Source organism: Pteropus medius, unplaced genomic scaffold (assembly GCF_902729225.1).
Source record: "Pteropus medius unplaced genomic scaffold, Ma_sr-lr_union100, whole genome shotgun sequence".
Classification (NCBI taxonomy): domain Eukaryota; kingdom Metazoa; phylum Chordata; class Mammalia; order Chiroptera; family Pteropodidae; genus Pteropus; species Pteropus medius.
The window spans coordinates 231,999-304,087 of NW_024351730.1; the positions used below are offsets into that span (position 1 = coordinate 231,999).

Sequence of the window (72,089 nt, forward strand, 5' to 3'; positions counted from 1 at the left end):
CTGCTATGAAGGAGGATAGGGCAAGAGAGGGAAATAGATTTTGGTAGGCAATGAACAGTGTCTGCTTCATAAATCATCTCAGAATGTAAAAATTTGAACTCACTCTTTTCCATATCTGCACTTCTTCCTATCTCCCCTAATTCTGTTAATGATACCAAAGGAAAGCTATGAGTTTTCTTTGCTTCCTGCCTTCTCCTTACCTTTTAAATTCAAATAGTTGGCCAGAAATATTTTACCTATACATATAAGCTTGTGTCCATTCACATCATTACTACCCCCTTTCAGTTACTTTCAGTTACTCATATTTTTCTCCTAGAGCAGTAGTTCTCAAATGTTCCCCTGCATCACAATGACCTGGAGGATTTATTAAAACAAAGATTGTTGGACCCTAATTCAGAATTTCTGATTTAGTAGCTCTGGAGTGGGACCAAGATTTTGCATTCTAACAAGTTCCGACGTGATGCTGATGCTGTTGGACAGCACTGTTGGGAAACGCTGTTCCAGAATATTTTAACAGCTGCCTAAGTAGGCTTCCTTCTTCCAGTGCCTCTCCATTCCAGTCCAGCCTACTGGGAGCTGCCAGTATTAATTTTCCAAAAACATAATATCATTATTTTAAACAAAAACTTTCAATAATTTCTTGTTGCCTCAGACATAAAAATTCACCCTCTTTTGCATGGCTTCGTAAAGGATTCTATAAAACTAAGAGAGACAGATCATCTGGCCCACACAATAGTTCCTTCTGGGTTACTGATTGATATATTTTCTTTTCTTTTTTTATATTTAAATAACTACTTAATTGAAATGTAGCTCGCATACAACAAAAGTTACATTGTTTTTAGGAGTGATGAAGCTGGTGAAGCAGTTTATTTTTATTATTTTAAAAAACACCTTTATTGAGATAAAATTTACATACAATTCATCTATTTAATGTATACGAAATCATGGTTTTTTAGTTGGACTCCACCATAATCAGTTTCAGAACATTCTCATTACCCCAAAAAGAAATCCCATTACCATTAGCAGCCACTTTCCATTCCATCCCCTCTTGATCCCCTTCCTTCCAGATCTTGGAAACAAGTAATTTACTTTCTGTTCGTATGGATTTCCCTATTCTCAACATTTATATAAACGGAATAACATAATATATATGGTAGTTTGTAACTGGCTTCTTTCACTTTGAATCATTTTTTTATCGTTTTCCATCATTATTTTTTCCCCGGATTTATTGAAATATAATAGAAAATTAGTTGCTCGTATTTGCATTGTACAATTCGATGAAGTTTTTTTCAATTATAGTTGGCATACAATAATATATTAGTTTCAGTTGTAGAGCATAGCGATTAGAAATCTACACAACTCACAAAGTTATCACCCCACTAAATCTAGTACCCCTCTTCCCTTATTTATTACAACACTATTAACTATTTTCCTTATTCTACACTTTATATCTCCATGTCTATTTTGTAACTATCCATTTGTACTTCTTAATCCCTTTGCCCTTTTTCCCTGTCCCCACCAAATCCCCCCATCTAGTAGCCCTCAAAATATTTTCTGTATCTATGAGTTTATTTCTGCTTTTGTTGTTGTTGTTGATGATGTTGTTCTTTAGATTCCACATATATGTGAAATCATGTGATATCTGTCTTTCTTTATCTGACCCATTTCATCCGGGGCCATCTTTTTCCACCACCTTCCTTTTAGTCTGTGTGTTTCTTTTAATCTGAAGTGAATCTCTTGTAGGCAGCATATGTAGGGGTCTTGTTTTCTTATGCATTCAGCCACTCTCTCTTTCGGTACTTGTTTTTGATACACATTTTTTTCTTCTTAAAGAAGTTCCTCCAACATTTCTGGCTTGGTGGTGATGAATTCCTTTAACTTATATTTGTCTGGGAAGCTCTTCATCTGTCCTTCAATTCTAAATGATAGCTTTGCTGGAGAAAGTATTCTTGGTTGTAGATCCTGAGTTTTCACCATGTCAGTTATTTTGTGCCAAGCCCTTCTGTCTTGCATAGTTTGTTTTGAGAAATCAGCTGCCAGTCTTATGGGTGCTCCCTTGTAGGTAACTATCTGCTTATCTCTTGCTGCTTTTAAGATTCTCTCTTTGTATTTAAACTTTGGCATTTTAATTATGATGTGTCTTGGTGCAGGCCTCTTTGGATTTTTCCCTAGGATGGTACTGTTGAATACTCAGCTATAGAGAGTTGAAGGTGTGTGTGACTCTACACTCCAGGGAGCACCAAGAAAGGGAAAAATGTTTATCTATTATACATAGGGCAATACCTGCAGTGTTCACTCCCAGTTGTCCCCTCACAGTTTGGTCTTCATTCTATTGAGGAAGGTTGTAACATGGAGTTCCTCTGAGCAATCCTGATGCAGAGGCTGCAAAACAGTAGAGACAGAGTGGTAACCTCAATAATAGCAATATCTAGGAGATTAAGAAATTATGGTTGTACCTTGGTGTATCAGAAAGGGTCATGGCAGGAAGCAGGTAGTTAATCAGAGGAATTTGTTAAAGAGGTTGTTTATAAAAGTTAAAGGAAGCTGACAAAGGCTAACAACAGCAAGGAGCTCTTGGCAAGTCCAGGCTTAAAGGGATAAGTGGAGCAAGATTACCAGAATCCTGAAAGAACTATAGCATTTGATGTAGCTGTAGCAGAAGGGAAGAGCTACTGGACAGGAACCGTAGACTTTGGTATGGAAATACAGCATTGTTAACCCTTGGCCTCATTTCCTGCCAGAGCTTCCCATTGGCCACACTCAGCTGGAATCCAGAAGGTAAGGAAGTCTTGCTGATGTAAAGACAATACCTCTAGCAGAGTAGAGAATGTTGGAGGAGCAAATGAAGAACATCTGGCTGACTTAATGAGACTTACATGATTTCTGAAAATCTGTATTCTAAATGAATGATAAATAATTGACATAATTCAAGGGTGGAATAGTAGAAGCCAGGTGTGGATTTTAGTTAGTGGGAAGTTCTCATGTTCAGAGCTTCTGAGATGACCAAAGAAAGGGGATTTAGAAGAGTGACTTCTGGAAGATTGAGATCTTTGTGTTAGATTGAGGTTCTAAAATGGAGAACTCTAATTTAGAGGACAGAAAGGAATTAACCAACTCAGCAAAAGCATTGAGATGGTTAGCAGAGGCAGTCTACTGGAAAGGTAGCTGGTGTCTTGAATGTGAAGTGTAAATGCTCCATTGCCATGTCCCACTCTTAGCTATATGTTCCTTGGACAGAGTGGAATTATGAGGTAGGTCCTTTCCTAAAAAAGCTCCTACCTAAAGAAACTCTGTGCCTGACAGGATCCTAATCAGTAACTTAAGACAAGGAAACACATTCTGTGCTATTAAAACCAGCTTACGCTCCACGATGCAGGTAATTCTGAAAGCCACAGTTGCAGAAATTCTGATCTATTCTCTATATTTGGAATAATATAGTATGCATTGCAATCACTACTGTGGTGCCCACTGGCCTGGACCTAAGTTTAGACATTCAGCTGTGGATCTAACTGCTCCTTTCTACTTTTGCTGCTAGAGCTCCTTACCCCAGTGGGGCGGGTAGGGGAGAGGAGCTGACAAGATGGAAAGGGCAGAACTCAGTGAAAGGAGTGGAAAAAAGCAGAATGATCTCAGAGTTATGACTGTTTCAAAAAGAGAGTTAAATGAAAGGCTTGGGTAGAATAGGTAGTGGTGAGAGACAGGAAAAAAATCTCCAAAAGTTGGCAAAACACAAGGTCAGGAAAAGGGCTGTAGAAAAAAATATTGCTCTGCTTTTAGAAAAAGAGGAAATTTGAATGTCAGGAGCAGTAAGAGTAACTAGCAGAAACTATGAGAAGGAAGACTTTCACATTTCCAATTTTGGTGGTTATTATCAGGGGTCAGCAAAGCACTATTATGCCTTACTGTATTTTTAAAATGTGAATGAACACATCAAACACACATTGTTCTATTGGGGACAACAGAAGAGTTACTAGATTAACTTTCTTTCATGAATCTGAAACCAATTTTACTACCTTCACACTATATTCACATCTATCACATAATGTTTATGTAAATTATTCTGAAAGTATGTAACTTTTTAGATCTAAGCCTCATTTAGACAGTACAGTATACTTAAATGTACTCGGGACTCTTTCACATTTCTCAAAAATATTGAGGATTCCAAAGAGCATTTGTTTATGTGGGTTAAACAACATCGTGTTAGAAATTAAAACAGAAAATATTGAAATGTTTATTAATCAATAACTATAATAAATTACATGCTTACATAAATAATATAGTTAGTGAAAAATAACTGTATTTCCCCAACATAATCTCTTTAATGTCTGGCTTAATAGAACACAGCTGGATTTTCATATATGCTTTTGCATTCAATATGTTGCATATGTTGTTTTGGTTGAAGTATATGAAGAAAATCCAGCCTCATACATATACATAGTTGGAAAGGGAAAGAATATTTTAATAACTTTTTCAGGTAATTGTGGATAATCTTCTTTAATATTATGGTAAATCTAGACAAATGGTAGTTTCTTAAAGGTTAGTTGCAATGTGGAATACAAAATGTTATCAATGAACTTTTTAGACTCTGTTACATTAAAATCCATTGATCTCTCTCAAACCTTAAATGGGTGTTTTACCAATGCATGATTCTGTAACATCATGCATTGGTCATCTGGAAAATATTGATTCACTGATTTATGCAGATCTTCCAAATGTTAACACATTTCACTTCACTTCCAGGGAGTCATTCTACAATTCTTCCAGAGAATGAGGCAACTGCATATTAACTGATATGAGACAATCCTAAAAATACATTTTAAAAGGGGGAAAAAAGCACTATGCTAAATGTAATGTGGTGTCTTGAATTGGACCCTAGAACTGAAAGGACATAACTAGTAAAATCTAAGTAAGTTCTGTAATTTAGTTAATAATATTGTTAATTCCTTCATTTTGACATGGTATTACAATTTCAAGCAATCACATTTGTTAATGTCACCACCAATTTAATCAGAAATATCTTTAAATGCATTGGAAGCTGTCAAGTCACAGTGACAGATATGTTTTCTAAAACCCTAATTTTCAGTTGAAAGTTTGAATTTTATCATTGGCAACAAATTCTACTGGTCGTTTTCTTTAAAGTGACAGGCTCAGATCATTCACTTTTGATAAAATGTCTGCTAAATACCCAACTCTTAATAAACATAGTTTGTCTCTATCATTATTTCAAATAAAAACAGTGTTCCATGGGAAAAGTGACTAGTTCAGCTTGCAACTCAACCAATTGCACAAGTGCTTCACCATGTACTTTGGTGTGCAGAAGCACTTTATGTATCTTTAATGTGTATCACACAGAATATTAAAAAAATATGTATTCAAAAGTTGACATTTAATAAAAACTCATAATTTCTACTGCTTCACCAAAGACATTTTTAAGTGAAATTATCATTTTTAAATAGTGAGTATATGGCATTAATAAAATTATTGCTACTACAGAAATTGTTTTTGCCCACTATTGCATTTACATAATCAGTGCAAATGTCAACACAGTAAAAAGGTAAATAATGTCTTAGTTTTATTATGATAATAGTTTGGGCATTTCAGACGGACCCCTGAAAACATCTCGGGACCACCCAGGTATCTGCAGACTATACTTTGAGATTAATTCTCTCCATCCTTGATAGAATCTAAATCCTACAAGTCTAGGTTTTCTTTGCCTCTTGTTCACTGATATGCCTCCAGGGCCTAGATTATGCCTGGCACATAGTAGGCACTCAGTAAATAGTTGTTTAATTAGTTATATAATTGCCTAATAATGTAATTAATCAGAATTAGATCAGAACAGTGAAGAGTTTATAATCTGTATTACTGGAAACATTTTTAAAAACAGTTTTGAATAGATAAAATATGCATCAGGATACATGGTGAAAAGTCTCCTACTTTGCCTTCTCCAAGGCAACTTAAGTTGCTTTCTCAGACATAACCACTGTTGTAAGTTTCTTAAGTATTTTTCCAGTGATATTTTATGGATTCACAAGTATTATATACACGAGAAAATTATATACGCTTTACTTCTACTAATATCAATGTCTTAAATAACCATAATACCATGTCGAAATGAAGGAATTAACATCGCTACAATATTATTAACTAAATTAAAGAACTTATTTAGATTTTACTAGTTATGTCTTTCAGTTCTAGGGTCCAATTCAAGACACCACATTACATTTAGCATAGTGCTTTTCCCCCCTCCTTAAACCGTAGTTTTAGAATTGTCTCATATCAGTTAATATACAGTTGCCTCATTCTCTAGAATTGTAGAATGACTCCCTGGAAGTGGAATTACAGGGCCAATGAGTATGTGTGTTTAAAAATGACGGGACCCCTTTCCCTCCAAGAAATTACCATACCTTTCTAACTAGTAGATTTGAGTATTGCAAGTTTCTTTGAAGTTCCAAGATTAATATTGAGGACTGAATGAAGTGATAAATGTAAAATACTCAAACATTTTTTGAATACTTGAAAATAATTATTTTTAATGTACTGGCACAAACACACATAGCATTGCACGATTTACATCAAACCAACAATTCATTGTACCATGAACCGCAAGTATAGTTTGTTCCTCTTAGTACCACTAGGGGACTCTGCTGAAAGGGTTTTTATAATTTATTTTGGTCTATTTAGGGAAAGTTTTCTAGATGATGCTTTAGACTTCTTAAAATTTGAAAGAGATCATCTAATCCAGCTTTCTTATTTTGCACATGAGGCCAAGAGAGCTGGAATGGAATAGAGCTGGAATCAAAATCTCCTCTTGGTTCCTGTGGCCAGAGTTCAAGAAATTCTTTTTTGCCATGTTCCTCCACTGAATGATTCACTCCCTTGGCTATTTCCTTTTTGTGGTCACAATTTTAGTAATTTTTGCTAAGACAGTGTATTTGTGATATTTTTCTAATACGATACTTTACTGATTGGTTAGGTGAAAGAAGTGTATGAAATATAAACTAAGAAAACTTTATTATTCCAAAATGTTCTATTCAAAGTATCTCTCAGCACCAAAACCATATTACTTACTGAAAACCCTAGCAACCACATGGCCTTTCAAACTTACTTTCCACTTAAAACATTTTACTCTTATCTTTACTCATCTATTCATATATACACACATACATAATATACATATAAACTATTTTTGCATGCCTTAGTTCAGGGGTTCTCATAGTGTGGTCCCTGAACCAGCAGCAGCAGCAGCAGCAGCAGCAGCAGCATCTAGGAACTTGTTAGAAATGCAAATTAGGCCTACCCCACACTCTAGCGATGGGGCACAACAAGTTTTTTTTAACAAGGTCCATTGAGGATTCCGATGTACATTCAAGTTTGAAAACTACGGTTTTAGTTCCACAGCTCAGTATTATGTAAGTAGGTCAAAGATCACCATCTGGCTTCTAAAACCACCTCAGGCATCTTCATGGAGTACCTGTCTCAAATACATCGCATGGGACCCAACAATGACCTCACTTAATTCAATAATTTGATCATAGTAATAGTGGTATTATAATGTCTTGGAACAAAAACGGACCGTGGTGGATTTTCTGGGCCTATGCCAGTAGAAAATGGGCCGAACTGAGTTCCGGGGTAGTGTTCTCATACACCAAACGCAGCCAAGCACATTAAGCCCGTGGGTTCCGTGACTGAGTTCAAGGAAGTGCTCCAAGCCTGGTGGGGCCCTGTGAACCAGTCACGTTGGTAGTCCAGGCGATACCCCACTGGTTTGAAAGGGGCCGGAGGAGCAGGAGACCACCCAGGAGGCTGGGGCAGGGCAGGCCAGCGTGGAGGCCGCACCCTCCAGGTCCCAGACGCCGGCAGGGCGGAGTCACGCGGTCGCAGCTCTGGCAGAGAGACGCGCGGCGCGCCGCGGCGCGGGGATCCGGGCTCGCGGCTGAAGCGTACGGAGCTGCAACGGGAGCGGCTGCACCGCCCGGTCGGGTCAGCGTCGTGCGCATGCGCGGACGGGCGCCATTTTGGTGGCCGGACACGGAGGTGATTCCATACTGAAGAGAGCGAGGCGGCCGGGGTGGCAGTGGCAGTGTTCGTGTGCTCGGGTGTGAATCACAGAGGGAGGAAGCGGCGGAGGAAGAGGTGGCGGCGGTGGCGGTGGTCGTAGCGGTGGCGGAGGAGGCGGGTACGAATCAGCTGCGGGCGGAGACATGGCCAACATCGCGGTGCAGCGAATCAAGCGGGAGTTCAAGGAGGTGCTGAAGAGCGAGGAGGTCAGAAATGAACTCCCGGACATCCCCACCTCAGCCCAGGGCGGGAGGGCCCTACCAGCGGCGACTCCCAATATCCCCAGGAACCCCCAGGTGGCCCTCCTCGCGGCCGCCCTTCTGCCTGTGGGGAAGCAGCAGTCTTCCCCGCTCCTTCCGCCACCTTCCCCTCCCCTCCCCTCCCCTCCCAGGGCCCTGGGATGGACGGTCTCGCGGGCGGGTGGTGTGGAGAGGAACACGGTTTGGGGCGGGGAAGGGGGAAGAGGGAGCAGGGGGCACTTGGCGGCGGGGTGTGAGCTCTAGAGAGAGCCCCGAGGTAGTGGCAACAGCTGGAAATGTGGCTGTAGGGTGGCGAGGGAGCAGGCCAAGCCTGAGAAAACCCGGGAAGTGGGTTGGGGGAAGGGGAAAGGTGGTAACTGGATCCGGAGAGTCGCGCTGCTCAAAGGCCCACACTTTTAAGGGTATTCTTTCTAGGTTATAGCTGTCTGGCCTCACTGTCCTTTCCTTGGGGAAGGAGCTGTGAGAGTCCTTAGGTGTTGATGAAAGGAGGACGTTCCGAGTTACTCCCTCTTAATTGAGTGTTGGGAGGAAAGGGGAGACTTAATGTGATATTGTCTTTTTGAGTGGGAGATAGAGAATTTTCACCTGAGGTTGGAAATTAATTCCAATCTAGACTATTATCTCATTTTTATTTACCCCCAATTCCTAGGCCTCTTTCTGTTGACACCTAGAGCTTTTGACTGGGTAAGGGCAAGTCATTTGGTGTGTTAAAGGCATTTTAAATATTTTTAGCTAGGAAAAAATAATGGAGTGTGTGAGAAGCTTATTTCAAAATATTACTTACAAGTTACAGAAGTTACACATCAGAGAACCTCTCCCAAGACAATGCCTCTGACTATGTTGTGCCATGAAACTTCATTGTGATGTCCTTCATAGTTAAATTGCTTCTACTTTTTAAAACAGCCCTATTAAACACATGGAATTTCACCAGATTAATGCATTGTTATATCTCCTTAGTAGGTATATCATAATACCCTATCTAAAATGATTAATTTTTTTTTTTTTTGGTCTCAAGCTGCTATCGAGTCCTGCAGAATTTAGATAAACTAGTAGTGGACTCATTTATTTATATAAGATATTCAAAATGTTCTAGTAGTTTGACTCAAAACGATGTAAGTATCAGTAAAATTTTTCATGCCCAAGCCAACAAGAATTCCAGGTGGTTTTTCCTCCTTGAATTTAACAAAGATTAAAAAGCAATGCTGAAATGGTTATTATTTTCAGTATGTCTACTATTATCGAATGCATCATTGTTATTTGTATTTTTCTGTTATATTGGTACTTTGATCATCTCAGTGATTTGTGAAATTCAGCACTCCTAACTATGTGATGAGTAATTGACATAAATCTGATAGCACTTGCTTTATTTGTGTCTATAGTGATTATGTATCTTTCCAATTAGAGAAAGTCTTTAAAATTATCAAAAATGACAAATACTAGCAGATTTATTGAATGGAGTAGTATATAAGTAATGATAGGTTTTACAGAACATGTGTATGAACTCTGCCCTGTGCATTTGTTCTAATGCCAAAATTCTGAATGGAAGGATGACTTTGTATTTTTGTGGTACAGTGCAGAAATAGACACATAAATGCCTGTACTGATTTACAGTGAAACAATGACTTTTTTATTTAATAAACTATATTCCAGGAAAGTCGACATATATATTCCTTATGAAAGATGGCAGCTAATATTGTTGCCAACAGCCTAAAACATTTTCTTCTATAGTAAGGTTATATAAGCCTGAGACTTAATAAAAAATTTCTAATGATTTATTTTCAATTACCTAAAAGTGCTAAATTGCTTTTTTTTCTAATTCATATGGTCTCTTTATAGGAAGTGACTTTTCAGCGTGATATTCTTAGCACTTAAATCGAAGCTGAAAAGAAATCTTGTATTATAGTGATGCTTATTGTTAAAATAATGCTGCTCTTTACATGTAAGGGATGGTGAAGCCTTGCTTCTTTGTCTGTCTGAGTGTTTCAGAGGAAGAAAACAGGAAATGCAAACAATTTTTTTTTTTATTTTTTTTTTAAGAATAGTACCTTTATAAATCTGGAAGGAAACTTCTTCCAGAAAGTAAGTTGCAAAGTACATTTAGGAAAGGGTCAGATAATTTAATTTTGAACTGTAACCAATAAATAGCTTTATTTGCACCAATTTTTTTTTATCTGTATTTTAGTAGGGCCAATTCTATAAGAATTTTCAACTCATTGAAAAACTTGTAGTACAGTCCATGTGTTTCCCTTTTAAGTGTGTAAATGCAGTATTTTGAGTCAGGTAGGTAATCAAGTTTTTCATCATATCACCTATGTAAAATCTCCAGTTTACCAATTATTTCATATGCTTGTGTTTACTAAGAATACTGGTTGTTAGAAGGTTTGGGGGTGGGATGCCTTTGTAAAGATTGCTGGTGTCTGGCCATAAGAAGTTATAAGTGGCCATTCTTGAAATGTGTTGTTAATTAAAATATAGCCTCCAAGATAAAGCAAATGTGGAAGGCAAGGTACAGAATAGTGTGGAGGAGGCCACCATTTGTATCAGAGGTGGGGAAATATGTTTATTTGTATAGATGAAAGGATTAATGAGAAATTGGTAAAATTGATTACTTCTGTGTAGGGTAGTTGGATGTCTGGGACAACAGGCATCAAAAGATCCCTTTTGAATTTTAAGTAATGTGAACATCTTTTTTACTTAAAACAAAATAATAAAGGCACTGCCTAGATCATTTTTCCTTGAGACCGTGTTTGGAAATTCATCCTTTATGTGTCAGATAATAATTTTTAAATCTGAGTGAGAATTTTAAGTTATGTTTCAGAGCTTCTAGGAGTGGAAAATTGATTTAAAGTACATTCTATAGTTATTTTGCAAGTCGAATTATGTAAGTGAATTGTTGATTGTGAGGATATAATAAAAGTGATCTGTCTTCACAGGTTATTATTTACTATTAATTATTGTTGCCGGTAACTACCATTTGTAGAGTGGCTCTCAGTACCATTTGTTTATATATTTTTGCTAGTTCTCAAGAACAGGTCTTTGAATTAGATTTTCTGTTTCTTAGAATAGAAAATCGAGATTCAGAAAAGTTAAATTATTTGTCTGCAAACATACAGCTTTAGATTTGAATCTAGGTCTGCTTGTGTTTATATTGTGCCACACTGTCCTGACTTGCCAAGGATAGGCATGCTTTTAATTATTTAAAAATAATTGAGCCTGGTTTGTATTACTGGTTAAAGGATTTAAACACAACCTAATTTAATTGTTAGTTTAAACATTAAAATAAGTGTTACCTGTACTTAACTTAAGATTTACTTGAATTTCAGTAGGTAAAATATTTTAAAATTTGAAGCTTAATGAAGTAAAATGCCTTTAAATCAGTGCACTTACTCTTGTTTGTTCTTGTGCTATATGGTACCTGTAGTTTTTTGTATTGTAGCTATACTTTGCTAACATTTTCTAGGATTCTCATAGGGAATATGTAACAAATATTAACAAATCGCATTAACAAATTGATTTGGCATTAACAAATTGATTTCATGAATACTACTATTGTATAAGTTTTCTTTAAGCATTTAGATTGATTTTTGTATCTATTATTGTTTAATGTATTTAATATATTTTTCTAGCTCGATCTAGATTATTTTAGATAGCACAGCCAGGCCTCTCCCCATCTCCCTACCTTCCCTCTCTTTCTGCCAGTTGGGTCAACTAAAAATGTCTTCAGACTGCCAAAGGTTGAGAACGACTGCTGTAGACAAAACTTAGGAGAACATTTAAGGTTATTAAGGTAGTTTAATTTATCTAAAAGATGGACAATAAAGATATTAAAAATTATATAGCATGGCTACTACTAGCTTTGAATGTTTTGTTTCTGTTTTTAAGACTTTTAAGTTTGTTTTCCCTTTATAAATTAATTATTGTTTTTTAAACTTTCTCCTTTTTGATTTAAAGAAACAGGCGAAATTCCCTGCTAAAAACCAATGTAACCAGTATTTGAACAGTTCTTTTAGTTGAACAGTGATTTGATTTTACAATTACATAAGTTATAGTTCTGTGTAACTTATTTAAATAGTGTGCCTTTTGGGTTCTGGGTGTGGGCTAAGCAAGGAAAGTTTAAAGACTGGGCAAAAAAATTAAAGCCTGTCCAGGTAATACTGTTTGAGGTGCATTTCTTGTTTTACTTTACTATTATAAAAACTTTGATTTCTGTCTATCGGGCATAAATTTAGATGCTTCTGGGGTCCCCTAGTATGTCACCCCTGTGTAAAGGGTTTATATTCTTAATGTTATTTCCCAATAAACATTATCAACAGTTATTGAACATATTGACCACAGCCCCAAAAGACTTACCTGGTTGGACATAGATAAAAATATTAGAGGAAGAGAGTAAACTCTGTAGTAGTTCTGAGGGTAGGTGTATAGAGAGAGGTTCTTGAGCTAGGTTCCAAAAGAAAGTTAAGACTGGCCTCAGGTTTGAGAAGACAGTCTCAGGGGAATTACAGGAATACTGTAATTTATAAGTAAATGATCTTTTCTGTAGGCATCTGAATTGGAACTAGGGAGCAGAGATTATTGACAAAATTAGGCAAGGAACACATGTACATATAAAGCACAGAAAGGTTGCACAGTTCTAGTATTTACATAGTCGTGGAGTTAGAGCACCTTTCGAAGTTTCTTGACTTATTGTTGGAAAAAAACACTGGTTTCATATCAAAGTAAAATGTACATGCAGCGAAGTATGATCAGCACTCAAACCAAGAAATAGAATATTATCACACCGTAGGAACCCCACCCTTTACCCCTTTCCAGTCACTTTCCTGATTTCTGATAGCACAGGTTAGCTTTGAGTATGTTTGAGTAAAAGAATAGACATGACTGTACACTATATGATTATTTTAATTTTGAAGATTTTCAAAAGATGCCTTTCAAAATCTTCAAAAAATATATTAATAGTGTCTTAGAAAATGTGATGAAATTCATTGAGTATTAGAGTTGCAAGAGGCCTTAGATCCAGGCCAAACTTCTCATCTGTAAGATCAGGAAACTGAGACCTGGGGAGATTTTTGTTCACTGACACAGATCAGTTAATTGTGAACCCAGGCTTTTTACATGCCAGTCCACTCCAACCATTACATATGATTGTTTTATGGGACTATCCTTTTCCTAACATATAAGCTGAATGCTAATAAAAATTTAAGTACAGCAGTGAAGTGACAGTTTAATATTGAGTATTTAAGGATATTTTGCTTTTCTCTCTCTGTGTGAGAACTTAAAATTTGCCAGCTCCTTAAGCATAATACAGTAAATTTAGCTTAATGATTAAGAGTGTGGGAATTAGAATTAGATTTGCTTTGAGTCCTGACTTTTCTACTTAATACCTGCAGCACTGACTGTATCTCAGTTTTCTTATCTGAAAAAATGTGGGAAGATTAAGAGTCTTAACAGTGCTTAGAGCAATGCCTGGGACACATTAAACATTCAGTAAATGGATAGCTTTTAAGATATCAAAATTAACTATACTTTCATCTTCTGCTTTTTGTTCTTGGATCATGAAGGTTTCCTTTAATGGTTTAGAGATAGCTTTATGTGAATTAGCCTCAAAAGGCTGAACGTGGGGCTTCAGTGCTTCTGATGGTGTTTCTTTGTCATTGTGTGCAAACCTATGGGGCTGGTGGCCAAGGAGAATACAAAGAAAATATGTGGGTCTTATTCTCCAGATGTTGGTTAATTTTTCTTTAGGAGACAATGATAAATTGGAGAAATGTTTGTGTTAAAATGTTATCTTTCTAAGTGACAAAAAAAATAATTTGGAAGTCTTTCAGATAATATATGAGTTAACAGGATTATTTTGGATTTCTTGACATGGCTCTGGTAAACTTGACCTGGACCAAGGAATCCAGATTTTAATCCTATGGTGTGTAATTTTGAATCCCTTTGTAAAACCCATGTTTTAAAATTGGGTCTTGGAAACTAGAAAGTGGCAGTCACATCCATCTGACATTCATGGTGTTCTCTTACAGAATTCTAAAAAGGTGAGAGAACTTCAATTCATTTAAAACCCTTATCCTTCTTCCTCCCTTTAATTCTTTGTTTTTACTGCAAATTTAATAACTACCAATAGTTGTATGTGTGCTATCTTACATTTTATATATATGGCAGCCTTAGGAGGTTAATGATTTAGATGCATCTGGGGTACCCTAGTATGTCACCCCTCTGTAAAGGATATATATTATTTCCCAATAAATATTATTGAGCATGTTGACCACAGCCCCAAAAGACTTACCTTGTTGGAGTTAGATAAAAAATTCTTGTTTTACAGATCAGAAAGTTGCAACTTTGAAGAAATTAAGTAAGTCTCAGTATCAAGTAACGTGGTGGTGGAACAGAGTTTTGAAATCAGGTCTCTTGACTCAGACATTTACTGATGATGATGGCAGGAGTAGTGTACAATCATACATCCTTGCTTCCTGCCTGTTATTTTTAAAGATTTTTTTAAATTATGAAATATTTTACACTTAAAAGTTTAGGAAATAGCACATGAACAACTTTATATCCATGGTCCAGATTTAACAGAACTTAACCCTTTCATTTATACTTGATTAAGCGGCACACTACTCCCCCTGCAACAAAACAGACTATACAGATGTTCATTTTGTAACCTTTTCTCTATTCCATTCTCCTTCTTAAAAGTAACCACTATGCTGAAGTTGGTGTATATTCTTCCTAGTCATATTTTTGTTTTTACTGTTGATAAACATAGTGTTTTTTAGTGTAAAAACACTTAATGTTTTTTTAAACTATAGATGATTATAATATTCTACATCTGCAACTTCTCAGCATTATATTTTTTGACCTTTTTTCTGTGAAAATGCATATTGCTCTAGTTCTTTAAATTTTATAGTATTCCATTTCGCAGTTAAAATTCAATCCATTGATGGCATGTAGTTAATAACTTTTAGCTATGATAAAATAAAAAGATGCATTGAACATTATTATAAATGTTTTCTTAGGCCACATACAAGTTTTTCTAGGAAATAGAATTGCAGCATCTGAGTGTATTTTCATTCTTATGCTTTGTATCAGTACTTCCTCTAACAGTACATAAAGTTCTAATGACCTAAGACTTAAGATTTTTGTCAGTCTGATGGATATGAAATAGTAGGTTATTTTAATTTTCATTTTCCTAGTCAGTAGAGATATTAAACATATTTTTGTGTTTATTGGCCATTATGCTTTCTTTTGTGAATTTAGCATTTGCATTCCTTACCCATTTTTAAAAATTTGTATGGTTTGTATTTTTCTTATTGATATACAGGAATTCTTTATGTATATAATTTTGATAACTTTCATTATGTGGCTTGACTTTTAGCTTTGCCTTATTTATTTATTTATTTATTTTTAATGCTCTTTTTGAAATCATGGTAACATACATGTAACATAAAATTTACCATCTTATATATTTTTAAGTGTACAGTTTCAGTAGCATTAAGTACATTCACATTGTTGTGCAACCATTACCACCAACCATCTCCAGGATTCTTTATCTTGTAAAACCAAAACTCTACCCGGTAAACAAGACTTCTGCCCCTGACAATCACCATTGGGCTTTCTGTCTCTGAATTTGACTACTCTGTTATACATTATTTGTCCTTTTATAACTGGCTTGTTTCACTTAACTTTGTCATATCTTTCGTCTTACCAAAGTTTAATTTTAAAGGAGTCAAATTTTTTTGTTTTTTCTTGTGTGTTGTGCCTTTGTACTTTAAGAAAATTTTTTTCTCTTTGGTTATAACAAAGATATTCTCCTATATTTGGTTCTCAAAAATCAGTTCGTTCCTTAACTTCTATACTCGGGCCTCTATTCTGCCATATCATATTGAAACTACTACTTCAGCCTTTACCAGTATCTTCCAAATTGTCAGATGCAAAGTAAGTTCTCAGCAGTCCATTTTGTACACCTTTCTTCCAGCATTTCCATTTCCATCTCAGAGCGTTACTCTTTTGGTTGCTCTGATACTGCTTTTCCAGTTTTCCTTCAACTTCTGTTACTACCCTTTATGTTGCTGATTTTATTCCCCCTCCTCCATTTATCTTCTGAATCTGTTTCCTCTTGCATTCCTTTTGTTAATTACCCTAGGTCAGGTTTTCATATCTCAGATGGACTAGTTATATTACAGTAGTTTGTTTATTACACTTACTTCTCTGCCTTTAGTCTCTCCCAACCTCTGTTCAATTCACCTGGTGACATGCCACAGGATTTAATTTTTAAAATATGATTTTGTCATCTTTCTTTAGGTTCTTTAGCTTATTGCATAGTGAAAACCTTTATACTGTTGTTCTAGCCTACCATTCCTCACTTATTTCTCATCAAGTCTCAACACAGTTGCACACTTACCCATACCTCAGACCCTAATCCTCCCTCAAACCTCTAGCTATACTAAATTGCTTGCTATTTAGTTGTTCTGTCTGCTTGGAATAAACCCATACCTCCTTTCTTTGCCTTTTGAAGCTTGCTTATCCTAAAATGCCACTCGTAATAAGTCTTGAACCCACAGTTTACCTTTGTTCTCCAGTATTACTTTGTTATTAGCAGATATTATATTATTGATAATTGTATGTATTTCTTTCTGCTCCTGGTAGATCTTTGGGCTCCTTGAGGATTCTTATTCATTTTTTTTTTCTTTTCAGCATCTTGCATGGTACCTGCCTTAGTAACATTTAAAGTATGCTAAAATAAACCTTTGATGGGTATCTGTTTTTTTTTTTTTTGGAGCTGCTGCCAAAAGTGTTCTTTGCATAGGTTTAAGGCAGGCCTATTATGCTCTTAATTATTTTTAGCCTTTGTATAATTATGGATTTTTCTAGTAATTACAAATGCAAGGTTAGTATATGTAGCCTTTTGCTCAAGGGACCATGGGTGTTTTACTTTTAGTTTATTTTGTTTCATGTGACCCATCCTATTTGGAATTGGCATACTCAGTTGTGAGTTGTCTGATAATATTACTCTTCAGCATGGTAATAAAACATTTTGTGCTTTATTTTTCTTATATCATTTCTACAGTAGTTCCTTCATTTAAAAAATATATAACAGTTTATGCATCTGTCTATTATATATTTAGGTATTTCCAGTTTCTTGCTGGTGCACATGTGTAAGAATTTTGGGTGTGTATTACTAGGTCAGGTGTTTTAGATTTTAGGTGGTTATGTCATACATTTTATATATCTGCGGGCTTGGTCATACTTATATATCCTTACGTTGTTTACTTAGGTGCTTTATCTCCATCTGCCTATAGGAACTGTTTGAGTGTGAGTCATTGAGGAGACCAAGTATCTTAGTAATTTTTGATTCTCCATTGCTTGGGCACTTGTTTTCCTGAATGAGTTTAAGGATTTTCTTAAGCTCCAGGGTGCTCATCCCCAACCATTATGAAAATAATACCTTTTATCTTGCCTCTGAGACTAGTAAGAGTTGACTATTTTGATAAAGGTGGCCTCCAGGTGAGGTTGGGTTTCTGCTCTAAATTTAAGTGTTGATAATGTAATAAAGTCCTGAATTGGGGTGATATAATGTCCAAGCCCAAACTGGAAAATAAGATGGTAGTAAAGGAATCTTTTTTTTTTTCTTTTTTTGTAGTTTTCCCCTTTGAAGATCTCAAGGGGCATTTATTTAGTATTATATATGATGACATCTGTATCCCGTGGTTTAACTCTTTAGTTTAATTCTACATTATGCTTCATTTTATTCAACATTTATTGAATGCCACCTCTGTTGTTAATAAGATAGACATGGTCCATGCTATTGTGGAGTAAATTATAGTCTGGTAAGGCATTGAGACGTAGACAGCTATTTACGTGTGTGAGTTTAAGTTAGGAGAACTCTGGGGGTGGGGTAACAACTTCAGGGAAAAAGTTTCTTGTGAATAACTCAAACTTATACTTGGGAAGATAAATTGTAATTAACTTTGTTATACATTATGATGATCAACTCTAATATGCATATAGAAAGCTAGTAATTATTATACAGTCAAGAAAATAGAGCTTTTCCCCTTTAAATAAATAGCCAATTTCTGTGAATATAAAAGTAACAAATGTTTGCTTATTATTGAATTTAGGAACTATATTAAAGTAAAAATTATTTGTAATCTCACTCCCAGGGATATTTCTTTTCTTCAAACTATTTTTGTGTTGTCTATGAAATATTTCAAATATACAGCTACATCTGAGTTTCCTTTCATTGTTTTTTCTTCATATGTACATATGTAAACATATTTAAAGAGCTTTGAATATAATTCCCATGTGACTTTAAACCTAAATCTATAATTTTTAATGTTTTCTAGTCATTTGAAACTGGCTTTTCTTACTAGACTGAGCTTCTCAAGGGTAGGCATCATGGCATATTCATGTATGTCAGCTCTTCTAACAAATACTTTGGGGCTCTGTCTTTGCTAGGCATAATATATGCTGGACAAGAGAAGACAGATAAATGAGTGATAAACGCAACACCAAGAAATATAATAATATTGTACAGATGAAATTAATTGATTGTTTTTGATTGGGTGTTCAGAAAAGGCCTTTCCTAGGATTTTAGACTTATATTGAGATCTGAATGACAATCTCTAGGGAGGATCATTCCAGATTAGAGGAAACAGTTAATGTAATGGTCATAAAGTAGGAATGAATTTGCTATCAGGTTATTGTGGCTGGAATATGATGGGTAAGGGAGGAGAATGGTGCAAGATGAAGTTGAAGATGTAGGCAGGAGCCAGATCACATAAACTTTCTAAGCCCAAAGTAAGAATTTGGATTTTAAGTGACTCTAAAAGCCATTTGAGGATTTAAAACAAAGGACAAAATTTGGATTTTTAAAAGACCACATTGGCTGCCATGTGGAGAATGAATCAAGACTGAAGATGTGAGGAAAAGGGGTTTAAGAGTTAGGGGTCGAGTTTGCCTGGATGTAACAAAAGAAACAGTAGTTGTGGTTCAAACAAAAGTCTGGAGGGAAATATCCCACATCCCATAGTTGCTTGGTTTGGTGCAGTGGTCCCCAACCTTTTTGGCACCAGAGACCAGTGCTCCTATGAGAATCTAATGTCTGAGGTGGAGCTGAGGCGGTGATGCTAGTGGTGGGGAGTTGCCACACATACAGATGAATCTTCACTGGCTAGCCAACTACTTACCTCCTGCTTTGTGGCCCTGTTCCAGGGGTTGGGGACCCCTGGTTTAGAGGAAGTGTGGTGAGAAACTAGCAACTCTGGTCAACTTTTTAAAGGAGTTTTGCTTTGTTAGGGGAACTGGAGAAGAATATGGCAGCAGATCTGTAAAAAAAATTTTCTAGTGGACATTAGCATATATTTGTATGTTGGTGAACGGGAAGCTGTTATGCTAGAATGAGGAGATATAATTGAAGGTACAAAGTCCTTGAGAAGAACAGAGGGGGTGGTATTCCTAGCATAAGTGGAAGGATTATTTTTTAATAGGAACACAGATACTCAGGGCCATGTTAAGTTTCCATTTGATATTTGTTATGGTCTTCACTTGAACATAAGACAGTGATTAATGATGGTTCCCCTCCCCCACAGCAATACTGCTTGGAGCAGACATAAGAAATTGTTTTTTTAGTTAATTGCGAATGAGTTTAACTAACATTGGAACTTTGCCATATGTGTACCATGAAGGAAAAAATGCATCAAGGTTGTGGAGAGTATTTGCAAAGGGAGTGATTACAATGAATGCACATGCAAACTAAACCTGGTTAAGGAGGGAATTGAGGACATTAGAATTTATTGATAATGAGGGAGAGATTACGTTTCAGTGAAGCCTGCTAATAGCTGGGTTTGGAGTATTAAAGTGAACTTAATCTAATGAAATTGAGAAACTTGGAAATCTTGAAATGGATTTCAGAGAAGTGCAGTTTTTGTTGATGACAGAAGCCAAGAGTAAGACCATGGGGAAGAGAGCTTCCAGTCTATTAATACTTGTCAGGAACACAGGCAGCCCTTGTCTCCATGCTCTTCTATGAGAATTTAGAAGAAATATACAAAGATGACAAATGTAAGTGACAATCTCCCATCAACCATGGGGTAGCTGTTGATATTAACATCTTTTTTTTCTTTTTACCAAATCAGGATCTTAGCATGTATACTGTTTTGTATCCTTTTTTTCTCTTAATATATCTTGTATTTTCTTCATGGTATTGAATATTCTTTTTTAAAATATTTACTATTTAATTTAAATATTTAAATTAAATAGTATTTAATTTATATATTAATATTTAGTATTACCTGATTAAACCATTTTTTTTGTTGAACTTTTCTAAGTTGTTTCTATTTTTCCCCACTATATATACTGAATGGAATGTCTTTACATAGTAATTTTTATCTGAGTTTATTTCCTTAAGACAGATGCCTGGAAATAAGTTACTGGGTCAGAGTATCTGAACTTTTCATACTCTTATGATCAAAGTGCCTTCTAGAATGGTTATTGTAAATTACTGTAGCACTGGTACAGCACAAGGCAGCCCATTTCTTTATATTCTTACTATTAATGCAATCTTTTATTTTTAAAGTCAAATAGAAAAAGCAACTGTCTTTTTAGTAAAACTAGTTTGTATTTGTTCAGAATTTTCCTGGGTAAGTTTGGAGGATCAAAGCCATATTTGTCTTATAAAATATGTTTGTGATTATCTATCCATTTTATTGTTTTGTAACAGTATGTGATTATACTTTGTAAATTGGGATATATATGTTTGAGAACTAGGTGGTTTTTTAGAGAGTGATTGTTAAAAGGTATTTTAAAAAATTATTTTTTCACTTTCTGTCTTAATGTTCTGTTTACATTCAAAATTATCAGTTTGGTCTTAAAAAATCCTTATTTAATATAATACATCTCATTTGTTACTTATGATGTTATTGATGTAGTAAGTACAGGGTACAGTTTATGTCATTTTTAGTTTCCTTTTTCCTTCTGTTACTTAATCTCTATTTTATCTGTCAAGCCCATGAATTTTCAGTTTTATTTCAGTGAGTCACTGGTTCCATTTTTCTTTTTGTCTTAGGTCTTGTTTTATTATTTTTTTTCTGCCAGTTCTTTATACCCTTTAAAATTCTTTCTTTAATTTTCTTAGGTGATATAGGAATTTGGAAAATAAAAAAAGTTGTTTTAAATTACTTAGGGCTACAGCCATGCCACCCTGAATGTGCCCGATCTCGTCTGATCTTGGAAGCTAAGCAGGGTCGGGCCTGGTTAGTACTTGGATGGGAGACCACCTAGGAATATCAGGTGCTATAGGCATAAAAATAAATAAACAAACAAACAATAAAATTAAGTTACTTAGAGATGCAGAGTCTCTGTCAGAATTTTCCAAATAGAGAAAATATACATTGAAAGTTTTTGATACCCATCCACCCTTTCCTTCCTCCCCTCAGTCCTATATTTAGAAAATATAGGAACTTTCAGTTTAAGAACTTAAATGCAATCAATAGTATACCCACACTGTATTTTAGCTGTGTGATGATAGTTACTGTAAAGGAAAGCCTGTGCAGTATCACAAGACTTGTAAACAAAGACTTCTAATAATAGCCCTTTGACATTGAACTATATAGTTTGTAAGTGGAAGAGTTTTATAGTCATTTAGATTTTGACATGAGAATGCCATTAATTTTGATTAATAAAAATTAAAAATATATCAAAATAAATTTTTATTTTTGTAATATTTTATAATTTATGGTATTTCTGAACAAATTACGTATTTTTAAGTGGCTGTGTACTGACTTCCCCTTTTTTCTTGATTATCCTGTGATATGGATATGTTGACTATGTTGCTAGTTTTATTTACCAAATTAATTTGTGTTCCCCTAGGAGATGCTCAGTTATTTTGTGAAAATGTGTGTGTATATATTTTTTTCATTTTAAATATATACAGTTTTATTTGTCAGTTTTACCTCAGTAAAGCTCAGAAAAATTGCCTGGTCTGTTTTATATTCATTTTTCTTACCTCTTTGTTACTTTTTATGGCAGTAGTCACTGTCATAGTTGTGGTTGTCATAGTAATGATAGTAATAATGGTAGTATTTGCCTTAAGTTAGGTCAGAAAGAACCTGGTTTCCATTACTCCTCTTTGTACAGAGTGAGATAATTTTCTCACTTGGGCTTCACTGAGGATAGAGCCACTTCAAGAACTCCAAATTTATGCAGGAGAAAATGTATATATTTGATGAGCTATCTTTTTAAGTTCTGTTAGAGTGTACCTGCAAGCTTTTCTGTTGTATTAACTAATAAGTTACTTGTTTGTTATTTGTTTCATTTTATTAAGATATGTTGAGGTCTCTGGTTAAAATTATATTTATTAACTTTTTGTATTTGTTAGTTTTTCTGAGGTAAGCCAAGGTATTATAGTTTTTTTATTTTAAGTTACAGAGTTAGGGTTACCTTTTGGGTTAGTGTTAGTGTTAAGTTTAGGTATATATTTAGGCTTATGTTAGAGTTAGGGTGGAGGTTATATATAGGGTTAGGTTTAGTGTAGGGTTAGGTTTAGGGTTATGGAAACATTCAGATATAGAGCGAGGGTTAAGGTTATGGTTACATACAGGGTTAGGATTAAAGTTAGGGATAGGGTTAAGATTAGGTAGGGGGTTAGGGTTAGGATGATAGTTATGGAGAAGGTTAGGTATAAGTTTAGATTTTGAGTTAGATTTGAGGTTAGGTTAGGTTTTGGGTTAGGGTTAGGGTTAGGTTATTTTTTTAATTTTTTAAATTTCTCACAGTTGGCATTCAATATTTAGGTTTCAGATGTCCAGCGTAGTGGTTTTATATTTATATAACTTAAAAAAGGGATCTCTCCCCAATAAGTCTACTGCCCTGGCACCATACATAGTTATTATAGTATTATTGACTGTATTCCCTATGCTGTAATTTACGTTCCCATGACTATTGTGTAACTGCCAGTTTGTACTCCTTAATCCCTTTACCTTTTTCATCCAGCCCCCTGACCCTCCTCCTGTTTGGCAGCCATCAGTTTGTTCTCTATATCTATGAATTTGTTTTCTTTTTGTTCATTTATTTTGTTTTTCAGATTCCACACATAAGTGAAATTATATGGTATCTGTCTTTCTCTACCTGACTTATTTCACTTAGCATAATACCCTCTAATCTATCCATGTTGTTGCAGATGGTAAGATTTCATTCTTTTTTTTTTTATGGCTGAGTAATAGTCCATTGTATATATGTACCACCTCTTCTTTATCCAGTTGTCTATTGATGGACACTTAGGTTTCTTCCGTATCTTGGCTATTGTAAATAATGCTGCAGTGAATGTAGGAGTGCATATATCTTTTCGAATTAGTGTTTTGGATTTCTTCAGATAAATAATCAGAAGTAGAATTGCTGGATCATAAGGTAGTTCTGTTTTTAATTTTTTAATGGAAACTCAGTACTGTCTTTCATAGTGGCTGCACCAATTTGCAACCCCACCAACATTGCATGAGGGTTCCCTTTTCTTCACATTCTCGCCAACACTTGTTTGTTGATTTATTGATCATTGTCATTCTGACAGGTGGAAGGTGATATCTCAGTGTGGTTTAACTTTACATATCTCTTATGATTAGTTACCTCGAGCAACTTTTCATATATCTGTTGGCCATCTCTATATCCTCTTGGGAGAAATGTCCATTCAAGTCCTCTGCCTATTTTTTAATTGTATTGTTTGTTTTGTTGTTGTTGTTGAGTTATGTGAGTTCTTTGAATTTTGGATATTAACCACTTACTGGATGTATTATTGGTGAATATTTTCTCCCAATCGGTAGGTTGTCTTTTTGTTCTGTTGTTAGTTTCCTTTGCTGTACAAAACGTTTTAGTTTGATATAGTCCCATTTGTTTATTTTTTCTTTTGTTTCCCTTGCCTGAGGAGACATGTCCCCCCTCCCGCCAAAAATATTACTGAGAGCAGTATCTGAGTTTACTGCCTATGTTTTCATCTACAAGTTTTATGATTTCGAGTCTTATATTTAAGTCTTTATTTTGAGTTTATTTTTGTGTATGGTGTAAAAAAAAGTGGTCTAGTTTTTTTTTTTTTTTTTTTTTTGCATGTATCTGTCCAGTTTTCCCTACACCATTAATTGAAGAGACTGTCTTTACCCCATTATATATTCTTGCCTCCTTTGTTAAAGATTAATTGACCATTCAGTTCTGGGTTAATGGTCGGTGAAATGGATTGGCCCCTTTCAAGGTGTATAATGCAGATGGTCTGGTTGCTGTGGTAAGGAAGAAGTGAAGTTCAAGATGTGGTTCCATAGTTAGCTTAAAAGTTTAAGAGTTCATGGGTGGGATGTTCATGGGGAAGACTTCATTATGGTGTCCTGGCTCCATTTTAGTTCCCTTAACATAAATGACTCTATTGACAATTTCCATTCACAACAGTTATAATTATCATCGATACAGTTGGATTAATGCCTGCCATATTTTTTATATGATTCCATTTTTTTCTTAGCCTATCAATTGTACTTTTATTTTTTTAAACATTTTTTCTAGTAGTTTTCCTTTAATTTGCCATATACACTTACAAGAACTCTTTCAAATAACACTGTACTATTTCATGGATAGTGCAGGTACTTTATAATAGAATTCATATTTTCTGCCTCCCATCTATTATAACATTTCTGTCATACATTCCATTTATCCATAAGCTATGATCACCAGATCCTTAGTTGTTGTTATCATTTTGAGTATACTGTTATCTGTTATTAAGAATAATTGAAGATTTTATTTAATTTTTTTCTCACATCTTTTTCCTTTCTCTATGTAAATTCCAAGTTTCTGAACTGTATTATTTTCCCTCTTTCTGAAGAATTCCTTTCAGCATTTCTTGCAACATAAATCTGCTGTCAACAGAGTCCCTCAGTTTTTGTTTGAGAAGTCTTTATTTGTCCTTTATTTCTAAAGGATAATTTCACTGGATGTAGAATTCGAGGTGAGGCTTTTTCCCTTTGACACTTTTACCATTCTCCTCTTGCTTCCATGGTTTCTGAAGAAAAATCCAATATAGTTCTTACCTTCGCACATCTCTAGGCAAAGTAGGTGTTTTTTTCCCCTCTGGTTTCTTTCAAGATTTTCTCTTTGTATTTGATTTTCTTCAGTTTAAATATGATATGCCAAGGTATAAATTTGGGGGGATTTATCCTGGTTTGTAGTCTCTAAGCTTCTTGGATCTGTGATTGGGTGCCTGTCATTAATTTAGGAAGATTCTTAGTCATTATTGCTTCATATATTTATTTTTATCCTTTCTTTTCCTTCTGCTATTGCCATTACTTGTATGTTATACTTTTTGGATGTTCTGTTCTTTTTCATTTGTTTTTCTTTTGTGTTTCAGTTTTGGAAGTTTCTATTGACATTTCTTCTAGCTCATTTGTTTTGTTCATCTACTAATGAGCCTATCAAAGGCAGTTTTCATTTCTGTTACAGTATTTTTTATTTTTAACATTTCCATTTCATTCTTTCTTAGAGTTTCCATCACCTGCTTGCATTACCCATCTCTTTTGGATATTGTCAACTTTTTCCATTAGAGTACTTAGCAGATTAATCATAGTTATAAATTTTAAGCCTAATTCCAGCATTTCTGCCATATCTGAGTCTGTTCTGTGTTTTTTTGTCCTTTAGTATGCCTTATAATTTTTTTCTTGAAAGGCAGACACAATGTACTGGGTAAAAGGAACTGAGGTAAATAGAGTGAGACTTTAGATTTATCTGTCTAGGGATTGGGCTGTGTTTGACTGTTTGCTGTAGCTTTAAGTGTCTGCAAGGCTAAAATCTCCTCTTACATCCTTGTTTTTGTCTCCTGCTATTGATTTTGGCATTCCTTAGAGACATCTTCTTAAATAAGGTGTAAGACTTGGAGTTCTTTGAGTTGAGATCTATTGATGTGGTAAAGGTTAGGGGTTGGGGAAGAGTTCTGAATTCCTATAATTGGGTCTCAGCCTTTTAATGAGCCTATGTCCCTAAGCCGTGACCTTCAAAAGTGCTTCTCAATTCCCTCTTGCCTTAGGTGATAACTGGAAGCCTTGAGAGGCCTGGAATTGGGTAGTTACCTTCCCTCAGGTTGGTTAGATCTGTTAAAACCCCAGTTGGTTAGACCCTGGTGAAATAGTTTTTCTTGAGGGTAGGCTTTGTTAAGAAAAAAAATAATAATCTGGGCTTATTTCCAAATGGCAACTTTCCCCCTCTCCCAGCCAAAGAATCAGGACATTTTTCTCTGATCTTCTCTTATGAAAACCTGGTAGAGATCTTGGAGTTAAAAACTCACAAAAGTAAAAGGGCCCCTGGCAGTTTTTCACTTTCAGATTCATCCTCACTGAGCTTCTAGCAGTTTATCAATTACTGTTTAGATTTTCCCCACCCAGGTAATGGTTTATGAAGAGTTGCTTGTGAGCTTTTGCTCTGGTAAGTTTTGAGTCTTTTTCTACCCACCTGTCTCCAATTTTTGGTGCAGCAGTTTGCCCTGTAACTTTATTTCTCTGATGGCTCTAAGAAGAGTTGTTCATTTTCAATTTGTTCAGTTTGTTTCTTCTATTGATGGTAGTGACAGCTTCCAAGTTTTTACATTCTGGGTGAGAAACCAGAAAAGTCTTCTCATGTATTTTTGTTTGTAGTATTCTATTAAATTGCACCATAATTCTTGTAGATATTCCTCAATTGTTGGATACTAAGACTGTTGTTTCCCATTATACATAATGTTTCACTGATTTCTGTTATGATTATAGTTTTTTCTACCTATAATGAAATGAATTTCTTAGGCAGTTTCTAGGAATAGGAGTACTGAGTCAAGAGAATAACAGATTTTTATGGCATTAATACTTTTTGCTGTTAAAAAAGAGTTTATGCACTTTATTGGTGTCACTTTGACCTTACCAGTATTGGGTATTAAAATTTCTGCCAGTTTAGCTTTTTCGGTTGCTGTGTGCAGCTCTGCTCAGTCCAGTTCAGGATTCTGACAGACTTCAGGATTGGGGCTTGAGAGACAGAATTACATTCTTGGAATAAGTTCTTCATGTAAATAAGGTGTGTTTGAACCCATGACAATTGACATATACCAAGAAGTTTTTGCTTTCCTTTTATGATGGTAGCAGGAGTAAATTTGAGATGGTGCCAGGTATGTGTAAGAATGTATATCTGTCCCATAGAGAATTTCCATATAATTTAATTTCATCATTTAAAGGAGTTATTCTGCCAACTAGCCCCAGCCTGCAACTTGACACAGTAACCAAACTACCTGTTCTACAACTGTTTTAAGACAACTTTGTTGACTGTGCTTTGTCAACAATTTACAAAAGTTATTTTAAAATTCCATTCTTTTGACTGTTCTAAAGATTATATGTTCCAAAGAATTCTTTTAAAAACTAAGTTTTATATGTCTGCAGATTTTTCCATAATAGATCGATCATTTTAATGATTAAACATGACCCTTTTGACAGAAAATCAGTCAGTGGATTCCTAGGGAGGGATTGATTGCAGAGGTGCACGAGGGAGTTTTGAGGAACTATTCTACATCTTGATTATGGTGATGATTGTGCATTGGTCAAATTTGGGGTGAGTTTTTACTGAATGTAAATTATACTTAAATAAACATGACTTCAAAAATTTTTTTAAAAAAGAATTTTGCCGGTTTTGAAAATGTAATAAAAGATTACTTTGCATATGGATGTCCAGTTGTTCTAGCACTGTTTGTTGAAAATACTATTCCTTTTTTTCCATCAAATTACTCCTTTCTCAAAGATCAGTTGACTGTATAAGTTTGGGCCCTATTTTGTTCCACTGTTGTGTGTCTTTTTTTTTTTTTCACCAATATCAAGCTGTCTTAATTACAGTAGTTCTACAGCAGCCCCCAACCTTTTTTGCACCAGGGACCAGTGCTCTATGAGAATCTAATGCCTGAGGGTCTGAGGTGGAGCTGCAGCAGGGATGCTAGCACTGGGGAGTGGCTGCAAATACAAAGGAAGCTTCCCTAGCCCACTGTTCACCTCTTGCTGTGTGGCCCAGTTCCTAAGAGGCCACAGACCAGTATCATACCAGTACCAGTCCACAGCCCTAGAGCTTGGGGCCCCTGCTCTACAATAACTCTGTCAAAAGTGGGGCTTGTTTCAACCAAAAAATGGAAAAGAGAAAGTGATTGCTCTCATACAAGATGAAGTGAATTAGAGTACAAATGTGGCTGTGGGTGTCTTTGTTGCTGTACATATACTGATGTAATTGTGAATATTATCTTAATTTAGGAACATTCTTATTTTGGACATGTATTCTCTTTCCAAATCAGAGTTAAGCCAGTTCTTAAACGTATTGAGTTCTTACAGTGTGCCAGGTACTGAATTAAATTTAGATCCTATTATTAAATATATAATCTGTCTTGTGATACATCACGATGATTATGGCAGGGGGTCACAATTAAGACTTGATTCCTAAAGGTTTAAATAGCCCACACTAGTAGGGTGGGAAAAGTTAGGAATTCATCGAGGGTAGAAAAGCAAGAAACTTATACAGCTGCATTGACCTGTATATATCTTTTTTTTTCTTCCTGATATTGCTCAGGTATTCTATTCTCTTATCTTAGGCCAGTCATTTGTTCTCATTCTGGATTTCACTCATTCTACCCCATTCCATCTTGTTCATTACATTATCTGATATTCTTTACTTTTATCCTCTCCATAGAACTGTCTTCCTCCAACTACTGCCCTATTTCTCACTTCCCATTCATAGCCAAAATTTGGAAGAGTTAGCTCTCATCATGATGTCCATTCCCTCACCCTTCATGGACTGCTCAGTTACAGTGAATGCTTTTACCTTTTCACTTTTCAAAGATCTCATCATTACTCAGTCCATCAGCCTTTTTAAAGTGTTTTATAGAAAGAGTTATATGTGTATATGTTTGAAATAATTTACTAAAAGCACCATGGTCTCACATTTGTCTTAGATCCACAGTTTTTAGTTTTACTATCCTAAGGGGAACCTATTGCCAGTTTCTTATATATGTTTTGGAAGTATTGTATGTGTGTGAACAAAATAACTTTTGCTTTTTTTTGCTTTATGTAATCTTAAGTGTGATGTATGTAAAGTCTAAAGTGTCTTTGACTAAGTATAAAATAACAATTCTAAATGATAAAATATTGTGTGATAGTATAAGTAGCTGGTTTTTTTTTCTTAGTGGTATACATTAGGTCATCCTGTAATTGATGATATCTTAGAGTCAATGAGGTAGAATGGCCCCATGTGTCATTTTTGAAATCTGGTTTCACTAATTATTATCTGTGTAACCTCTTTGTATCTCAGTTTCCTTATTGGTAAACACATAAGATTGTTACAAGGTTTAAATGAGTTACTACATATAAATCAGACTACTGCTTATAAGGTGTTACATTAAGTATTAACTGCTATTATTATTAATCTCTCAGCAACATTAGCTACTCTCTCCTTGAAACATTTTTCTTCCTTTGGTGTCAGTGATAACAGGCTGCCCTGGTTTTTCCTGTCTTGCTCATCATATCTTTAGTCCAGCTCACTCCTGAACTCTAGACCCAAGTTTTCAACAGTCTACTTGGCTCCTTGAATTTTTATAGGTTTTCATACATGTTCTCAACATATCTAAAATTGAATTTTTGATTTTCTCTCTTCTCCAGACTCTGACTCCTCAATTTCTTGTTTCTTTATCTTAGTTTATGGTACTATCATCTGCCCAGTGGAAAATCAAAGCTATAAGAGTGATCCTTGTTCCCTCCTTAAGGTCATACACTTTTAGTATGTAATAACTAAATGCTATAATCTTTGTATTTCTTCTCTTTCTTAATTCATCTACTTCATCTCATTGGGCTTTCTAATCACTCTCACTGGATTCCTGCCTTTACTCTTTACAGCCAGTTTGTAAAGACCCAAATTCGATTGTCATATTACAACTTTAAATGGTTCTCATTGTTCTTCATGACCCTAAATAATCTTACTCTTGCTGACTCTCCCTGCCTTACTTATTCCCTTTTATTCTGTGTATTCTAATCACATTGGTGGCTTTTCAATTCCTAAACTCTTTGCCTTTATTTTACAATGGATGGACTTTCTGCCTAAAATGTTATTGGCTTTACCTAGTTAAATCTTTTAAAGGAGTTTCCTTAGAAGAAGCCTCTTACCCTCCATATTCTCTGTCTGTTAATTATTACTTGCATGACATCTAGTACTTCGTTTAATTTTGTTTTTAATACCTTAAAGTGAAACCTCAATTTATGCGTATAGGATAGGTTAGAGAACATTTCTGATTGAACATTTTACTACTGGTACCTGTTTGCTTTATAAAATAGATAATAAATATTCATGGAATCACTATGTTAATTATTCTGCATTGTAGATTGTGTGATGTATGATGACATAAGTTTAGAAAGTAAAACTTTAATGGCATACTGTTGCTGTTTGGTGAGGTTATTTCTTGGTTCTCTAGAGCTTCGCTGTCCAATACTGTAGCCACTAGCTGCATGTGACTTTATTTTCAAGGTTTTAAAAATTATTTCTTTTAAATGCGGTGGTTTTTAGTATATTTGCAAGGTTGTGAAACAATCACAGCTATCTAATTCCAGCACATTTCATCACCTCGGAAAAATCCCCATACCTTTTGGCAGATCTTTCGTATTTCCCCCTCCCTCTTTCTCTCCTTCACAACCAGTAATTTACTTTTTACATCTGTGGATTTGTCTATCACGTGGCTTTTGAACACTTGAAATATGGCCAGTCCAAATTGAAATGAGCTATAATTGTAAATTACACACTGGATTTTGAAGACTTGGTATTAAAAAAAAGTAAAGTATCTTCAGTTTTAATTTTTATTACATACTAAAATAACTTTTTATATATTGGAGATTGATATATTATTAAAATTAATTTCTTTTGTTTCCTTTTATTTTCAGTGATTGCAACAAAATTTTTAAGTATGTGGTTTATATTTCTACTCTACAATGCTGGTCTAGAACTTTATTCTCCCCCCCTCTTAATCCCCCCTGCCCTTCCACTCCTGACCTATAGGTGTTGCCGTTTCCCCTTAAGAACTGGATCTCTGAAGGCTAGGCATCTCTTCCCCGCTTGCAGCATGCACGGGTGGGGCGGGGGTGCTGCTGGTGCTCCACCTGGTGCACGAACCCAGGACCTTTTGCGTGTAAAGCAGACATGCTAACCACTACACTGTGGAGCCACCCATAGAACTTATTTTTAGTAAGGACCAAAAATGTGTCCCCATGATCTCAGTTTCTCATTGTCCTTCTGTCCTCTGTTTCCATCTGAACCCTGTTCTGGGAGTGTGATGTACCCTAAGTCAGGGTTTTTTTTTCCTAACTGCTTAGAAGATGGAATTTTTCTTATTTGGGGGGCCTTTAGAATAGCAGGGAAAAGATAAGTCATTTAGTTTAAATTATGAGGAAATAATGGCAACTGTTAAACTTTTTAAGACTCATTTCTAACAAATTAGGAAGAATTGAATTTCACATTTATTTACATGATAATAATGAACAGTTACCCTAAATTTTGGTAGTCAGGATTTGATTAAGAAACAAATTAATAGTTTCTTTAGCAGGGGTCCTCAACCCCGAATACATACAGCAGGGGGTGAGCAGCAGAGGATGGGGAAAGGCAAGCTTCATCTGTATTTGCAGCTGCTCCCCAGTGTAGCATCACCCGCCTGAGCTCCAACTCAGATCATCAGGCATTAGATTCTCATAGCACCAGTCCCTGGTGCCAGAAAGGTTGGAAACTGATGCTTTATAGCATATGAGAATTATCTATAACTTTAGGGGTCATTTAGAATTGCATTTGTCTTATCTGAAATTTGAATTTAAACTTTGTTTTAGAACAAATTTTCTAGATTAAGTAGAAGTTGTGAGACTAATGTGATCAGTTATCCTTTTAAAAAATAACAGTATTTGCGTTAGATGGACACTTTCTGCTTCAACATTTTCAAAAGCCAACACATTACAGTGTGAAATGGCTGCTATACATTCAGCATTTACTATGTGGCGGTCATTGTTCTATATACTGTGTTAATTCATTAAATTCTTCCACGAAACTGTATGCAGTATTTACTATTATAATCCCCCAATTGACAGAGGATTAAACTGAGGTACGTACAGAGTAGTTAATTAACTGGCTTGGGGTCATATAAGTTTTAAACTGGATAAACAACAAAATACTTTATACTTCTTATATGATAAAATCTTTCAATTTTTAGTTTCTCCCACTAGGATGTAAGCTTCAAGTGGGCTGCAACTTAGTTTTGTTCACTAACACTTGAAGTTACTTTCTGGCTGTAGTAGACCACAGGAATTATTTGAAAGAATTTCCTTGATGATATCAAATCACCAAGAGACTTGGCTTTGGAAATGTATAAGAATTGCTTTGCTTTAAATTTTACACTTTGTTAGCAATAATGTTCATTTGTTTACCACATCCAAATTAGCTTCAATATTAGTGCTCTTCTGCATACTTTGTGTTATATCTTAATACACTAGTTTATTTAAAAATATTTACCAGCAGCTGTAGCTTCTGTTCATCTCTTTTCCTTTTATGTGTCGGAAATGCATTGGAGTCACAAGGGAACATGATAAAAATTTGGTCTACCAGAGGTCACACTGTGCATAGCTGAATTGGGAGAAGAAAGTATAGAAAAGCAACTTTTCAGCTATCCTCACAAAAAATGAATAGTGATAACACAATTCTTTAAGTTTTTATCCAAAAGCCTTAGCCTCCCTGGTTGTTGCAATTATTAAAATGAATAAACATACTATTATTTTTAGAAATTACGTTTTCATTCTTAGACTGGAAACAGAACTATGAATATATTTTATGAAATAGGGCTTTGAAATCAAAGGTTTTTTAAATTAATTGTTAGGGGAGGCATAACTTTGCTACTTCTAGCCAGGAGATTCTCATTTAATTTCGAGGTATGCTTTCTCATTTACAGTAATAAAATTGAGAGATGCTAAGTGACTTGTCTGAATTACCACCACAAGTAAGTGGCAGAACTAGGATTCAGCTCACATCTGTCTGACTCCAAAGGCCATGCCTTTTCTAATACTGTTTATCATATTTTGCCATTTTCCATGTCTTGTCTTCCTTACATTCCTGAGTCTTAAGTAGAATTTTAAGTTAGCTCGTGGGGTCACTGGGATTGGAGTTTTGGATTGTGGAATAACTGGATGTTTGAATTAAAATGTGGAGGTAATAAAGGATAATTGTTGTGTGATGTAAAAATTAATCTAAAAAAATTTTTGTCTTTAGCTCTCCATTTTCTTTTTATCTTTGGTTACGTGCAGATAAAGACCATATAGAATGCTTCTTTATAATGGGTTTCATCGTGATGATTGTATTTCTTTGAGCTAATTTAGTAAAATTTTCATACACTGATAGTGTTCTTTCTCTATAGTGAAAAAAGACCCATTTTTCTCAGAATTATAATTTAAAGGTAATGAAGAGAAAAATGAGGACAGAGGTATAAAAGTTAATACTAGTTTTTTTTTTTAGCATTTTATTAACCAGAGAGTTGGGGGCAATCTAGAAGGCAGCTTTTCTAATTTCTGTTACCTCCTCCTCCCCTCCATCAAATGTTAAATCTAATCCTGCTACTGACACTTTTGGATTATTTACTTCTTTTTGGGAAGGGTGTATTGTAGGAAGCTATAGAGAACTTTGAAAGCATTGATGATTTGCAAGATCCTGTTACTCTTGTTTTACTTAGAAATCTTAGGGAAGAGATGGAAATCTGCAGTTAAACTTGTGACTCCTTAAATTGGTCAGTGAAAGTATGATGCCTCTGGTTTTCATTTTAACATTATTTATTCCTGTGCATACTGGTCAAAATATTTCACCATTGCTAAAATTGTGCATTTTATCCTCTACCACAAATACCAAGGATGATAATGATATTTTTAGGGCACAGGAAGAAATTTCCCATTATGCACTTTTATAATTAATTTTAATTTGAGGTAAATTTACCTTCAGAAAAATATGAAATACTTTAATCCCAAGTGAAAAAAAAGTTATGAAATAAACCAGTACTAATTAGAATATTTGATTTTAGAATGCATAAAGTAAGTTTATTAATCCTATGTTCTTATTAAAAGATAAGTTAAGCTTAATTAGGAGTCATGAAATCTTTAAAATTTTGGTTTTAAGGTATATGTTTTTTCTGTACTTAACATTTCTGTACTAAAACTGTTTAGTATAGAATGAATAAAAATGGTGTCTTTAAGGAGTTGGGAGAGGAAGCCCAAGGACCTTATATATAATACACTGTTCTATCCAGTAAGCAAGCTTAAGAAGGTAGGTTCAAAAGCAAAAATTTTGAAATCTCTCAAGGCTTTCTGATACATTGTGTTACTTAGGTAAAAATGTGAAATGCAACCCCCCAAAAAGTAACTTGGATATTTTTAAAAATTGAGAAAAGGAATAATTCATTAGGAATATAGACCTGTATTAGGAATACAGACCAGTAAGATAGATACTAGTATAGGTCAGAAAATACAAGTGGAGAGCTCATTTGCGTACAGGTACTTATGAACATTAATGTGAATCCCACTGGAGGGTTTTCTGAATCATTGTTGACTCTGAGAACAGATTGAGAGATTGAAGTGATTCTGTAGATACGAAAGTACTTTGGGAAGTGTAAAGGGCAAAATAGGTGTTATAAATTTAAAAAATCTGTTTTGAAAGTAGGTCGTTGTTATTGAAATAACTAAGCAGAAAAACAAATTGAAGAAGGCGTTAGAAGATTCTCGTGAGGCATTTAGGCTTACAGAATTTTTATGGAAAGAGAAATTAATTAGATGTCTTGAGCTTTAACTATCTGTGTGGATGGTGTAGTATTTCAGTTAACCTAGACATCTGAAGTTGTGCTTTAGTTCAAGTGAAAGCTTATAGCCTAAATGGCTTTTAATGACCCTGAATTTTCTGTTTATATTGATAGAACTCATGTTGCCTGGGGCTATAGTATCTTATTGTTCATCTACAGATGAAAAGATTTATCACTTTGGGCCTAACATACATAAAGTTGGCAAATATAAAATAGTAGGTGTCTGCTGTTTGTCTCTAAACATTCCTAAAAAGTCAACAAGCCATTGCACTATTGTTCAAAGCGGTTTTATTTCATTAAAAACATTGAAGTGAAAATTTGTTAATTTTTAAAATGGCTAATTCTAGGAAAACACAAACTATTTTTACTAGAGCAGATATATAAGCAAATGAAAGAGGGGGTTTCACAATTTTTTTATAGGTAATACTTTATAATAGGCTTTTTTCTTGCTGGTATAACTAACATTTATTTTCTGTTTATTTTTAAGACGAGCAAAAATCAAATTAAAGTAGATCTTGTAGATGAGAATTTTACAGAATTAAGAGGAGAAATAGCAGGACCTCCAGACACACCATATGAAGGCAAGTACTTTTTTCTGTATCAAAATATTGTGCGTATTAGAACTTGTCTGAAACATTAAATCAGAATAATCTTAAGAGTATCTATTATAAATTACATGGAAGGTAACTTCATTTGGCTTAGGATATACAGCAATTTTTAAATAATATAGGTAAACTTATCTAGACTGATTTTTCTTACTGAATTTTAGCTAATTTTTTTCTTCCCCAAAATAGATTTAGTAGAGCCAAGTTACAGGTTAATATAGATTAGAATTCGATAGTATAAAAACTTCTATATGTTAATTTTCTAACATATGGACTATAGATTCTCAGTTACTCTTCATATGGTATCTATAACAAGCCTTGCCTTAAATTTCTGACTGATAAAATATTTATTTTTTGAAAAAAATTCTCCTCCCCTGTTTGTCATTTAGCATTTCATTCACTCATATGTCTTCATACAGGATGTATTCCAGATATTTAATTTTCTTTATTTAGTAAAGATTTGAGTGATTGTTTTAAGTCATACAGAAAAGAAGGCAGTTTTGCTGAACTTTGTGTTCACAAACTAAATCTGTAGTTACTCTACACCATGAAATTGGGTGGTATGATAAAGAAGCGTTATAGCATTTTATTTCCTCATTAGACAATTCTTTGGTAATGAATATTATTATAAATTAGGGTTATGTAGCATAACCAAGGTTCTTGCATATAATAGACATTCAGATATTTGGTAGAAATCATAACAATTTGTAGTAGTAGTATTTATTAAGTTCTTATTTATTAGAGCTTTATATGTAGTTTCTCATTCAATTTTTGAAATAAATCTTATGAGGTAAGTAGTTATCACAGTTTCATAGATGAAGAAACTTAAGCTCAGAAGTTAAGTAACTATCTAAAGTCAAACATTTAAATAGCAGAGCTGGGATCTCAGTCTCAGCCTTTGACTTCAAAGCCTGTTTCTCATCACTTTCTGCTTTTGAATTAACCAGGATTGACTGAATATTAGAAGCGGTAGTTATGTCTTAATAGAATGTAGTGGTTCCGTAATTATGTAATGAACAGTTACCTTAAAACTTGCAGAAGAACCTGATATTCTAGAATATTTTGTTTTTGTTCAAATTTTTAAAGACCCTAGAATGTCTTTAGTTATATCCTACTAAACCTTAAATGATAAAATCTTATTTTCTGTTTTATAGTTCATATAAACCATTTTCAGACATTATTTAATTTTTTATATTATTTATTGAGTGCTTCCTATGTGCCAGACCTCATCTAGGTACTTTCATGGGAGCTATTCATTTAGTTCTTTTAATAGTCATTAGATGGATTATAGATCTTTAGTTATCTTATAAAAATCAAGTTCTTGTTAAGACAGTATATTGTATGGGGGAAAAAATGTTATATTGTTGCTGACATGTACTGTGTAGTTAGACCTAGATGGTTGTATGTACCCACTTTTTTTTCTTATCATTATTCCCTAAACAATACAATATATAACAACTATTTACATAGCATTACAATGTGTTAAGTATTATAAGTAATCTAGAGATGATTTAAAGTATATGGGAGGATGTACATGGGTTATATGCAAATACTACACCATTTTATATAAGGGACTTGAGTATCTTCAGATTTTAGTAGTGAGGGGAGTGTCCTGGAACCAATCCCTTGCAGATACTGAGGGATGACTGTACTAGCTTCTTTCTGAAAGCAAGCGTTATAAATTTTCTTAAATTACTTTTTTAGGTTATTAAGATGTATTTTAAAAGACAATAGAGCAGTAGCATTATTGTTCTAGAGCTCTTCTGGCAAATTGATACGTATAAAGGCACTTCCTGAACTAGATAGGCAAAATGTTCATTACCTTCTTGGTTGCATAAGAAAAGTAGATAAATTAAAAAAAATTGGAATATATACACTTATTTTAGGATGATTAAGTTATAAATATACCATATTCTTTGCTAATTAAAAACAAGTTTGGTCATTTCGAAGTGCTTGCTTCTGCTAATGCCACTAAGTGAGACATTAGTATTTGATAAGATTAGTTTTAATATGCTTTTTGGCTATATATTTGAGATAGATTAAATTATATTTTTATCATAAAACTATAGAAGAGAAGTTTTCACTTTAAGAAAAGCACTATTCAAAGGCATAAACTTAGCCACATTTTTTTATGAACATGGGTAAACTTTTGATAATATTTATTGCAGATCTCTTACTAGTTTTTAAGTTTTTTTCAATCTGACTAATAACTAAGGCAAAAGTTTACATGTGGGATGTTAAATTGTTTATAACAATTATTAGGTAATGAGGCAGCTGTTTTATGTAGTGTTAAAAGTACTCAGATTGAGAAGTAGAATATCCATGGAAAAATTACTGTGTTGTGCATGTTACTTAATTCATTCTCTTTTGTCTTAACAGCTCAATGGAAAAGGAACAATTTAGTTCTTGAACCTTTCTTCCTAAGAGTTGTTGTGAATTTATGGAATTGTTGATATTTTAAAATCTCATCCTTTCCCCATCTTCACTTTGGATTAAGTTAAATTTCAAGATTACAGATTTTTAATAGTAAAAGCTATTCAAGAAGTAAAGTTTTAGAATGAAAGCTATTATAATATGAATAAGGCAGTTTAAAGCTCCCTTAGTTGTATTACTCTGATCTATATCAATTGATGCTATGGTGGTTATATTTTGAAAGTTATCAGATAATCAAGACAGCATATTAATAACATATGAAGTAGAAATAGGATTTGGAGGACTCAAGGGTTCAGAATTATGTATATATCTGGGCTCTCCAAGGAGGAAGAACTTCATATGAAAGGTTATAGAGACACTAATCTGGAATTTAATCAGAAAAAAAGTAAGGTTCTTAGGAAGGAAAAAGAACCTACATATTTCTCAGGCCAAATTTATTATATTATAACTCTGAACATAAACAGTTATCTTTATATTCACAAAATTTCTTCAGATAATCTTCTCTTATCTGTCTTTTTGTTTTTGTTTGTTTGTTTGTTTAGACTGTATTTTACTGCTGCCATATGCTTTTATGATTCAGACATCTAGTCCAACACATGCATCAGTCACTGTGGGATTCTCTTAAAAAGAATTAGCAAGAAAAGAATTGGAACCAAAAAGGGCTTGAAAAAAGTGTTACCAAGTGGATTGCTCTTTTGTTTTTCCCCAGATCCGCATTGATCTATCTATTCCTAACAATAGAGGAGGAGGATTTGAGAAAATTTAGGATATACTGAGAGTTGAATGTATGGAATTTCAAAGTTAATATCTCTCCTGGTGCACAGCTTTTGTTTTATTTTACTTTTTATTATGGAAAATGTCAGATATACATATAAAGCAGCAAATGATATAATGGATTCTCCATGCACTCATCAGCCAGCTTTAATAACTGTCAACTCATGGCCAGTTTTTGATCTGCTCCATCTCTCGATTATTTTGTCATGAATTCCAGGCATAGTTTCTTAAGTAAATATTCCAGTAACACAGTTTTATTTGCTATATTTTGGAATAGTGAATATTCTGTTAATAGATCATAAAATCTTAGAATTGGAAGGTTCCTTAGAGTTGAGTTTCAAAGCCAGCCTCTCATATACTACAAGACTTCCTTTTTCAGAATTTCCTCAGAGGCAGTTATCTTCACCCCAGGTATGGGAAGCTAGATAAACTTCTTAAAATAACATATTTAGCTGCTAGTTGCTCAAGAACGTTGCCTTCTATACATTACTGGTGAGAACAACCTCTTTGTAACAAAGTTTTGTATTTTGTGTGCCCATTTAGAGGCAGAAAGCAGTTTTTTTGTTTTTATCTACCTCTTGTTGAATTTTATTTTTAAAATTTTAACAGGAAAGGTTGGCATTTAATTTAGGGCACAAGTTAAAAGTTTGGGACTTTTTTGCACTTGAGAGAACCAGCTAGAAATAGATTTTTCAGTTTATGGCATAATCTATATATCTTTTTTCTCTATACCATCTATACCTTTATACCTCCTTCCCTGCCTGACTTCTGTTTTTTGTTTTGTTTTGTTTTCTCTCCATTTTTTTCTTGTGGATTAGGGGAAACAAAAAGAAACAACCTATACTACTTAATTGTCCCAATGAAATCTTTGGCATTGGATTGTTTGGATTTAATGTATTCATTTATCTGTAACCCTATTATTCACTGATAAGCTAATATAGTTGTTTAAAATGGTGTTCTGTGTGCTTTAAATAACCTTTAAAGACTAGCGCTTTTGATGATTTCCTTTTTTGGATTTCAGCTTTAAAATGAATTTGTTATAATCGAATATAAAGTAGTACATGTTTTAATAAGTTCTATCACTATATTTAGCTTTACATATTTGAGATTAGCAGCATTCTTAACTTTCTGTTTTCCCCATTTTTTAGGAGGAAGATACCAACTAGAGATAAAAATACCAGAAACATATCCATTTAATCCCCCTAAGGTATTGTAAGCCTATTTTTGTGTACAAACTTCTAAAATATATTTCTTGGCCCATTTAATTAATACATATTTTAGTGCTTATTAAAATTACAGTTTTTTTGAGTTGTTGACTGTGTTAATTTAGTGTGGACAAGATTTCAGGTAATGGCAGATGGTTTGCTTCTGAAATTATAATGAAAAGCAAGCTTACTCAGAGGCAGCTAGTAATGTCTCTAGACAGGAATAGGATATGCATCTAACAATGGCTTAAGTTCTAGGTCTGGAAAAACTTAATAGTGTTCCCAGAAATAGAAAATCCTTATACAAATTCTTACTTTCCTCAAAGAAGTATGTTTTTTTAGGGAAGAGTATGTTCTAAATTTGTTCAACAATTATTTGAGTACTCTGTGCCAATATAGCAATAATTAAGACTTACATTGCCCTTGCTTTCATGGAGCACACATTCCAGCAGGAAGGAAAAAAGAGCATAACTGCAGCTGTAATGAATGTTAAAAGAGGCAATGGAATACTCTAGCATCATGTATAGCAAGGAGAACTAACCTAAACTTTTTGACTGAATAGCTTCCTTTGTCTTTACTTTTGCTATCATCACCATTTTAGTTTAGGCATTCAACTTTATTACTTCCCAATTTTGCCTATTATTATTCACCCTTCATCTTTGCTACTCCTATTTATCCTTTGCATTTAAAACCTCCTGCAACCTGACCCCAGTCTTTTCCCTCCTATTCTTCTGCCACCCTCACCTACAGCATGGGTCTCATTTACCAGCCTAGGTTATTTGCTGTTTGTAGACGATGCTTATTCTTTCACACTTTTCTGTCGTTTTCACTTGAATCATTGTTCCTATCATTTAAAATTTAAGTTTTCTTTTGAGGTATAGGTAAAGTATCATTCTCCATTAAGCTATGCCCATCAAATTGTTTCTCCCTCTACTCTCTAAGTAGCATTTTATATAACTTATACCGTACCAGAACAAACTCGGTACCAATTAGTGTATTCTGTTATTTGAGCATATGTATCTTTCACTAACTTTTATGCTCTTAAAGTGAAGGACCATATATATGCCTTTATATTTTCTGTGGCTCCTAACAGTGTACTGTCCCTTGAACATGATAGTAGTCACTCAGAAAATGTTTTGGAATTCACTTATTCTGTATGCTGGTTGTAGACACAGTAGTGGAAGAATAGACACAGTAATGGAAGTTCAGGGTGAGTTAGGCCATATACCAGTAGGGGTGTCTATTATTCTGTTGCTTATATACATCTATTTTCTGATAAGCCTGGTTTTTTTTGTTCTTTGTTTTTTTAATGCATAATGTATATAACAAAATTCATAATTTTAACCATTTCTAAGTGTGTAGATTAGTGGCATTAGTATACTGATGTGCAACCATCACTATCATCCATCTCCAGAACATTCTCATTTTTCTATTAAACAATAACTCCCTGTTATACCATGCCCCCAGTTCCTGGTAACCACTGTTCTACTTTCTCTGTATGAATTTGATGGCCCTAGGTACCTCATTTAAGAGGAATCATACAATATTGTCTTTTTGTATTCGGCTTATTTCACTTAGCATAATGTCTTCAAGATTCATCCATATTATAGCATGTGTCAGAATTCCATTGCTTTTTAATGCTAAATGGTATTGCATTGTACATATATACCACATTTTGTTTATCCATTTGGCCATTGTGTACGTTTTAGTTGTTTCTACCTTTTAAGTTTGGTTGATTTTATTTTCTTCATTTTTTTTTCATATTATAAAAGTAGTTTGTGTTTATTAAATGACTCATGTACAAAAAAAGAAAACAGTTTGTCAATATGTCTTAGAGATGTCCACTATTAAGCTTTCATCTTATATCTGTGACTTAATTTTAATCTTCATCCTGGTTGCTGTCCACTGGATTCAGTCAAGGTTGCCAATATTATCATTAGAATGAGTAGTCACTTGAGAGTGCTTTAATTGGAGAATACCATGAATTTAATTAAGAAAAGAAGTTTTTAAAATGTTTAGAGTTAAGGATGACCCCATAGCCTATTTTTTTTAAATGAAAATGAGGAAGAAATAAAGACCTCAATAGAAACTGCTTTCAACCACTACATTATTACTCTTAAATAATGATAGTAACAGCTGTCACTTGCTTTGTGCTAAGAATTATATGTGCCATTTCTGAAACATTCTTTAAAATGGTCCTAATTAATGAAGGAACTTAGGCTAGAGGTTAAATAGAACCCAGATCCCAAAAAGCCCACTGTGTTCTTCCTCCATGATCCTGATGAGGAAGGAGAAAGGGCAGAATCTCTGAAACAGTGAATATGATTCTGCCAAGAACAAGAACATTTAGCCAGAGTGCAAATCTTTCTTCTGCCATTTATCTGGCCTTGTGATTTTAGACAAGCTATCTAACTGCTGTGTACCTCAGTTTCCTCATCTGTAAAGTCCTCTCATAGGATTGTAAAGATTAAAAGAGTTAATCTATGTAAAACTGGGGTCCCCAACCCCTAGGCCACGGACCAGTACCGGTCTGTGGCCTGTTAGGAACTGGACCGCACAGCCAGAGGTGAGTGATGGGCAAGTGAGCAAAGCTTCATCTATATATGCAGCTGCTCCCCAACACTAGCCTCAGCTTTACCTCAGATAATCAGGCATTAGATTCTCATAGGAGCACTGGTCCCCAGCGCCAAAAAGGTTGGAGCCCACTGAAAAGAACTATATTTCAATAATTCTAGGAAACATTTCTCATATTTTTAACGCCTCTGAAATCAGGTTACATCTTTCAAGGGATGGTGTGTCATAATTTTATTGGCAACGTTTTTTTCATAGGGGGTACGTACAGTAATGGTATATCAAATAATTGATGGTACCTGAGATTTAATGAAATATAATACTTAGAACAGTGCCTGCATAGAGTTAAGCACTCTGGAAATATTAGCTAGCATTAACCAATGACTATCACCCTAAGAGGCCTCTCTTGGAGTAGTCTTTTTGGTTTTGCAATATGGTAGCATTGACACTTAAATTTCCTCTATAAATTGAAATTTTCATACAGTGCTAGTGGGAACATAAAATATTGGAGGTACTTTGGGAAATAATTTGGTTAAAATGGTAAGCGTAGAGTTATCTTATGACCTAGCAATTCTCCTTCTATGTATCTCCCGATAGAGATGAAAAACATGTTCACACAGCAACTTGTACAAAAATGTTTATACTCTCACAATTCATAATAGCTAAAAAGTGGAATTGACCTAACTGTCCGTCAACTGAATGTTATTTGGTTATAAAAATGAATGAAGTACTTACATGTGGTACAAGATAGATGAACTTTGAAAACATCATGCTTAATCAAAGAAGCCAGACACAAAAGGCCACACATTGTATGATTCTATTTATATGAAACATTGGAAGAAGCTAATCCATAGACAAAAAAATAGATTGGTAGTTGCTTGGACTGGGGGTTAGGGGTGTGGAGGAATGGAGAGTGACTGCTCATGGTTACGTGGTTTCTTTTTGAGGTGATGAAATCATCAAAATTAGATTGCGGTGATGGTTGCACTCTGAATATACTAAAAACCATGAAGTTGTGCAATTCATGTGGTCTCAAAAGTCTTTGAAATCTTGCCATCTACAACTTGGATGGACCCAGAGGTTATTGTGCTGAGTGGAGTAAGTCAGAGAAAGACAAATGGCATATGATTTCACTTATATGTGGAATCTAATGAACAAACAAAACAGAAACAAACTCGTAGATACAGAGAACATTTTGTTGGTTGCCAGATGTAGGGAGAGGTTAAAGGGATGGGTGAAAAAGGGGAAGAGATTAAGCAGTACAAATAGGTAGTTACAAGAGTCATGGGGATGTAAAGTATACCATAAGAAATATAGTCAATATTGTAATAACTGTATGGTGTTCGATGGGTACTAGATTTATTGGGGTAGTCACTTAGTAGATTATATAGATGTCTAATCATTATATTGTACATCTGAAACTAATATTGTATATTAACTGTAATTGAAAAAAATTATTAAAAGTGATTATTTTCCTCTGTAGTCTATAATTAGCTTCAAAATGATTGTGTGGTTCTGGCTGTTTTAGGCACTAACTTAGGCATTATTTGGGGATTATTACATTTAATCTTTGAAATCTGTTTTATTAATCCCTCCTGCCCCCACTCCTTTTTAGTACAGTGAGAAATATAGACTCAAAACATGAGAACTGGGGTCTGTGTGATGTTTTGCTACTACTACTAGCTCATGTTGTTCTTTAGGCCACTACTATCCTAATTTCAGCCATTCTATATTGAGGTAGCTTCAAGATTTAGAAAGGTCTTCCTTTAATCAACCCAAATTTGTCTCCCTCTGGCTTTATCCAGTTAGTCATTTAGTAATTGGAATTTAGTATTTTTAAAAATATGGTCCTCATCTCATTTATGGTATTAAGCTTTTGCAATAAATATTAATGGGCATATGAGAAATATGTTCTAGATATAGAGATTTGAATTTTTTACTGATTGGTAAATATAATGGAGAGAATGGAGGATACTTTATGTAAACTTGCTGAATTCTGTTCACATATGTTTAATATGTAGGCTCAGGTTTAAATTTAAGCCTTATGAGGTAAAAAGTATTGAAGTTAGTGGTTATATTCTCTTACTACTGTGCAGCTAAAACTGCACAAAATTGAAAACTTACATTGATTTGGCTTAACATGGCCTCAGTATTTTCTATTATTATTCTGTAATAAATTATTGCCCGGAAGAGTAAAAGATTTACTTCTAGACAGAAAAAATGGTCTTTGAAGCAGCTGAATATAGTGTAGAAGAAATTTGATTCAATGCATACACTGTTATTTCTAGAGTAAATTCTAATTTATATTCTATTAACGAAAAACCCATTAAATTAGAAAAACCAGTTCAATGATTTGTCTAGTTACATATTAGTGATTAGGTTGTGAATTTTCTTCTCTATCCTTGGTGTTATAAACATACTTTTATATGTGAAATTGAGTATAAATTCCACTGCTCATAGCCTTTAATGAATCCGCTCATCTGCACATGCATCTTTAAAATAAAATAGCATTTTCGTTTGTACAGTAAGATAGATGAAGCTAGTTTCATATAGTAACATCCTTGAGTTCCAAGTTTGAAACTGGAAATTCCCAATGAGCTCACATTTACCATGAAGTAGTTGCTGAAATATTTGTTGAACTAAAGAGTGAATGAATATAGGATGCATATATTCATGCACCCCATAGGAGGAGATAAGACTACTGATGACGATGTGCCGGTATCAACTAAGAATAGTTCTTTCATTTCAGTTTGGTAAAACCATGTAAATAGTATTAAGATTTTTGTTTCTATTCTTTGACTGCGCCTCAAAGCTAATGAATGTTCTGAAGTTAACTCAAATGGTGCTAATTCAATTAGCTTTGTTTGTGAAAATAAGGCAACTTGAATTGTTACTGGTAAATGTTTTAGTACTGTAAACCATCCCATATCTGTTTCATAATCAAAGTCAAATGTGACTCAAGTAGATCATAGTAAATATATAGAGAGATTTGAATTTTTTACTGATTGGTACTGTATCATTACTTACTCTTACACTTCATTCCTTTCAAGTTCTTTTGATTCTACATTTTTGTTACAGGACAGTGATGGTGGCACTGTGGGTGGCACTGTGGGAGAAAGTGACATACAGTGGATGTGAACTGGGTATAGAATAATAGGACATAATTCAGGATACATGTGGGGTACCACTGGTGACATTAAAGTTTGAGATAGAGAAGTGCAAAATCTAATAAAGGAGGTAGTTGATAAAGAATAACAAGAGCAGAGTATGAGATAGAGTGGTAGACCACATAAGAACTACTTATTAGACAGTTATATTTGTATTGATGGATAATGGAGTGTCCTCTGAAAATTAAATTCTTTATTACACCATCTGCAAATTTAAAGCTATTTATTCCTAATTATATATATAATACAGAGTAGGGAATAGTTTAATAATTTCCTTAGTTCTGTATATATGCATGCTTTTCATGTAGTGTCTATAGAGAATTGTGTATTGAAGACTTCTTTAAAAACCAAGATGTACAGCTCACATAGCCTTAGATCACTTGCTTAAACCATAAACCTTCTGACATCTTCAGTGGTAATTTAAAATTCTGTTTTTCATTCTTGTTGAAAATATGAACAACTTTTGTTTTAAAGTCACAAAATACTGAAATGGCTAAATTATTGAAATTATGGCATATGGTTATTTTGTATCAATGCTTTGAACTTAATGGTAAAAATTAAGATGTGGATATTATGGGTTATATCTGTTATGAAGAAATGTTTATCGTACATAAACATTTGTACTCTGTGTCTCTTAGTTGACCTGCATCATATCCAGGTGGGATACTATTTAGCCTTATAATTAACAGGTTTGCCATAATGTTAATTGCATATTCATTCAGCATTAGGCACTTTAGATACTTGGCATGCTCTAATAAGCAGGACAGATACTGGGCCTTTTAGGGAAGAGATAAATAAGAAAGAGATTATAGAAGTGTGATCAGGACTATCACATAAGAAAGTACAGGTGCTGTGGAAACAGTGATATGGAAGAAGTGATATGGAAGCTGAAACTTGAAGGATAAGTAGGAGTTAGCCAGAAGAGGGCGCAGAGATGTGTTACTGAGAGAAGAAACATGTATAGGCCCCAAGGCAAAAAGAAAAAAATTTTAATATGACTTGTTGAGCAAGTGCATGGAATATGGGGTGGAAGTGAGAGGTACGTTAGGGCCAGTTTATGAATGTGTATTTATTTACATAAAGGGAATGAGAAGTCATTAAAGGGCCTTAAATAGAGGAATGACATGAATCAGATTTGTTTTCAAGGGCTCCCTTTGGTTTTAGTGTGGGGAATGGATTAGATGGAGCAAAACTGAAGGCAGTAAAGTCAGTAGACTGTTCAGTAACCCAGGTGAAGAATAATAGTTTCTTTTAATGAGATGGTGGTCCTGTGGATGGAGAGAAGTAGATATCATTGAAATCATTAAGAGTATTTTAAGTAAAAAGGATCTTGGCAAATGTCCATTTGTTTTAGGTGTTTTGAAGTCATTCATGACTTAAAGTGCTTTTTCAGATGGCATATATGTTAGGTGAGAAAGTAGGTATGGGTAGTACAGACAAATCAAGTCACAAGGAGCGAAGTAGAAACTGTTTAACGTCTTTCCATAAATAGCTTAGATTCGGAGCATATATTGATGAGTTAATTTTTGTAAAGTACTTAGAATGTTCCTTGGCTCATAGTAATCTGTTACGTGTAAAGGAATTTTGACTCAAATCACTATTATGTGTCAGATATAATAATAATCCTCCACAAGCTCGTAAGTAAGAGCTGATGAATTAGATTTCATTTCACAGTGATCTGATAAGAGTTAGCATTTTCACTTTGTTCGTTTTGTGTTTTTCTATGCTAAGATAAATAGGTGAGTAGAGACTCAAAATCTTAGATTGTATGAGTTTTCATTTTGTTCTATTGCTAACTAGTTATTTAATTTTAAATAAATATCTTAAAGTCTAAGCCTCAGTGTCTATAATAGACCCTCAAATATTTGTTGAATTATTTTTAAAAAAGAATTTGAGAAAAAAATTGCTATGGAAAAAATAGGAGCAATCTTACAATCACTACTTGTGCTTCCACATACTACTGATTTTGCCTACTTTTTCTTCAAACCTATTTACACCCTACTTTGCCCTAAAAAAAAGTTGTCATTTACTATCTATATTTTGATTTTATGTACACTTTATTTACTTAAGTGGATTTTAGTCCGTGTTGTATTTCTCATAGCATCTAACATTATGCTAGATAAATTGTAAACACCTAGTAATTGTTGGGTTTCTTTAAAGGCGGAGCATTTATTAAAAGGTTTAAAAAGAAATGTACGTCAGTAACAACATTTGGCTTAACTAAATGCTTTGTCTTCTACACCCCTCCCTTCACTTAGGCAAAATGATGTAATGTAAGTATGGACATTTTTTTTTAATCTGAGGATTTCATTTTCTTGCAGTTCTATTTAAACTATATATGTTTTATTTTTGTTACTTAAAAACTCAAGTGTGCTTTATATTTCTAGGTCCGGTTTATCACTAAAATATGGCATCCTAATATTAGCTCTGTCACGGGGGCTATTTGTTTGGATATCCTGAAAGATCAGTGGTAAGAGATTTTGAATTTACCTTCTCCTCTCCCTCATGTGAATTCCAACACTATAACAATATATTTAGATTGCTAAATGAGTAACTGCCTCAAAACAAAAGCATATATTATACTTTCTCTTGTTTGGCAATAATATTACAACTTTATGAAGTCTCTTAAGTACATAATTGAAAATGTGTGATAATTGAGATCACAACCTATATTTACTTATTGGATAGTGTCAGGTGCTAGCTTTACATCTTGAAAAGTCTTTGTTATTTTGGTAAATTTTATTCTTTGCTATCTCAAGAAGATATTTGTGAAAGATGTATTGCGAAGTAATCAGTTCTGACTTGGACAGAAAGTGGGTAACAAAAGTGTTAAAAGTTGTGTTATTTGAGCACAGTTAAGGTTCTCAGCTTCTAAGAAGGAATACTTTTGTAGGTGATATCTTCATTTGCATAGGAATTTATAGTGCTGTTATTTTATTTATTTCTTTTTGTCTGAGTAGATCTTAGCAGTATAATGTTTTAACTTCTTACTCTGGAACCATTATGTTCAAATCCTGACTCGGCCATTTACTAAGCTGTGGGTTCCTGAGAAAATCACTTACTCTTTGTGCCTTAGTTTCCTCATCTGAAAAAAGTGGGGTTTATACCTACTTAATAGTATTGAGAGGATTAAATGAGTTGTTTTATATAATTCTCTTAGACTAGAGCCTGGCTTGTTCTAAAACTATGGATGGAAAGACTAAGACAAGAGGTATAAAAAGATATTGGAGTGAGAGGAAACAGTAATAAGTTCGTTTGTTAAGGAAGCAAAAGAATGGAAACAGGAATGATAACATTCAGTGTATGGATGATTTGGTTTATTTAGTAACTGGAGTTTCAGGTTCAGTTTTGTTTTCTTTTTCCATCCTAATAGCACATCTGAGTAAGGCCTCTCCCTCAGTAGGTCATCATTTGAGATATGATTTCTCGATCTATATTCCATACTGTTAAATATTGGACAGTGTGGAATACACCTAATTATCTTCTGTCATTCATTTGATTTTTGACTTTTCATAACTTACTGAATTTTTTGGCCTCAGCGTTTTTACCTATGAAGTCATCTCCAAGGCCCCCAGCTCTAATTAATGTATTAATGTATATTTGTAGTATTAGAGACATCTTACTTTTTTTCATTTGGTTTCTAGGATATCAGTTCTGTTCTTCCCTTCCTGTGCCCACCTCCAGACTCCTTAACTGTTTCCTCCCTCCTCTCCTAGAGCTTTGCACATGAGAATGCCTCAGGGCTAAGTCTTGACCTTTGCTCCTTTCCATCTGTACTCAGTTCCTTGGTGAGCTCATCTGATCTCATGACTTTACTATTTACATACTAGCAACTCGCAAATTTATCTTTCCTAAACTCTAGACTCATGTCCTGCTGCCTTCTTAACATACTGGAATATGTAATGGACATCACAAACTTAAACATGTTGAAAACTCAGATACCCTCCTAACCAAAACCTGCTTCACCTCATCTATGTTATTGACATCTTTGCAGTTTCTCAGACCAAAACCTCATCACACTCCTTGAGTCTTCATTCTCTGGTACCCTGTACCCTGTTTGCAAATCCTGTTGGTAAAACCTCGCAAAATCTTAGCAGCTTTACTACTAACACCTTGGTCCAAGTTTCATTACCTCTCGCCTGAATGATTACTGTGTACTGCCCCTATGCTCTAACTTTCCCCTACTTAGTCTCTTCTCAATGGGAATGATACTCTCCCTCCTACCTGTCCCCTTAAAAACAAAGCTCCAAACTAAAATCTTCCACTGACTTTCCTCTTTGCTCAGAGTTAAGCCAGCAATACTACCACTTTTTATTATTTCTCTATAGATAGTTGAAAGATTATGACGAGTATATAGGGAGAGAGTTGAATTTTTGTACCAAAAAAACTTTTTTTATCAACTATTTTCATTTCCTAAGACAGGTGAAATAGCTAGCTGGATTTAGTCTTGTTTGATATCTGTACAATTGAAATATTAAACGATATCAAAGATACTTCAGATGAAATAGGTGAGATTGGATATCCATAAGTTCGTTCTATCCTTGCCCTCCCCAGCTTTATTGAGATATAATTTAGTGGATATCCATGTTTAAGTGTGAATGTTTAGGCTTCAGAACTGGAATTTGAAGACAACTACAGGATAATATTTGGGAAAAATAATTTGAATAAACAGTGAATATTTTGGGACAGATATGCAAGAAAATTTATTAATCTCTTATAAATGCATATGGATGGTGATTTACCTTTAATATTTAACAACTTACGTATGTGTGATTTATTTCTTAACTCTATAATTTAGCCTGTGCGGAAACTATTTTCTGATTTTTTTCCCCCACTGACACCTGTTATGACTAATGATGTCTGTTTACCTGGGGAAGAAAATGACAACACATAAAAATTTTATTCAGTGATACTACTCTTCCATAATGAACAGGCATTAAGAGAATATGTAGATGGTCAATAAGCTATGCTCAGCATCATTAGTCATCAGGGAAATGCAAATGAAAATCACAGTTAGATACTACTATACACTTGTGAATGGTTCCTGTGAATTGCAGGTAGGAATGTGGTTTAACCACTCAACCAGTAATAGCTACCAAAACTAAATATACACTATCAATATGACCCAGCACTTCAACTCGTAGGCATATATCCAAGAGAAATTCAAGAGAAATGAATGCATAGATCTACCATAGGTCTACTGGTACAAGAATATTTATAGCAGATTTATTCAAATTGGAAATAACCTAAATGTCTATCAACAAGATAATGGATATATAATGGCATAATTATACAGTGGAACACTACATATTAATAAAAAGTGTATCAACATAGCATGGATGATTCTCACAAACATGCTGAGTAACAGAAGCCAGACACAATGAGGTAAGTACTGTATAATTCTGCTTTATAAAATTCAAGATAAGCCAGAACTAATTTATGGTTATAGAAATTAGGACAGTAGTGTGGGGATAAGCAAGGATTGTGAATGGGAGGGTCAGGAGTCAGTCTTTTGAGTGCTGGCAATATTCTTTATTTTGATTGTGGTGGTGGTTGCATGGCTGTATACATAAATAAAAATTTATCCAGCTATACAGCATTTTACTCTGCTCTTAATACTTTAATAAAAAATTATAACAGAACTACCATTCTCTTTAGCATTCAGTGTTTTAAATAAATGTAGATTATTTATTGATGATCTTCTGGAAGATCCTTAACAGAGAAATTAGTCAACAATACAAACAGTTCACATGCTTGTTCTACATGCTAAAGGCCGTAATGAGTCCATATGAATGAATATTTAAATAGTCATGAGTTAACTGCTTTTGATATCAGCAAAATTAATTGAGTGGAAATAGACTTATATGGTACTCATTGATATCCACTGATTTCATTAAAATTAGCTAACATTTTGAAATTTCTTACTCCTGTTTGCCTGTTAGGATTTGTTTTTAATAGATTTAGGCTAGTTTTACACACTGAGTCCTAAGAATCTCAATGCAATATGAATTTAATCAGTACTTTGTGAAAAGAACAATAAATGGAACAAAATATTGTATTTTCAGTTGTGTAGTTTTTTTCTATTACTAAATTTAGATTTAAAAATTTGAACAGTCAAAAAATGTATACATTTCTTTATACCATCAAAGATGTTGTAGTGTCTATAGTGTTTAGGGCTGGGAGAGCAGGTTTCATTTTGATATTAATTTTGTTTTAAACTTATTAAAACTTTGCATTTAGATTTTTTCTGCCACATGGTGTCATTTTTACAGAATTCATAAAACTATTTTCAAAAGAAAAAGTGCTAGATAATCTATATTTGCTGAAAGGTTTAGAATGCTTTATTCAACTAATTCTTTTTTTTAATTAAATTTTACTTTGAAATGATTCCGAACTTATAGAAAAGTTGAAACTATTTTTTAAAAACTAGCCAAAATCTTTTACCTGAATGACTTGAGAGTAAATTACTGACCTGATACCCCACCACACCTGAATACTCTAAAGGGTTCAACCAATTCTTAATGGTTTATAAACACTACCCAACATTTTTTAATGAAAATATTTAAGCATACAGAAAACATAACCTTTTCTCATTGAGACTGAGAAAATTGTTATGAATTGAATCAAAAATTACAGCTCCAGATTTTTCCTTTAGTTTTGAGGGCAAACTATTCCTTTTAACATGTCCTTAGTTTCTGATTCTTGAAGTGGTAACTCCAGAGATCTGTAATAGTTTGCGTCTTCCCAATAAAGACTTCAAATAAAAGAGCTTATAAATATCTAAGGGAAGAATTTATCACTTAAATTTTTTTTAAATATTTAATTGTAAAATACGTGACATAAAATTTGCTATCTTGTTTTTTGTACATTGACATAGAATATTGTAATCTCAACTGTTTTAAAGTGTAGTTGAGTAATAAGGGTTTCACATTGTTGCGCAACCAGTCTCCAGAACTTGTTTTTTTTAAAAAAAACAAAACAAAAAAACCCCCAAGACGTTACATTTTTTTAGAGCAGTTTCAGGTTCAGAGCAAATTTGAGAGAAAGGTAGAGATTTCCCATATACACCCTGTCCACACACATGCGTAGCCTCCCCTATTATCAGCATTCTCTCTACCAGAGTGGTATATTTGTTGTAGTTGATGAACCTACAATGATACATCCCAATCACCCAAAATCCATAGTTTATGTTATAGTTCACTCTTGTACATTCTGTGGGTTGGAACAAATGTATAATGCTATATGTACTCATCATTATGGTAAAGTATATTTTCTCTGCCTTAAAATTCCTCTGGGCTCTGCCTCTTCTCTCCACCCTATCCCTCCTCTCGCAGAACTCTTTCAGCTTACGAAACTTAAATTATTTACCCCTTAAGCTTCCCATTCCACCCTCCCTCCAGCCCATTAGAACCGCCATTATACTTGCTGTCTTTATGAATCATAGTGTTTTTTTTATTCCTGGCTTCACTTAACACAATGTCCTAAGGATTCATCCATGTTGTAACAGGTGTCAGATTTTCTTTATAAGGCAGAATAATATTCCACTCTATGTGTATACCACATTTTGTATACTCAGTTGATTTGCTTCTACTTTTTGGCTATTATGAATAAATCTTATTATGACCATGGGTGTACACATATGTTTGAGGCTTTGCTTTCGATTATTTTGGGTATGTATCCAGAAGTGGAATTGCTGTATGTTTTCAGGTTTTTTTTTTTTAATTGCCATATTGTTTTCTGTAACAGTCGCTCCATTTTGCATTCCCACCAACAGTACACAAAGATTCCAGTTACTCCACCTCTTAATCAACAACTATTTATATTTTTATATATATATATATATATATATATATATATATATATATATATAGGAATCATCCTAATGGGTGTGAGGTGGTATCTCATTGTTTAATTTACATGTCCCAAATGATTATTAATGTTAAGCATCTTTTCATGTGCTTATTAGCTATTTATATATCTTCATTGGAGAAATCTTTGTTCAAGTCCTTTATCTTTTTTTTTTAATCGAGTTTGTTTGTACTTGAGGCATGGAAGTTCTTTAAATATTCCAGATATTAACCCCTCTTCAGATATATGATTTGCAAATATTTTCTCCCATTCTGTGGGTGGCCTTTCACTCTGCTGATTATATCCTTTGCACAGGAAGGTTTCTTTTCCCTCCTCTCTACACAGTAGTTTTTACCTTTGATGTATTTATATACTAATTTCTCTATTTTTTTCTTTTGTTGCCTGTGCTTTTGACGATGTCTGAGAAAATCATTGCCAACTCCAATGTCATGAAGTCTTTCTCTCATATATGTTCTAAGTTTTAGTTCTTACATTTAGGTCTTTGATTCATTTTGAGGTAATTTTTATACATGGTGTAAGTCAAGGGCCCATCTTCATTCTTTTGAGAGCCCATGAAGTTTTAAAATGTTTATAAATATATAATGCTACTTTGTAATGTTAAGATTTTGCTAAGATTTAGATGGCTTTTATTTTACATTGTTTTATGTTTTGTTGCAAATTAAAATAATTACTGTGAATTTAATCGTTTTAATATGAAATATTTATTTCGAGTAAAGCTTTTTCTTCAGTATTCATATAAATTTCCTTCAAAGAAACAATTGTATTAATTTAAAATAATTTAAATTAAGATTTTGTTTAAAATGATTACACGGCATGGGATTTTTAATTAGGATGCTTAAGTCCATTGGGATATTAGAGTAGCCAGCTCAACTTTGTATATTCTGTTTCTGTGCCATTTTGTATTTTTGTCCTTTTTGGGTGTTTTAAGTCAACTTCATGCTGATACATTTAGGCAGCTTTTGATGTGCATGTGCCTTTCAACATTCTCTTTAAAGTTACCCAAACAAAATGAAATTTCAGTAGTATGCTTCTAATTCAGAAAGAGTTCAACCTTGTTATGGTATTATGGCAGGACAAAGAATGAACATATAAGGACTAAATTTGGATTTTTATGCTTTGACATCTGTCTTAAAAGAATATCCATTTTAAAGATGTTACAAATATTAGTTAAAAATTACTTATGTAAACTCTTAGGAAATTTACAACCTTACTCTAGAAAAACAGTTTCTACTTTCCCAGCCCTAGTTCAGAATTAGAAATTTCCATTACGTAAAATTATATGATGGTTTTAAAAGGTTTTAATATCTTATTCTCTTGTTAATACTAGTTTAGCATTTCAGCTCATTTTTAAATATCAAACCAATTTTTTTCCTATTCCTATTGTTCCTCTAAAAGAATATATTGATCAGTAAAAAAAAAACATTCTGATAGTATTTTAAAGAACTATTCGTGATGTAATTTTTCTCTAATAGAGACCTAAAGAGGTGAAACTGATTTAATCGGTTTAGAACAGCCTTTCTCAATTAGCTTAATCTGTAATGCACTAAAGCAGTATTTCTCAGACTTTAGCTTGCATCAGAATCACTTGGAATACCTGTTAAACCAGAGTTTCTAATTCAGTAGGTCTGGGATGAACCTGAGAATTTTCATATCTTACAAGTTCTCAGTTGATGTTGATGCTGCTCTTTGGAGAAAACATGCTGTCTTAAGATATCCATTGTTGGTAATAAATTAACCTTCTAAGCATGTAAAATGGTGCTATCCTTGGGAAAATTGAGAAAGCAGCCACTCAGAAATTTTCTCTGTTCTGTGATCAAAATGAGGAACCTTATTGAAAATGACTGGTTTATAATGATGTAATTTATGTGGTAAAATGGGCATATGTAAGGTCATCAAATATTTAAATATTTCACTTTGTGCTTATTATATTTATAAATATTGCTATATTAATTGGCCAATTTTTTAACAGAAATGCTGTGAATCTTTGTTGGTTAGGTAAATAACAATTTTTAGATACATATTTGCTTTATAAATATATTTGGAAGCATGAATTAAGAGTTGTATTTTCAGCAAAAAAAACTTGCTGTGTTTCTGAATGTTATGGAATGATTTCAGGCTTTCTTGAAAGTAAAAGGTATTTGCTTGATGGTACCTTATTTGTTTTTAGGGTGCCTTTGAAAGAAATTTCCATATATTAGCATATCACTTTATTTTAACTTTGTGCCTAGAGAAACGAATAGAAAGTAAGTCAGTGGATAAAGCTTACGAGAAGGGTATTGGTAACAAGACAAAAAAACAAGGACAGCTTGAATTATCTTAAGAATAGAGAGACTCATTCATTGTAAACAAGAAAAAAGTAGGCAGATGTGTAATTATAAATTTCTGTAACTCAATTATTAAGCTAAAACCTGGATTATTTTTAGCTCCAGTAGTTATTGCGATTTATTCAGAAAACATCCATTTTGCTTTTATCATGCAGATTATTCTTAATTTGATATTTCCCTATTTTTCATTTTAGGGCAGCAGCAATGACTCTCCGCACGGTATTACTGTCATTGCAAGCATTGTTGGCAGCTGCAGAACCAGATGATCCACAAGATGCAGTAGTAGCAAATCAGGTATGATAGCTGCTTTTGAAAGACTTTATACTTACCTTTGAGTCTCTACTTCAGTGTCTTGCAATGTTGACACATGAGCATTTCTGTTGAAACTAAATTTGGAAATGGTTTCCTTCCTTGTGGTAAGATTATTTTGTAATATGTAATAGTGAAAACAATTTATTGATTTTTAACATACTCAAACACAGTATTAAAGATGTGTAAAATACTTTAAAAAGAAATATTAAAGTGAATTAAACAGTTATTTTAAATTTATACTTTGCTTAAGTAATAGTGGAATATTTGAGAATAAATTTACCTCTTTCCAATGCACATAGGAAGTCTTATCTTTTAAAAGTACTGTATGGTGAGTTCATAATCATCCCAAAATATATGCTGTAAGTTAGGACTTTGCATATGGGTTTTCTTAAATCACTGTACACTAATACAGCTCTTGCAGAACAGCAAAGTCCAGTTGTATATTCTAGCCTGAGTTGTGGTTGATACAAAAGTTGGTCACACTTATTAATGTCTATGTTCTTTTAGAAGCGTATAATTGTGTTTAGTTGTATAACATTTGCCCTACACAATGTTTAGAAACATCTCTAGTACCTCACTTAGTTTTCTGCTACTTATATTTGTTGAAATTGGAGATTAAAGTTGATAAATGTTATTTGTGTCTTTTGTCAATATAACTTACAAATTATAGCTTCAGGTTAATCTTTTCTTGAGTGACATAGTTTTTAATGGAAAGTAAATCATATTTTAAATCTATATTGGTTTTATTTAGAAAAAGCAGGTTCTTAAGCAGTTAAGAGTTGAGCCACTATATTGGATGTTACAACTGTGTTGTCATGTCAATCAATTTTTTTTCCTCTTATAGTACAAACAAAATCCTGAAATGTTCAAACAGACGGCTCGACTTTGGGCACATGTGTATGCTGGAGCACCAGTTTCTAGTCCAGAATACACCAAAAAAATAGAAAACCTATGTGCTATGGGCTTTGATAGGGTAAGTAACAAAAAAGGCATTTTGATATTGATATATGGTTGATTTTAAATCTTTGCAGCATATCCTTAGCTGTCAGAAGTGGTTCAGAAATACTCTAAAGTTTGTTAATAAACAAACTTCCTATTATTAAAATCAGTGATTTTTCCTTTTCTTTTTCTGATTCTAATCATTGGTTTTAGAAGCTCTTAATGCACATACAAGTGGCAAGGCAACAGAGATAAAAAGAAGATGGTTTTCAATATAAAGACAGTGAGTGATTCAGTATTTTAAAAATATTTCCTTGAGAATTAATTTTTTCGTCCCCTTTTTCTTCTCTACAGAATGCGGTAATAGTGGCCTTGTCTTCAAAATCATGGGATGTAGAGACTGCAACAGAACTGCTTCTGAGTAACTGATTTACCACCTGTATGAGTGAGAGAGCTGCTGATATATTCAAGTTTGCCCCTTCTTGAGGAGCATCAACATCTGTTATTTTTAGGATTCTGCATAGATTTCTTTTAAACTGGCATTCTTGCCTAATGATGTTACCTAGGCACCATTGGAGACTGAAAAACAAAATCCCTGCTATGTAAATAAAGCTAATTAAACGTCTGTGTAAATTGAAAAAGGGGAAATACTTTAATTTTTTTCTTAATAGTGTAAAAATTCTTCAAGCTAAGCTAAAACCATGGAAAAACATGCTACTTTAGTGTTTAGCAGTGTACCAAGACTAGCAAGAGTGCTTCGGGATTTCGTTGAATAATTAAGATAATATTTGAGTGTGTCAGGGCCATTCAAATTGTTGGTGTTGCATCACAGCTACCTTAACTGTTTTTAACATGGATCCTCTGTGCCTGTGAATTTACTTGCATGCTTGTACTTGACTTCTTAGGATGGGTAGCTGAAAAGACCACCATTTTAAGCATTTGAGAATTCTTAAATATGAAATTTATCCAGAATTGAAGATGGTGACCTATTCAGAGCCTTTTTGTCCTTGTTAACAGACTGGGACACCATATCTATTTTTTCCCTCTTACCACACACAGCTTATATTCTAATAGTAAATTTCTCTATATTTGGTGAGGAAATGTGCTGAGGAGCAATATCCCTTGCTCCATTTTTGAGTCGTCTATGTAGAATGTTTTGTCACAGATCTTCACTTTTAAAACGTTCCTATGTAAGTAAGTAATAATGTAAAATCGGAGGTGCCCATTTTGTTTCTCTTGTAAAACCAGTAAATACTTGATATTGCAGTATTCCCAAGATTTGATCAAAGAACCAATTTAGTTTTTCAGTGAATTTGATCTTTCTATTTTTAAACTTGACAAAATTTTTCTTTGAGAATTTGAAAGGATGAAATCAACTGTAGTTTTCTGGCCTAATTTTGGCTTTATGGAGATTGCTGTATTGGATACTTTGAAAGTTTCTCTTGCTTGCATTTCCCCCTATTGAAACATGAGAGCTGTGTTGGTATTTTACTGTACATACTTCAAATGCACATAGGAATAGAAGTGTGTTATAAATCTAGCTTTCTTTATGATGTTTCTGATAATATGAAGATTGAAAACTTTACCTTCTCTTGTACATAGTCAGACTTTCTATTCGTATTAAAATTACATTTCATTCTAAGTTCAAAAGTTTGAAAATTATTAGTTTTGCAAGCTCAAACACTAATGTGACCATTTTATGAGGGTTGAAATGGATTTATGCAGATAGTTCTATACATAGAAACACAGTTCTTATTAAATTTTCAGGACCAATGCAAAATAATAAAAATGTAATGGAATCAGAATGAATTAAAGTAAGGCTGTATATTGAAAGTCATATTATAAAAGATTTGCTTTTTTCCCAAGTGTTATTTATCCTAAATTATAATCATTAAGTGTTTGGAAAATAATTTTGAACCATAAATTCAGCATAATTTCATTCGACTTCTCAATCTTAGAAGCAATAAAAAGAACCATTGTTAAATATATGGTATTGTTAAAGATGTGAAGGTTCTTCCAGAAACTTGTAAGCCTTTCCTAATCAATAGTAAACTCTTGTAGTTGATATTATTGCATACTAAACACAAGTTGCTATGCTTTTTTCCCCTATATGTTTGTTTAAGCATAGATTTCTTTATACAGTCACCTCCTTTAGTTGTTGTAGTTTAGTTATTTTCTAAAAATGCCAAAGGAAACAAGATTTTTCTTTATTTATTTTAAAGAACTAAAACTTTGTACTTTTCTTTATATTTTGAAGAAAAGTTAGAATTGTGTGAAAGCGTAGACATTTTTGTTGCATTTTTAGTTAGAATTTTTTTTTTTAGTGCAGAGCAGTTTGGTAATATTAGTAACATTTGAATTATTTCAAATATCAAACACATCTACCCAGTTTACTATTTACCTATATTATCAGGGTGTGTTTAATTGTCCTGTGGTTAAATAAAGGAGAGAACTCAGAGGTAATTACTAAAGGTCAAGCATCACACACTTAACTCTGGGAGACAACTATACCTTGCCTTTGATTTTTATGCACGTTTGCTCTGTAGGGTATCTACTTATCTATAATTCAACATCCAGTATCCAAGTGCCCAGGAAATTTAAAAAGTACAATATTTGGTATGAAAGTTTTCCATAATGGATTTTTCATTTCAAAATATATTTACCTCATTTTCCTGTAATGTGATTATCAGTCCCCTTTTCCTATCTGGTACATGTCCCGCTGTCATCCTGGTGTTTTTTTTTTTTTCTTGCTTTTTTTTTCACTTTTCTACAGGTAGATTTATTTCCTCAGACATAGAAATGAAGGCATTCTTTATTTTTCTCTGGTCTTATATATGTTTGGAAAAGGACACTAAAAGCATAGGTACCCTGGTGAAAATTATTTTTATAATTCAATTTTTTTTGTGATTTGTCAGTTTTAAAGGCCTCAAAAATTTTGGTTAAAAATAAATAGTGCCATCCTATTTAGGGCAGGCAGATTTTCTAGAAGCCACTGATAGACCAATAGGCTTTTACTATAATTAAGTCTGTTTCATGCGTGTGTGCCTGACCTTTAAAAGAACAAATAATTAGTTATGTAGTATTTCAGTACAGATTACTGAATGTGAATAAATAGCAATTTGTGACCCAAATAAGTATACAGTAAGTATATAAATATTTGAGGAACATGTATTCGATGCTCTGAGTTGGCTCCCCCAAATGTTTAGAATTGTGACAACAGTGGTTCACTTAAAACATATTCAAATATATATATGTATATGTTTGGATTCCAAGTATTTTGCTTTTGAGGAGAATATGATATTAAAGTAAGACTGATTTGGGGGAGCTATTTCACATTTATGATTGTTGACGCTTAAAACTATGCAAAATAATTTTTTAAAGTATAAGAATTGGCAGTTAAAGTGGATATTGCTTTTTTATGCACTGCAGAATGTAGCATGTCATGTTACTGTTTAGGCTGCTTAATAAGTTTATCGATGTGAAAAGCAAATCTTGGCTATAAAGTGTATACTTGATTTGAGCTTTTTAAAGCTGCAGTAGGAGTGTGATAATGTTTCCACAGTCTTGTAGAAAAATAGGAAATAAAACATTTTGTTACTTCAAAGATTTAAGATGGATTTGGACAGGGAAGAGTTGGAGCCAGGTATACTTTCTTGTACATAGATGGAAACGTTTGGATATGAAAATGGAAGCTGTTTACAGTTAACTTTATTTCATGGACTTGTACAAAATGATGTTGTATTAATCACTTTTTCTAGTTAAAGAAATTTCAATTCCAGGGTACAAACCATTGATTTAAAGTTTTTGCATTTCCATTCTTTTAGTACCAGTTCAGAAATGCTTAATATGTGCTATTTGCTATCACTGGGGAAGGAGGCAACTTGAAGTATATACTGATAAATAGCCTTTTTCCCAAAGGTAACTTTTCTGCACTGTCTACATATTTTGTCACACGTTCTAGTTACACTGTTGCAATATGGATCAAAAATATTGTGGCACAGGGTAGAGAAATGCCAGTATCTCCCTTGTCTCATTTGTTCGTTTACCACTTAATTGGACTGATCAACCCTTATAAACCTGTCATCACCTAAATGTAAGTTGTGAATGTGCCACCTTTTGCTTGGTTATTTCAACCATGCTGCTATATATAATCAGGTGTGGCACAGGTTATTAGTTTTATTCTAGGGGTGAATGGATACAAATCATTGCACTGTGCTGTTAACCAATCCTTCTGTGCTTGCTGTTCCCTACTTTTTACAGGCATCATAATAAAAGCTAGACTATTTCTTTGGGGGGAGGGGGGAAGAGACTTATTTAATGTAATTTAAAGACTTTTCCAATAGAAAATGAAATACTATTGAAAATACTATCTATTTTTTAGCTTTCAGCAATTGATGGTGCTTCGTTGTGTCTGCTGGAAGTCTACTGCCATTATAGGGATTCTCATTAATCTTACCAAGAAAGAACTTTGCTTGTTAGCTTCTCTAGATCTCTGTTCTAAACCATCTGTTAGTGATAAATTCTGTAGGAGGGTCTGTTCTGAGCTGTCAATTTCCTGTAAGGGGAAAATGGGTGGGTTACCAGAAAGACCATGAAGCTGGGTGGGCTGTGGGTGGAGGGTTGGGTGTTTGTCTTGAGAGTTAAAACTACAAAACACTTTTGTACACAACTGATTTTTTAAAAAATAAACACATTTTTAAAGATGTTGAATTACCCCCTCCCCCCGCCCTTACTGGGAATTCTTAAAAATAAATGCATGCATGTTTTCCCCTGAAAATGGTTTATATCTTCTTTCTGGGTACTCATTTATGGACAGGCAGTTAAGCCTCCACATTACTTTAAACAAGAAAAAGAACCAGGTAGAGATTGCTAGGCAAGTTGCAAAGTGATGAGCATACAATGATGGAAGCAGTTAATTATGTTGAGTTTTTTAATTTTAAAATGGATTGGAATTGTTTAAAGTTATTTCTTTGAAAATAGAACATTATTTGGCTATGTTCTAATCCAAAATTTAGAGTAATTCCAAGTTGATTCTGAAAGTAATCCTGTTTATTCTATTTTCAATATGTGGAAAGGACTCCGAATTCAGTTTCAGAAAGTCCTGGGTCACTATCCTTGGATTTACCACTGCCTCCTTTAGTGATGATAATTAGAAGAGGCTATATTGCTTAGGGTTTGTACTAGTTATTTCACAGAGCAAAACTGATGGTTACTTTATGTCTCTAGAGCATTCATAACCAGCTCTCAGCAGTCTTACGAGTTTCGGTAGCCTGGAAATGGGATCGTTCCTGATTGGAATACCAGTATAAAGTTCTGTTTCCATGAAGCTAGCTGGATCTTTACGTATTAAAAATCATGGACAACAAATGGAATTTCAGTGAGCTCTCATGCGAGTCCTTAGCAAAGTGTAATAAACAGTAGGTACATGTTTTGATTTTGATGAAAGATTTTCAGTGAATAACGAATAATAAAGCTTTTAAGAGTATGTCCTGTAGCAATATATATTATCCATGTATTCATAGTGTAATGTTCATTTCACCCCATTTAATTTCAGTAAAAAGACAACTTTTATAATTTTAATCTTTTATTATAGATAACCATTTAATAAGATGTTGAATCAAAGTAAAAAAGTCCAAGTTGTTTCAGTTTGCAGTACTTGTAGCACCTTTTTTCAATATACATAAATGGCAAACACTGTATAAAACTGGACAAAATTTGAGAAACCCAAAGTATGTTTTATTACTGAGTACCTAGTATTTTGTTTCTCCCATACAGCATAAAAATTTTGCTGCATGTACAGAATAAACCTAACTTGATTAAGGTCAACTAGTACTTAATACAGCTAGCATTCAGCTCTTTAATTATTGTGTTTAGCAGCTCTTCATTTTCAATATGTGAAATACATGTATGTTCCTTTGCTATGCACATTGTTATTTGCATTATATTGGTAAATAGATTTTTCTGCCCAAAACGATATTGAGAAACAGGATTCATGACATACATGACATTCATATAGTGGAAACCGGTATCTTCTACCCATAGTTATAGAATTAAGAGTTTTTAAGGACAAGGGGTGCCTTCCAGTCTCTTCCAGTATTTTTTCTCTCCTTTTTAAAAATACGTCAAATGATTTGAATACCCAGAGTCAGGGGTTATTTTTGATAGAAATCCCATAATATTGCCTACTAAATTTGGTAGCATTTTGAGATCTAAAATACTATTCTTGTTTTTCTTAAAAATAGGAAATGTGGAAGGATCATTGGCAAGCATAAAAAGAAAAATCAGTTCAGATGGGAGTGAGGTCTTTAAGGAAAGTGAATCCAAACAAGTTCTTGTGTGACTTGAACAGTGTTTTGGTGAACTACTTGCAGCTGTATTCAGGTTTCCATGACTTCTGAAGCTACTTTACATACTTTGTTCCTAGTTTTGGAAAAATAGAATACATGGTTTTGGTTTATGGGACCCATAGAAAATTATCTCCTAAACCGCAAAATCAATTTGGCCCTAAAAATCATTGTATTCTATTACAGATACTTTAATTCTTAATTGCATTAAAATCATACTTCGCTGTGTATGAGGAGAGGTGTAGCTCCTCTCAGGTTAACCTTAAAATGTCAGGACAACGGTAAAATCAAAAGGCAAAATTTTTATAAAGAAACATTCAGGATAATAGTCTGTTGAGGTGATAATGAGCATGGTTGATTTTTTCATTTAAAAAATTATATTTTAAAGTATTTTTAAAAATTAGTAGCGAAGACTTCATAGTGGAAAATCTTTCCTCCCTTGCTCACCTGACTAGGCATACTAGCCTTTTAGTATTTGTCAAACACCAGGCTTCTTTCAGTCGCGGGTCCTTTGAGGAGCCTTTTGTCTGCCTGGGATGCTCTTCCCCCAGATCCTCACATGTCTTACTTAATCATTTTTTTTATGTTGCCGTTCAAATGTCAGACCTTCCCTGATAATCCTAACAGCTTCTGCCTCCATTCGGCTCTCCCCTTCCTGCTTAATTTTTCTTTATTGCAGATTTGAGGCCTCTGTGAAAGGCAGATGAAGGGTTATTCTAAGAAATGAGTTGGAAAAAGGGGAAAATGAACTGAGTGTAAAATAGCTCTGTTTTTAAGGGCCCTATATTGCATTTTTCTTAGAAGGGTCTTTCTACTCTGCCTTTTTATTTATACCTTTACAAGTATCAAAAAAAATGAGGCAACTTTTAAGAGCGAGCATAATTAATGGTATATTAGTTCTATGAGGGCCACATTGAATAGAGTCAAGACAAAAAGACTGCGCAAGCAAGGAATTGTTATACATCCCAAAGTGCTTATGCCCTCTCAAAGGGGCCAAATCAAAGTACCATCAGTACGTATTCAGTCCCAAGTCTAAGATCCCTTAGGTATGTCTGTTTCTCTTAACTGATTCTGTCTAGATATTATGCGACCTGCGGACTAAATCGAAGAGTTAATTGCAAAATATACTCTATAAAATAGTGCAGAAGAGAAAAATGGAAAATAGTTTAAAATGTATAAATATATATCACTTAAAATTTTGTATAAATTACTAAAATATGTAAGTAGATTTATTTAAATCATATAGTTCATTGCTGCAATCCTTATATCCGCAACTGGTCATGAGACAGTAGTTGACAGGTATCACCATTATGGTTTCCCTATATCTAATCCAAATCCACATTCTATTTAGCTAGCACCTCAATAGATTGGGGTTTTTTTTCGTTATGATACTAGTCTCTTGGATTCCTCCCACATCCCTCCCTTGTACTGTTGTGTAACAGTAATGGTTTCCCTATTTAATATAGATCAGTCATCACCGCAATCAGTATTGTAACGGTTTCCTATGAGTGACATGCCTTGTCTATTAAACACCTGAAGTGGATTATTTTTTAGCATCTTTTATGCTACAAAATTATTTTCAGTAATCATGAAATAATAAAATACACAATGAAATTTTCTTGAACTTTATGTATAATGTCAAACTTTTTAAAGTACAAAAAAGTAATAGACTAATAAATTACATTAATATATTTTTTAAGAAAAGAGGAAAAGCTATATATTATGTTTTGTACAATGAAGAGCTGTGATTTCTATTTTTGAGCCTCTAAAATTATTAATGACATTGTCAAAGTTGATCTTTCTATATTAATGTTCAAGAAAGATTATACCCATATTTATCATCTATCCTCACTCATAGCTGAGTGAAGACACTTTTAATTTTAAAAATTAAGCAACAGATAAATTATATGTAAGGATAAGGTGTCAGAATTTCATAAAAGTTTGATATCACTGTATATTCCAGAAATTGCTATACTGTCAGTGTTTTTGCTTTTCAGGATTGATTTTGGTGACTTTAATAGAAAAAATTCAAACACAATAACTCAGTTGTCATATAGAATGACAAAGCTGAAATAACTGAAGGTCGGTTTATTTTTCTGATTATACCTAAGGGCTTCTGTCTTCTGCCTATATTCTAGGCAGCTGTAAAGAAAGTGGTTTCTACCCTAAAGAAGCCAGATAATCCACAAAATTTTAACTTTATTGAACCCATCAGAGAACTGAAATAACCAAATGCCCTGAAAGGGGAGTTTACGCCTATTCATAGGTGCTTCTACATTGTCTCCACTGGCACTCAAGAGGAAGACTGGGTCGAGGTGGAGACCAGAGATAAGCCTCGTGATAGTGCAGGCCTGGGGGAGGTGAGTAGCTGCTGCTGTGGGAAAAACCAAGCCCTGACTGAACTCCACTAAGTAGCAAAAGCTGTATTTACTGGGGAAGGAAAGCAACACTTCACACCAGGTGATGATCAGATGGTGCTGAGAAAAGAAAAAAAATCCCTGTCCCATGTGGGAAGGGCAGAAAATTATCCTGTAACCAGACCATTAAAGGCTACTGCTGTGAGGGTCAGGATCACTAAGGAAGGCTGACCCCTTAGATGGTTTTCTTTGATCCTCCTTCTGGAGCAGATTCTCTTTCTGGATTGTAGATGGCCATGTTCTTGCTGTGTCCTCACAGGGCCATTCCTCGGTGTGTACAGGTCAGAAAAGATTGCACAAGCTAGTTCTCTAGTGTCTCCACTTACAAGGACACTAATCTTAGTGGATCAGCGCCCCATCCTTATGACCTCATTTAACCTTAGTTACCTCCTAAAAGCCCTATCTCCAAATGCAGCCGCATTGGTGGGGAGGGCTTCAACATGAATTTGAGGAGGACACAATTAAGTCAATAGCAGGTGATAATCTGATAAACTTTTCACCGTGTGTCCAGGTTCTGCTAAAGTCCCATCCTTTAGTACTGCTAGATATTTACTGCCTTCTTCCCTGACCAGATTTGGGAACTAATCCAGATTACCCCCATTTCCTTGAGTGTCAGCTGCCTGCAGCTACTTCTGATACCAATTTATTAGTCAGAAATAACTAGCTAATTCAAGGAGAAAAATTTTTTAATAGGTACATAGTAGCTCAGACTCTGGGAAGTTGTGGACGTTATAGAGCCAGAAGCAATACCAAAAATAGTATTGCAGAACTGGCCCTGTGAAGATGTGGCCTCCACTGCCAGTGCCTGGGGCACCAGTAGTAAGTCCTCGCCTGCTCCCAGCTGTTATTATTGGTCAAGCAGACTAGGTATCCCCAACTACCCTCAGAATATCCCTGGGGCATCCCAACCAGAGGATGGTGACACTGCTGCTGCCCACCACTTCCAGAATTGAGCGGTCCCTATACTGTGGTGTCACAGTCCAAATCTCAAAGTAGGCCCGGGTATTTGGTTGACAGCACTCAGGTCATATGTCTGAGCCCTAGCCCCAAGGGAGGCTAGGAAAAAGTGAGTCTATGGCATTTTCAGCTTTTACAGAGAGAAATGAGCTCTTATCTCATGAGGCAGTCAGTATGCTAACTCCAAAAAATGATAAACTTTTACTATAGATATGGCCTCTTTGGGGATGAACTGTATAGGAATGTGAGGAAGTAGATACTCTGTTCCCTGGCTCAAGAAAGGCTAATTAACAGAAGGCGGGGGAGGGAGAGTTGCCCCAGAACCTGAAAAACAGATACAACAAGCAGGAACAAAAGTATCTGAAACTTACTGGATTTGGTTAATTAATGTCACCATAATAAAAATTAATTTAAAAAAAGAAAAGAAAAAGTATCTGAGCCTGTCTTCAGTTGCTGTTCAGGATATTCTGGTGGTAGTTGGGGCTACCCAATCTGCTTGCGTTATCACTTTCTTCATAGTGATAACAGCTGTGATGAGCATTTACTATTCACCATGCATTGTGTGAGGTGCTTTCTGTATTTTAACTCATTTTATCCTCATGACTATCTAGGAAGCAGTTATTATTTTACAGGTGAGAAAACGGAGTTATAAGAGGACCTATAAGATTTCCAAGATCTCACTGTGCCAGGCATATTAGAATAGAGATGGATTCCGCAGGCAGTCGTAGCTAAAGGAGGTTGATCATGATGACCCAGCCAACTCTCCCTGCAGAGCCTACACTTCCCAGACCTTATTCAAACTCAGCTTTCCACAGAGACTTCTGGAGCAGGGAGAAGGAACTGGTCATTGTGGATCTGTTGGCCTCTGTTTTACACATTGTATCCTTGGTTAATAAGACCAGTCCCGTGGGCATGACCACAGTGGAGAACACTTGCCAGACCATCCCAGCTGAGAAACAGACTGACTCTAGCAAGTAAACCTGTGAGGAATGGAACTCACCGATGGGAAGGATGTCTTGCCTGTAAACTTAATCATTAATAGTGGTGCTTTTGACATGTAGATTTGACAATCTGTACTTAAGTACATGCTGCTTTGCTTTGTATAGTTAAACATTTTTTGGAAGATGTCTCATTTATCTTAAACTTTATTGAAGTATAACTTACATACTATAAAATATACCCATTTAAATGTATAATTTAATGATTTTTAGTAAATTTACTGAGTTGTGCAACCATCACTACAATTTAGTTTTAGAACATTTCCATCACTCCAATAAGATTCCCATGAGCCCATTTACTGTTAATCTTTGCTTTCAGCTCTATTCCCAGGCAACCTACTTTCTGTCTCTATAGATTTGCCTTCTCTGGATATTTCATATAATTAGAAGCAAATAATATGTAGGGTTTTTTATGTCTGGCTTCTTTCACTTAGCATAATATTTCTGAGGAGATTCATCTGTGTCGTAGCATGATCAATATTTCCTTTTTGTTGCTAAGTAGTATTCCTTTGTATATACACATTGTTTATGTATTCAGATAGATCACATTTTGTTTATCCATTTACCAATTGATGGAGTAGTGTTTAATTTTATCTTAAAGTTGTTTACTGAAAGTATACATGGAGGCAACAATCCAACAGATGGTCTCATCCCAACTTCTGCCTACTGTCTTATGTTCATTATCCATTTCCTTCTCCTATATTTCATTCACCAGCATGTTCCAGAGATTGCATTTTCTGTCAGTAACCTGGTGGAAAAGCTTAAGCAGGAAGCACTGAGTTGTATAGTCAGACCATCTAGATTTAAACTCCTGGGTTTAAACTGCACCATCCTTGTTGAGGACACTTGGGCTTATTAACTTCTCTGAGCTCCAATGGTGTGAATAAAGTGGAGATGAACACAGTAGCTACTTTACTGTGATTATTATGAGGATTAAATATGCCAGTATATGTAAAGTGCTAAGCTTTTGACAAAAGTCATTTTTCTTAGCTTTATGGGAGACTAGATGTTAGGCAGAACAAATAGCCTCTTCTGTGCCTCACTTTCTTCATAGTCAGAGCTAGGGCAAACTAGGTAATCAAGGATCAGCGCTCTCTGATCTGATGGTTAGGGTGGCAAAGGTGCTGAGTGGCCGTTTTCAAGAGCCTGACTGAATCTTGCCTCATGAGAGGAAGGGGGCCTATGGTGTGAGGGAAATGAAAGCATCTCAGTAGCACTGAGTTTTATAAAGCCCAAGGAAGCAACTCTTGTTTGGAACTGCTAAGTAGAAAAATATTCAGTCTCTTCCAAATAATGAACCAGTTCTAACACAAATGAAGGCCTGTGTGCCAAGCTCACATCCTCCAGTGTGGTGCCCTTTCACAGCCTCTAGAACTCCTCGACTAGATTTCTCTTGGGCACTCGTCCTTTTGAGTATCCAGGAGTGGTGGTAAAGCCTCCAGCAAACTCCTTTCTTCAACAAAACCAGGTTTGGCCTCCTGGACTCTGAATTAGTTTAAGGCACATTTCCATCAATACCTGATTGCTGCCATTTGATTGACACTGTGAGGTACTCAATCTAAGCCTTCTAAAATTTACAGAGCAAATGTTTCTCTTGCATTTGAGCAATCTGTCCTCTTATGATTCAGCCTTCTGAAGCAGATAATCTAGTTGCAATACAAGTCTTTTCTAGGCCTCTCTGTTCAACTATTATTGTTAAAAAATATTAATCATAAGAAGGGAAAATAAAATGAAAGTGAACTGAGGCAGAAATCATTCCAATCTGCTCCTTCCCATTTCAGATGCCTGTTCTCCCCAAAGTCAAATGGCAGTAAAGGACACGTGGCTTTCTTCTTGTTTCTACTTGTTATATTTGTAATTTCCTTCCTCCTCCCATAGGAACTGTAAAATTTATGTAACTCTGACCCTCTAAACACAAAGCCAAAATTATCAGTAAAATAGAAATTATGCATCAACAAAGATCAGGCCTTTGGACAACAAACACTTCACTGCCATTTATATTGCCATTGTGATGAAAAAGTGGAATTAATAGGAGACTGGAGATGTTCTAATATTTGCGATTATAAAATCTTTGTGGAAGTTTTCCTCTGAATCGGCTTTGGAGACTGGGACCTGCTTGACTATGGGATGGTGAGTGTCTTGTGGTCAAGAAAAGATCCGAATTGTGTGGATGTTTGGAGAGAAAGCAGTGGTGATCTGTCTAGTTTTGAGCCCAATGAGCCATGACTTCTAAAAAGAGCCAAGCTGACAAAATGTAGAGACTCAGGCCTCCTGGGCCTATTCTACACACATTTAAAAGAGCCTCTGTAAAATGGTCATAAGTCAGGTAGTTTTAGCAATGCCAGCTTTCTGACTGAGGTGGGATGCAAAGAGGCAGGTCCTCTTCTGTCTTTGCAGCTGAACTTTCTCTTGGAGGGTACACTCCATCACAGGCCAGGAGGACCCAGATAGCAAAACTGCCAACACCTTCCTGAGGAAAAGGGTTTCAGGAGGTTTTTTAGGGTAGGAGTGTTTGGCCACCCAGGTGAATCTCCTCAAAGACTCACTGCCTGGGTCTCCGCCAAATTTTGCTTCTTGGAGAAGCCCATTTAGTCTCCTTAGAATTAGTTTGTCCAAAGAAACCAGTTATCAACCCACCCGAACTTGTGTATTGGAGTGCACTCAAGATGGTGGACAAGCAAAGTTTGGAGGCTGCGACCAGGTGATCCACAGTCTGCAAATAGAGCAATTCTTCACACATGGTTTGTATTGGTGAAGTAGCAGTACAGTACTGGCCCTTCCTCAGCTGCAGTTTTCCCACTCTATGATTACTTCTGCCCAGAATCCCCTCAACCTGAAGAGCTGTCTCCTCCATGAAGTCCAGCTCATCCTAAGGCAGCGCTGGCTTAGTCCAAACATTTAAGGACAGACCTATATTTCACAATTCTGAGAACAGCACTTCTCTCTATAAAGAAGGTAGAGATTTTCTGCTTCTAACAGCATCAAGTCCAGACTTAATGTTACCTGGAACAGTCTCACCTGCCTGTGTCGGACTCGCTATTGTTTTATAGCGAGTCCTTCCAAGGCACCAACCTTGGTGTTTTAATGTCAGCCCCTGGCTGTACAGATTAAATAAATATGTGTGATGAAAAAAATTGCTACTCCCTACTGTTATTTTTTTTTTTGGCTCCCACAGGTCTGGACCTTGCCCTACAGCACTCCTGAGGTGTATAGCTGACCTCCGGTTGATTGTTTTTCAATCTTCACCTGGAAGAACAGATGCAGTACGTTTCCTAAAAGGAATGGATTTTATTCAGAATGCATGGTCTTTGCTACAGGAGTAACTAGAGCATGAGGGAGGAAACTGCCTTATGTTAGCAATTAGTATTGATAAACATTGAGAAATAATGAAAACTGGTCATGATCACCAGCCTGGCCCTTAGCCACGGGACCTTATACATGTTCTTGTTGGACTTTGAAATGATACAAGATAATTACTTTAATGGAGGTGAAAAATTTGGAACTCTGGTTTGCAGGCTGAGGAGGTACATGATTATACACACACATTTTCATTATTCTACACTGTTGCTGGCTTGTAGTCAACAACTTTTGTAGGCAATGCCGTCATTACTATCTAGGGGGGCTGCAAAGCTTGTCAGACTGATGGTTACTTCTTGGTCTCCAGTAGTTCCTACTGAGTTTATTGACGTGAATAGTGAAGACAGGAGTCTAGACAATACAAGTATCAAAGTGTGGAATAATTATCCCACTAAGGGTAGAATATGAACTAGGGATGATAGCTTCTCTTCTCATTCTGTTCACCTCTTATTCCAGATACATTTATGTAATCTACTTGCTCTCCATGAAGTAGCTTTTAAATAAGCACGTTTGAAATTTGCAATAGATGTATCATAGCTATATAAATGAAAGGCCACTTTTTAGTTCTTAGGTTAAAAAGCAACTTCTAAAATTTCCCAGATGTTCATCAGAATTTATCATCTATGTTCTACCTCAGTC

The 72,089-nt window shown here is 34.5% G+C and overlaps 1 protein-coding gene and 1 non-coding gene across 5 annotated transcripts; both read left to right on the forward strand.

Annotated features, from left to right (window-relative positions):
- The first annotated feature begins 7,711 nt into the window (after window positions 1–7,711).
- On the forward strand, window positions 7,712–59,365 carry UBE2K (ubiquitin conjugating enzyme E2 K). 4 transcript variants are annotated; one of them, XM_039844998.1, is made up of 7 exons: window positions 7,712–8,037; window positions 35,666–35,759; window positions 40,139–40,197; window positions 48,321–48,403; window positions 56,321–56,420; window positions 57,283–57,411; window positions 57,732–59,365. In XM_039844998.1, the coding sequence occupies exons 1-7, from the start codon at window positions 7,999–8,001 to the stop codon at window positions 57,804–57,806; spliced, it is 579 nt and encodes a 192-aa protein (XP_039700932.1). In that variant the 5' UTR covers window positions 7,712–7,998; the 3' UTR covers window positions 57,807–59,365. The 4 variants fall into 4 exon arrangements, with proteins under 4 accessions (XP_039700932.1, XP_039700929.1, XP_039700931.1 ...); XM_039844995.1 differs by having other exon boundaries at window positions 7,997–8,267; XM_039844997.1 differs by having other exon boundaries at window positions 8,016–8,179.
- On the forward strand, window positions 21,496–21,614 carry LOC120588617 (5S ribosomal RNA). The gene has a single exon (XR_005649267.1). It is a non-coding gene; the product is annotated as a 5S ribosomal RNA (ribosomal RNA).
- Window positions 59,366–72,089: the final 12,724 nt, after the last annotated feature.

Excerpts from the sequence above, each read along its gene's own strand:
- UBE2K (XM_039844995.1), top strand. The coding sequence starts at position 8,205 with ATGGCCAACATCGCGGTGCAGCGAATCAAGCGGGAGTTCAAGGAGGTG. Across the intron at positions 40,198-48,320 it reads ATCCATTTAATCCCCCTAAG|GTCCGGTTTATCACTAAAAT; the intron begins GTATTGTAAGCC and ends TTATATTTCTAG. Across the intron at positions 56,421-57,282 it reads ATGCAGTAGTAGCAAATCAG|TACAAACAAAATCCTGAAAT; the intron begins GTATGATAGCTG and ends TTCCTCTTATAG.